We start from the raw sequence: 72,089 nt of genomic DNA, 5'->3' as shown, positions 1-72,089 counted from the left end.
ATTGGGATGAGTTGCAGAACGATGTGTATGTGCAGGGAAGTAGGGCTGAAAGGCACCAAATGAAAATTGGTGGTGCAAAGTCACTGTGATGAGGCATGTGAAGTAGTACAATTGTTGCCATTTTGGTATTGATCTGCTGAAACCTTGGAGATATGAGGCAAACAATAATTAACACTTAGCTGCCACAAACAATGCTGCCTTACATCTCCGAGGCCTTAGGGAAAAGGTTCAGAAGACTCCCCACACATATACAGTGGAGCAACACAGTGGTTCAGTTGGTAGCGCTGCTGCCTCACTGCTCCAGCAACCCAGGTTCAATCCTGGCCTCTGGTGCTGTCTATGTGGAGTTTGCATGTTTTCCATGTGAGAATGTTGGTTTCCTTTAGGTTCTTCAGTTTCTTCCCACATCCCAAAAACATGGAGGCAGGCAGGCTAATTGGCCACTGTAAATTTCACTTTGTGTATGTGTGAGTCGTGGAATCTGCGGGGATGTGGGGAGAATAAAATGGGTTAAGGTAGGATTAATGTTTTAATGGATTAATGATTTTGTCCAGATGAAGAGACCAGACCCGAAATGTCAACTGTCCATTTCCCTCCATAGATGCTGCCTGACCCATTGAATTCTCCCAGCATCTTGTGTGCTGCTCCAGATTCCAGCATTTACAGTCCTTTGTGTCTCCATAATGGAGATGAATCCAGTGTTCAGCACAGAAACAAGTCACTTGGCCCAACTGCTCAATGTTGGTGTTTATTCTACCTGTCAGACTCCTCCCCTTCCTCTTCAGCTCACCTTGTCCTTTCCTTTCTCCCCTATTAAATTTATTTAATTTTCTCCAAATATACCGATGTGTTCGCCTTAACTGCTCCCTGTGAGAGCTGGTTACATATTCTTACAACCCTCTGGATAAAAAAGAACCTCATAAATTCCTTGCAGGGTTTATTAGTGATCATCCAATATTTATGAACTCTAGACATAGGCTCCCCACAAGATTAGATATTATCTTTATGGTTACGCTGTGAATCCTTTCATTATTTTTAAGGACCACAAACATGACACCCCTCAGGCTTTCCTGCTCCCATCCTTGTGAATTATTTCCTTATCTTTACCAATGCTTCGATATCCTTTTAATAATATGTACCCTGCACAGTTCTCAAGTGTGGTCTAAACAAGGTTCAATTTGAGTTTTAACTAGCTAAAAATTCAATTGCATAACACTTTTCTTCCAGCATTATGCAACTGAAAATCAACTCTTTTGCTGGGGTGAAATGCAGTCGTGATCATTTCTGGGTCATTCTGCTTTACCCAGGAAACTTGATTGGGCACTTCTGGATGTAAATCAATCCTCTTCCACTCAGGTGAGGAGTCTGTTCCATTATATTATTCCAGATGCAATGCTTTTTTGCTGCACTGTGGGGAGGGTCTCGGAGCACATTGTCCCCAGAGTGCATTGCACAATAAGGGGTCAACCAAGTCTGCACAGCACAGCACTGGCAGGGCATTGGTCAGGTCGGTGAGCGATTTATCTTCATCCTCTGACGATACGCCCTCTGAGACCCTGCACCAGCTTCCGCGCCATCCTCTGATCTCTCCTCCAGCCCTGTTGCTGCTGATCCATTCACCTGCACTCTCAAATCCTCCATTTTAGAACCCATTCCACCACCTGCCCTGCCTTCCCAATGCTGGATCCAGAAGCCCTTCCAACCCATGCTTGCCACAGCATGGGTCTGAGGGCTGCTGGCTATCCCAACCCAGTCTTCGAAAGGATGACAGAGCAGCATATTATCATGGTTGAAAATGTACAAGGCCGATCAATTGCGTCAAAGCCACTGGAACTCCTTGAGCTGGGCCAACCACACCACCAATCAGTCCCTATGGTCCTGCTGCTATGTTCTTCTCTTCTAGTGTGGAGCAGAATCTCATAGCAAAACCAACTCTCTGCGTTTTAATTCTATTGCTTGAGTTATGGACCACAGTTGTTTATTTTCTTCATGATCCTTTTAACCTTATTCACTACTTTAGTGACTTGGCTGCCTGTACCCCAGACCTGCTTCCTCCTGCTTATTATTTCATACACTTGTCTTCTAAGCTGTATTGGTATTGGTTTATTATTGTCACTTGTACCGAGATACAGTGAAAAACTTGTCTGTTCATACAGATCAATTCATTACACAGTGCAGATACATTGAATTAGTACACAGTGCATTGAGGTAGTACAGGTGAAAAAAACAATAAAAGAATGCAGAGTAAAGTGTCACAGCTACAGGGAAGTGCATTGCAGGTGGACAATAAGGTGCAAAGTCACAACAAGGTAGACTGTGAGGTCAAGAGTCCATCTCAACGTATAAGGTGGCCTCCTTATTCTCCCAACCAAAATGCACCACCTCACACGTGATAATATTGAAATTTATTGCCAGTTATTCTTCAAGTTTAATAGCATCTTCCTTTATTTAGCTATATCCTTCTACTTGTATAAGTTGCACCTCCTAACTTGGTGTCATCAGTAATATTCAATCTAAATGGAGTCATCGAGTAATATGGCACAGAAATAGGTCCTTTGGCCCAGCTGGTTCATGCTGACCAATATGCTCAGTTAAGCTAGCCCCATTTGTCCGCATTTGGCCAATATCCTTCTTTCTTATCCATGTACCAGTCCAAATATCTTTTAAATGTTATCATTGTACCCGGCTCAACCAGTTTCTCTGGCAGCTCATTCCATATACGTACCACCCTCTAGATGAAGAAGTTGCCCCTCAGGTCTCTTTAAAATCGTTCCCCTCTCACCTTAAATCTTTATTATTTAGTGGTGAAAACAACCAGTTCCTGAACCAATCTTGTGCATCATCACATCTCCACTGTGGTGAGGCTGGATAGCTACCCTTAGTGCTTATTCAGCTTTGTAATCAGGTTTCTATAGCAAAGTGAAAAAACTCGAGGGGATCTGTAAACACTGAACTAAAGCTGTTTGCACTCTTTGTGGCAGCCATAAATAAGGAAAGTAACCTCCTGATTATATGGAACATGTTGTAAAACTGAGCCTTTGATCAATAGCATTTTCCACATTGTAAGTGATTGCACAGGCTATAAAGTGCTTTGATATCCTGAGGTCATGAAAAGCCCTGTAGGATTGCAAACCTTTCTTCCCATACAGAGCATGTCCATCCAGAGGACTGTGCATCATCTCATTGCCATGATACAGTCCCCACCACAGGCATGGTCCACACTACTGCCATCTGTATCTGGCAATCCATAGTAACAATTTTCCATCACAATAGGGATCAGTCACAATAAAACAGCTTAAACTGTATTAATTGTGCCAAATATTTCAGGCAATTTGTGTCACCGTTTGCTCAGTCCTTTTAATAGGGTTGTTCTGGCTGGTTAATAGGGTGCATTCAATGTCTGTTAAAATGTAGATTGTTCATAAAAAAAGAAACTGCACCATGATTGTTCCAGTCAGTTATTTGGGTAAGCAGTGGCCACAAAGTACAGATTCATTTGTTTCCTCCTCTCCACTTGTTCTCTGATTCTTAAAAAAAATAATATGCTCTATTTGGACTGGGAATTGAGATCATTTCAGCCCTGTCACAGACAGACCAGAAACCATCATTGAATCACTGAGACTCAGGGAATGCCATTATATATACCCCAGCAACATTTTCATAAGCAGCAAGAAGGATGGATGCTTGTAAAATCTCTTCACTGATTCATTGTGTTTTCCTGTCCAAATACTTCTGGCTGGCAAACAGGTCAGGGGCCTGTTGTGGTGAAACATGAGTTTTCCAGCACTTGTCAAGAATCTTCCAAAGATTCCAAACACCTGTGGTGCAGATGTGACTGATGAGGCCAACGACACTCTGCCACAGTAGTCGCAGGGGAGGTGATGCACTCATTCCACCCTTTACACTGGGTTTCCACATACTGCTGATGAAGAGGCTTCAGGTGCCCCATGTTGCTGGATGAACCTTCTACACTTTGGCCAGGAATTCTCCTGAGTTGTTGAGGATGGGACATTTTTCTTAAGGAGGCTGGGAGAACAAAGTTAAACTGATTTCTCATCCTCTTGGAAACCTTTGCTGTGACAGAACTTGGAACAGACTGCCTATTTCAGGAGACTGATGTACGACATGTGATTGCAGTGGCCTGTCCACTCGAGCTGGCTGAGTGTAACCAGGGCCTCAGTGCAAAGGAGGCTGGCCTAGGAGAGGATGCTGATGTTGGATCCCCAATCCCCTCAGTGGTGCAGAGGAAAGTTTTGGTGTCACCTCTCTTGTGCTTTGAAATCCACATATAAGGAAAGTCTCCTTATGGCCACTTAGTGAATCTGGAATCAAAAAAAAATCTGTGTGTCCTGCAACATCACATCTCATAGGCCCTTGTAAAATTTATGACATCATTTTGTTTGCTGATAATATTTAACTACTTTCGTCTGAAAGCTGAGTATATATTACATATTTCTCATTTTATCTATGAGGGTTTGAACTATCAGTTTTAACATGCACAGTGTGGAGGAGGTTATTTTGCAGGAATTTAATCTTCCACATGAGACCCCTAACAGGCAGTATATGGTTGATTTCTCTTGCATTTATACTGGAAAGAATAAGTCACTTTTTCACCTCAAGGTGAAATCAAGTTCTTTCCCTGATTACTAAAGATTATTTCCTTCATAAGTGACATTTCTGCACAAAGATGCGTAAAGGAGGAAAGGGCAAGGAGTTAGGCTCAATTGGATGGTCGTGGAGAGACTGGATTCGACAAGATGATACCAGGGCCAAAAGTGAAGAATGATGAGGGTAGCTTGCATAAACTCCCCTGGGTGGGATGGATGAGGAATGATCTGAATGAAAAGTTCAACAGGTTAAAAGGATTTGATTGGAAAAATGCGGAGAAGCTGTTTGCTCTGACGAGGGAAAACAAGAATGAAGAAACAAAAACTTTAAATTAGAGATAGGTCATTCAAAAAAGAAGTCAAGAAACACTTACTCACAGAAACCAGAAAGAAGCAGGCCTCTTCTACCACTTAGTAAGATTCTGGCTGACTTTTTCCCGTAGCGTCACTTTCCTGCACTTCCCAAATCCCTTGATTCTCTTATTGTGCAAAATCTATCAATGTCTCTCCAAGACATACTCAGTGACTGAAGCTTCACAGCCCTCTGGGTACAGAATTCCAAAGATTCACCTGCTTTGGGATGAAAACATTTCTTCTTATATATGTCCTGAATGACACGTTAAGACTGCAACCCATAGTTCTAGACATCTCAGCCAGGGAAACATCACGGCATCTATTCTGTCAGCCTCTTAATCATTCTGTATACTTCAATGAGATCAGCAAACAATTGTGGAATAGAGAACATAGAACATAGAAAGTAGAAGAGAACAGCACAAGAACAGGCCCTTTGGCCCACCATGTCTGTGCTGACCATGATGCCAATCTATCTAATCCCATCTGCCTGCACATGGTCTGTATCACTCTATTTTCTGCCTGTTCATGTATCTTTTCAAAATAAAAAAATGTCTTGTACATCTCCTTTAAATTTTCCCTCTCTCCTTAGACATATGCCCTCAAGTATTTGACATTTCCACTTTGGGATAAAGACTCTATCTACCCTATCTCTGCCTCTCATAAATTTATAAACTTCTATCAGGTCGCTCCTCAGCCTCCACAGTCCAAGCTCGTCCAACCTCTCCGTATAGCTAATGCTCTCCAGTCCAGGCAACATCCTGGTGAACCTCCTCTGCACCCTCTTCAAAGCCTCTACATCCTTACAGTAGGGTAGTGACCAAAACTGCGCACAATATTCCAAATGTGGCCTGACTAAGGTTTTATACAGATGCAACATGACTACCTGACTTTTATATTCAATGTCCCGACCAAAGGAGGCAAGCATGACGTACACCACCTTTACCACCCTATCCACTTCCGTTGCCACTTTCAGGGAGCTCTGGACTTACATCCCAAGATCACTCTATACGTCAGTGTTCCTAATGGTCCTGCCATTTACTGTATATTTTCCTCTTGCATTTGACACCCAAAATGCATCACCTCACACCTGTCCAGCTTAATCTCCATCTGCCATTTGTCTACCTAAATTTCTGCTCTATAACCTGCAGTTTCCTTTAATAATGGTCCTCACTATCCAAAACTCCACCAAATTTTATGTTATGTGCAAACTTACTAATTTTCATCCAGATCATTCATATATGTCACAAACAACAGAGATTCCAGCACTGATCCTTGCAGAACACCACTGGTCACAGACTCTAGTCAGAGAAACACCCCTCCATCACTTCCCACTGTCTTCTATGAAATATGACATTCTCTCCCCCTAATGGCTATAGATTCTAGGACATGAAGCTGAGACCCAATGACTTTTTTTAAGTGAAGGTTTATGGAGCCTAGACAGGTAAATGAAGTTGGGGGACAGATCAGCTGTGATCTAATTAAATAGGTGAACAGCCTCAAACGATTAAATAGCTTCACCCTGTTTGTGTCAATTGTTTTATTTTGCTCCATAGAACCAGACTGGTAGCTTTCCATTCACAAAGGTTTTTAAGGGCAATGGGCGAGAGGGGGATTATGGAGTTAAATTACACTTTAGCATGATATAGAATGGAGGAATAGAACTGAGGGACTCAGTGACCTTCTGCTGTTCTGCATTTGGAGGAACAATGTTGAAGCTCCCCAGAAAGGCTGCGGTCTGACTCCTTCACCAACACCAGAAGCTCACCAGCAGGTTGGTGACCCTGTGTCAACTTCAACAAAGCCTTTAAAATGTCCAGATTCCTGCACATCAGGGCACTCAGTTGATCCCAGCAACGACATCAATGGTGACTTGGAGCAACCACTGCCAACCTCAGTAATTAGCGTAAGGACAGACCAATGAAACCAATCTGGACATGAAAGTAGTAATATTGAACATTTCCAGCTGATTGGATACCATACATTCCTGTTGACTGCAGTTCATCTAACACTGAAAGCCTGTGGAAAATTAGCCCTTGGAACTAGATAAAAATCCACCCAACCTCTCTCATTCCCTCACCCTGACCAAGGTGATAAGTCATACCGATCTAGATAACTGGCTTTCAGTTAAGTCTAAACAATAACTTCCCAGATGAAACGCATATTTTATTTATCTCACCATTCAAATGATTTTAACTATTCTTGAAGCTTAGCAGCTTCAAAACAAAACATTTCCATTGGGAAGGATGACACCAGTGATGAGAATTTCTGTGCAAGGACACACAATGTAATTCCTTCTCTGGTATTCAGGTATTAAACTTGAATTATAGCAAGTGATTATCACTGTCACCTTGCCTGAAGCAATGATGTTCAGTTTTTTACGGAGCTATCAAAATCCCGCTGTGTCAGAGATTAGCATGATTTCAGGTTATTGTCGACCACACAAGGGTATTGCTTTGATTCATTTCTTAGCTATTCTCTCTTTTCTGAAAAAGAGAGAATATCGAGAATGAGGAAACAAGTGTTATGTCTGTAATTTGAAATCTAATTAATGTCAGCACCAATGAATTTTTGATTGGAACATTTTGGTCTCATGCACTTTATATATCCTCAGTGAATCAAAAAGACTTAAACACTATTTTTGAGTAAGTGCTGTTTTATTCAGGAAATGGATTCAAAATATCACAGTGAAAAATATACGCCATCTACACCCTTGTTAGCTATCATCTTTTTGACAAGGATGTATGTGATACTAAGTTTCCAGCTTTGACGGGAGGAGACTCAAAACCACGGGCAAGGTAAACTGTGAAATAAGGACAAATTAAGATGGAATAAAGCCTTTTGACTCGAAGGCTATTATGAGTTGATTGATTAAAGTGGTAGAAACAGGAGTGCAGATGCTGAACAGACTATTCAGAACGTTAGAGTGGTGACTCTAGGTCATGTGATTAGAGTGTTGACCTCTCACTGGTTTACTGCGAACTCCAGGCTTGATGCAAACTTTAAAAAGAAAGGATGCCTACTTTGTACTTTATTATATTTGTTCTATATACCTGTCAGTATATGAAAGCAGTAACTGAGGCAATTTTTGTTTGGGGCAGGTTGAGGTGAAAATCCAAATAACTTCTGGAAAAGCCATAGGGAACTACTTCTGTGGGTCAGTATTCATTAATTCATTAAATAATTGGTTATTCTAAGCACATGCACAAAAAATGATGCATTGTTTGACCCAATTGCTATGTTCATCAAGGCAAGTCAATCTCTATTAATCCTTGCCTCTATTGGTAGAAAATCCTTCTGATTGGTGCTAATTCCATTTTATCAAAGAAGAGGAATATGCAATTTATGGTTGAAGTTGAAATTAAAACATTTTTCACATTTTAAGAATTTAAGAAAGCAAATTAAATTAAAACAGCATCTAAACAAAGCGTGGATAAAGCGAAACAGACTTGGAAGTTTATTCAAACTTTCTCTGGAGAACACTTCATGGATTGAAATGTTCAAGGTGTGTACAGACTTGCTGATTTCATCTGAAATTGCAACAGTTTGTTACAATCGACTTCAGGGACTCTGTGCTTGTGAAGGTAAAATCAGGTGTTGTTTCTGATCTTGATCACTATCCACTATCTCTTCAGGAAAGAGACAATTGGTGCAAAAAAAGCAGGGAGAGATAAGTATTCACTTTAGAATCTGAGATTTATAAATGTGCCAGAGGAAATACAATGCAGAGAATTATGAAATAAGGTTTTTTGTTTCAAAGAATGAGGAGAGGCAGTGTAATCAAGTGTAATTTCAAAGGTGTACAGGATTTGTGAAATTAATAATTATCACTAAAGTACAATAGAATAAAGGAAAAGGAGGTATCATACTTTTGACTATCAAACATCTGCTTCCAATAAATGGAAAAGCAGCAATAGAACAAACAATGGATAGCTTTGTAAAAGAGCAACCCAGCCATCATGGATTGAGCAGCCTCCTTCCGCACTGACCATTTTATACCTGCCAAGTCAAAAATGGAAATCTTAGCATTTTCACTCAGTTCCATAGCTACACAGTAAGGAAGGGAAATGCCTCGAGGAATCAAACAGTGAATCCGTCCCCAGGGGTAAAATCTCCTTCAGTAGTACAACTGTGCTGGTGATCTGTCTTTCCAATTGAAAACCTATTTATCTTTTATCCATTATAAACAGGTCATAGGATACGTCTCCAGGTTCTATTGCAGAGGCAACTTAAACTGATCTGGAGAGTCCCAAATACAAGAGTCACCAATAAATCTAATAAGGATCAAGAGAATGTTGTTTATTCAAAATGCATTTGGAATGTGGTACATGATACTATGTGGGAAGGCTGTGTAAATGCTTTAAAGGGGAAGCTGGAGAGGTGCATAAGGGTAATAGTATCAAAGGATTATGTTGATAGGGTGACACAAACTAAAGTGGGAGGAGATTGGTGAGCAATATACACTCCACTAAGGTGTGACTTTCTTGTTTCATTTAGGTAATACTGTATAATAGAATGAACAATGTTAGTGCAACATTTTCAGTTCTACAACGTCAAACATCTTTGTAATTTGAATGATGATGGCAATTGATCCAGAAACCAATTGGGGAAGATTTTCAAATTATTCTCCAGGTTTAAGCCAATCATTGTAGATTCACTGGTGTGGACATGGAAACTGTTCTTCATTGATTAAAATTGATGACAATTAAATAGGAGATTTTCTAAAGTAGATTTTTCTATTCTTCAGCAGGAAATTGAAATTTGTTTCCACGGTACCTCTTTCATCCATGTTATTGAAGCTCAGTCAATGGAACACACCCTGGTGTGATTCATGGCTCAGTGAGGGCACATTCACGGAGCACCCCAGGAACATGATCACATGGCAAAGCACAATACTCAGTGAGGTACTGAGGGGGTTTCATCTTTTGGATCAAACATTAAATCTTTGCCCTATTAACACTCTCACTGGTGCTATTTAAAAAGAACAGAGTAATGGTCTGCCTGTTATTTATCCTTAAATGACTGCTACTAAAGTAAATTGTTTGATCATTATCACATTGCTGTTTGTGGGACATGCTTTTGCTCAAACTGACATTCCGAGTTTGCAAAATGCACAACAGAATTGTACATCCTTCCTTTGTTATTGAAAGATAGCATTGTCTGAATTAAATTTAGCTTATTCTGATCTCATTTGCTTTAAAATTTCCAAATAAGTGCACAAGAAAACCGAGGGAAAGATATCTAGAGATCTGACCCTGCTCACATTCACCACTTTCCTTCCATGGATATTTAATTTCAGAATCATTTTAATGGAACAATTTTAATATTTAAAAACAAAATAGTGCACAGGCACCCCAAACATTATTATATGTACCACTGAACTGCTGCTTCCTGTTGGAGAGAACCTGAATTTGAAAGTCTGTTGGTTTAAACCCTTCTTTTCAAGTCCTGTTCATGCCATCACCTCTCCATTACCCCCTCAACCTTATAACCCTTTCTGATATCTATGTTGGAGAACACCTCTGTCTATCCCATTGCTCCATTTTCAGCAGCCTACCTTCAGCCTCTAAGGTCCCAAGTTTGAGAATGTCCTCCATCTCTCCACCACCTCCTCAACAACAACAGTATTTTGTATTTCTATAGTTCCTTTCAACATTGTAAAATGTCCTATTATGATTCTTGGGAGTGTTATCAAACAAAATTTTACACTGATGTGCATCAGGGGCGAATAGAACAAATTGGTCACAGAGATCAATGAGGTTTGGAGAAAGGATTCAGGAGCTTTGAGCCAGGGCAGCTGAAGGAGCAAATGATGGACTGATTAAACTTGGAGATGCTGAAGAGATCAGAATTGGAGGAGTGCAGGCAACTCAGAAATTGGAGTGGCTGGAGCAAATGAGAGAGAAAAGGTGAGGTGATGCCTTCAAGGTATTGGAATACAAGGCTGGTAATTTTCAGTTTAAGGCATTGCTTAATCAGCAGCCAGTGAAGGTCTCCAAGGTCGGAGATGATGGCAGTGACAGATAAAGACTTCAGGTATTTGGACACAAACTTTACAGGAAGTTAGAACAGATGTTAGAATATGGTTGACAGCGCCAAGAATATTTTGGATTGATCAGGTCCTGAGGTTATATGGAAATGCAGGAGAGTTTCAGCTGGATAAGATGAAGCAGTCAAGCAATGTTTACAGGTGAAAGAAGATGGTTGTAACAATGGGATATGTATTTAGAGCTGACCTTGTTTTTGACCTTATGACAGAAACAGATTACAAATAGATTAGTGCAATTTCAGAATGTTGCCTGGCAGAAGTGTGCATGTGGTGACCAGGGAACGAAGGCTACGTTGGGGACCAATTGTTCCAATCATTTAGTTAGAAGAAATAATAACATATAATGATGGAGATAGTCAGCAGGGCAGACAGCATCAGTGGAGAGAGAAACAGAGTTAACATTTCAGGTTGATGATCTTTCATCTGAACAAGAAAAGTGAGAAAACAAGTGTGTTTTAATTTACAGAGAGGGGAGAGGTGGAAGGAGCAAAAGGGAATATCTGTGACAGGGCGAAATCCAAGGTTGTCTAAGTGACACAAATGCTGTTGGTGCCACAACTAAAAGGGAGTGGTGAATGCTTGTTAGTCACAACTGATCTGTCTGGAGCATGTGTGAGTAGAGGGAGATGAACGAGTGTAAATGAGAGAGAGTGAAAACAAGTGATTCTGGATCTTTGAGTTGCAGAATGCCATAGTTGCTAGAAAGAGAAAGCTGGAAATTCTCAGGAAATCAGGTGGACAGTGAAAAACTGGGTTAATGCTACAGTTAGAGTCATAGAGCAATACAGCACAGATACAGGCCCTTCGGCCCAACTAGTCCATGCCAACCACTGTACCCACCCAGCTGGCCCCAATTTCCTGCGTTCGGCCCATATCCCACTAAGCCCCTCCCTCCATGTACCTATCCAAGTGCTTCTTAAATGATACTATTGTTCCTGCCTCAACCACTTCCTCTGGCAGCTGGTTCCATATATTCACCATTCTCTGTATGAAAAAGTTGCGCCTCAGGTCCCTTTTTAAATCCTTCTGCTCTCACCCTAAATCTATGCCCTCTAGTTTCGGACTCCCCTACCCTGAGAAAAAGGCTGTTAACATCCACCTTATCTATGCCTATCATAATTTTAAACATTTCTATAAGGCCGCCTCTCATTCTCCTACGTTCCAAGGAATAACGGCCTAGCCTGGCCAACCTCTCCCTATAACTCAGGCCCTCTAGTCCTGGAAACATCTTCGTAAATCTTTTCTGCATTCTTTCCAGTTTAACCACATCTTTCCTATAACAGCGTGACCAAATCAGTGCACAGTACTCCAAGTGTGCACTCACCAACGACTTATACAACTGCAGCATAATGTCCCAACTGCTATACAGTGCCCTGACTGATGAAGGCCAGCATGCTAAACACCTTTTTCACCACCCTGTCTACCTTTGATGCCACTTTCAACAAACTATGCATTTGTACTCCTAGGTCGCTCTTTTCTATTACACTCCCTGGTGCCCTACCATTCATAGTATAAGTCCTACACTGGGTTGACTTTCCAAAATGCATCACCTCACACTTATCTATATTGAAGTCCATTTGCCACACCTCAGCCCACTTCCCTAAATGATCAAGATCCCCCTGTAATCTATGATAACCTTCTTCACTATCAACAACACCTCCTAATTATGTGTCATCTGCAAACTTACTGATCAAGCCTTGTGCATTCACATCCAAACCATTTACATAAATAACAAATAACAAGGGTCCCAACACCGACCCCTGAGGCACACCAGTAGTCACTGGCCTCCATTCTGAGAAATAATGTTCAACCACCACCCTCTGCTTCCTACCTCCAAGCCAATTTTGATTGGTTCATCTAAGAGAGATGTGCTTAGACCAAAACTGGGTAGTTCTGACACAAACTGGAAAGGGTGGTTATATGAAATTGATGGATTACAAATGTTGCAATATGCCCGTCCAGAAAATGAGATGTTGATCCTTAAGCTCATGCTGGGTTTTGTTGGAATGGTGTAAGAGAGCAAAGAAAGAGAGGTGAATGTGGCAAAGGGATGGAGAATTAAAGTGACAGGTAAATGAAAGCCTTTCCTGTTTGTGTCAGAGTTAGAACATTTCCAGCTTTCTGTTTTATTATTTTGTTTCAGATTTCCAGCATCTGCAGATTTTTGCTTTTCAATTCAGTTAGAGGAAATGTTTAACATCCGATATTGAAAGAATAGAAAAGCAGCATAACAATTTAAAGACTGCAAAAAAGGCTCTTGCAAAAAAGAAGCATTTGTTCAATGTCATAACGTCTAGCTTGATAACAAATTTTGTTTGATATAACATATCCAATAAAATATGGCGTAAAAATACTGTGCTTAACATCTGAAAAGCTGCTTGCCGGCAGTAATTTGTATTGTCTTGTAACTCACTTGAACAGCACCTTCTATCCACTTTCCTTTGCTGCACTTCAAACAAAATTAATTAGTTTTTGTTCTCTTGCTGCTGGAATAGTGTGTTTTTGCATTTGCTGCTAGTGATAACCGCACCGTAAATTGATTAAAAACATTCACCAACATTTTCACAGGTGAATCATCCAGTACCTCAAAATCACAGCTGAGTCTTCTTCTTGGTCAGTTCCTCAGGATGGAGGAAGACTTGATTCCAATCCATTACTGTGGGTTCAAGAGGTGACTGATGAGGCTAATGTGGAAATGTAGACTCTTCCACAGATGGGGCGGGTGGTGGCTGCCAGGACAGGCAGGGGTGAATAAAAGATAAGTGCTGAGGAAAATCCATCTTTCACCTCTCCCAAAAGCCAAGTACAAGAATGAGAAACAGCTTGATCTTAATATTTCTCAAATAAGCACAAGAAAATCGGATTGACTAGCTCCTGCTTCTAGTTATAAATGGAGAACAAATATTCCACAGGGGAACAAAGCAAAGCACTGCTTGCAACCTCTTGGGTATGTCTTCCAACAAAAAGGAATGTGCATTTATTTTGCACCTTTCATGAACTCAGAATGTCACAAAATGCTTCACAAACAATTAGATAATATTGATTTGTAGGTATTCATACAACATCAAATTTTCAAGAGGAATCCTGTCACTACACATTGGTGGTCACAGGACACTCTCACCTCAAATATATTATCATCTTTGAACAAAGGTAATGTAAGTCAGACATCGTGGGACTCGACCATTGGCATTTCCACCAATGGAAAGTTAGTGTCCAGCAGTGCCAAATGTTGCCACTGGCTCATTTAAAAGGCTATTGATTTGAAACATTGAGTTATCACTCTTCCCAAAGATGCTTCCAGTGCTTTGTTTTTTTATTCAATTATCTGCAGTATTTTACTTTTCTCCCTGTGGAATAATCTGGCTCTGTTTATCCACAGGCTGTATTTTCCTCCTTCTTCTTGTATCAAAGTGTTTGTTCCATCATTCTGATATGAATGATGTTCTGGAAACTGTAATGGTACAAGACCCAAAGGTAAATTTCTTACAATTGTAGAGAGACAAGAACACCAATAAGTAACCCAGTGGGCAGCACAGTGTCACAGAGAGTAGAGTTGCTGCCCCATGGCTCCCGTAACCTAGGTTCAATGCTGACCTCAATACTGTCCGTGTGGAGTTTGCACATTATTCCTGTAAGTATACGGGTTTCCTCCGGGTGCTCAATTTTCCTCCCACATCCCAGTGATGCACAGGTCAGTAGGCTAACTGGCCACTGCAAATTGCCCTCAGTGTGTAGGTGAGTGAGAATGTGGGGAGAATAAACTGAGATTGGAGTAGATTGGTTTGTGATGCTTGGTCTGGATGGTGGACTGAACAGCTTGTTTCTGTGCTGTTTGATTCTGTGACTCAATGAATGCTGAGCAACTGAGTTTGCATCAAATGATCTTCACCCACCCGCACTACACACACATCTAACACTATGTGCCTGTGATGCTGCTGCAAATAAGCTTTTCATTGCACCTGTGCATAGATGTACTTGTGCAAGTGACAATAAACATGACTTGGACTTGGACTTGAGGGCACCGGTCAGAAGGGAAGTATATACCAAGACTTAATTTCCCATCAGAACCTGTGACATTATATTTGATGTGTACTTGAAAGTGATGTGTGAAGGTCTGACTAACCTTGAATCTGAATGGTACTTCAAAAGCACTCCCATGCCATGTCTGGTGTTTTACATGGAAGATGTGGTGTCAGAGTAAGTGAGAGTCAGCAGCCTGAGTTGTCATGCCCACCTTCAACTGTACCCTCGGGGCCTGACACACACTTACCTCAGCAACTGGAGGTAATACACTTCATATAAGCATGATCCGCAAAGATGCATTCCACTCCCTGTGAGGATACTGGTAACTGCTTCACACCACAGGGGCAGGAATTTAAAACAAAATAATTCTTAGCTGCGGACAGGGAGAGAAGTTTATGCTCTCCTGTCATAGAGCACTACAGCACAGAAGCAGGCCCTTCAACCCACCTAGTCCATGCCGACCTGATCTTCTGCCTCGTCCCATCTACCTGCACCCAGGCCATAGCCCTCCAATCCCCTCCCATCCATGTACCTATCCAAACTTCCCTTAAAAGTTACAATTGAACCCGCATCCACCACTTCCGCTGGCAGCTCGCTCCACACTCGCACCACCCTCTGAGTGAAGAAGTTCCCCTCAGATTCCCCTTATATATTTCACCTTTCACCCTAAATCTATGTCCCCTCGTTCTAGTCTCACCCAACCTGAGGAAAAAAAAGTATGCATGCATTCACCCAATCTATACCCCCCCATACTTTTGTGTATCTCATAAGTCCCTCCCCCCAGAAACCGATAATGGGCCATCTTCTCACAGAGCCAACTGCTCTCCTTGTATAGCAGATTACACACATGGCAGTGGCTTGTGACTGGAATAGAGTGGCTCAAATGGGTGAAAATGACAAGCTTCCTTCCCTTCTTGAACCTGATGGATAACTTCCAATAATCTGAGAGTTCTTTGGCTACATACCACCAGGCTCAAGGTGATCTACCTCACAATCTACCTTACTGTGACCTTGCACCTTATTGTCTACCTGCACTGCACTTCCTCTGTAGCTGTGACACTTCACTCTGTTCTGTTATTGTTTTACCTGTACTACCTCAATGCACTCTGTACCAACCCAATGTAACTGCACTGTGTAATGAATTGACCTGTATGATCAGTATGCAAGACAAGTTTTTCACTGTACCTCAGTACAAGTGACAATAATAAGCCAATACCAATACCATTTGCAAAGGTGAATCTATAATTGGTTTATGTTTGTTGGCTGAGATATTTCTAGGCAAGGGGAGATAGAGTACGTGAAGTGCTTGCGGGCCCAGAACCTTTTACCAGGATGTGTTATAATCTTTTAACTCTGCTTCCCAGTCAACAGCCATGGAAAGGAAAGATTGGGGTCAAGGCTATGTTGACAGATAATCCAGAACACCTGTTGATTTGTGGTGGGGCTGGTTGAGTTGGAAGTTGGTAATCTGATTTGAGAGAGGGATCCAGGTGAAATCTGCTTGAGGAATGGAGGCACAGAGGGACATGAGGCAAGACTTTTTGTCTACTGTGCGTGGTTGGGGTCTGGAAAGTGCCACCAGGAACACAAGTGAAGACCGATTCAATTAACGTTCAAGTAACTTTGAAGAGTGAGCTGGATGAGAATCTGAACAGAAAGAATTTCCGGAGAGGTCAGGGGAGTAGGACGAGTTCAGATGCTTTTACATTGAGCTGGAACACTTTCCTTGGGCTGAATGGCCTTATCCCATGCTATAACCATGCTGAGATTCGGCAACAGATTTCCTGCTCCTCCTGGACCACAAAAGCCCACCAATAGGATTAGGCTGCTCTTGCTTTTAATAGTCCGGTAAAAAGGCTCATCAGCAATCATTTAAACGGCTATATTCCCGATATTTTGGCCATTCAACCCACTGAGTCTTTTCAGATCTCATCCAGCTCCCTTCTGAATGTTACTTAAATGTTAATTGAATCGGCCTTCACTTCTGCTCCTGTCAGTGCATTCTGAACCCAAACCACTCACCATGTATAAAGTATTGCCTCACGTTCCTCTGTACTTCCATTCCACCAGGCGAACTTCTGCCTCCAAAGTTCCCCAGCTTTCCTTCTTGTCTGGAACCCACTATCCGCCACCTCCTCTTCAGGTTGCAAGTCCAACCTCTAACTCAACCAGTAAAGTTAAAACTCTGGACCAGCCTGTCCAGGGTGGGATATTTGGATGCCCACAAATTCACCACAGTTGAAAGGGAAGCAGGTACATTTCTCCCCCCTCTTCCTGCCGTTACCTTCCTCTAATAAAACCATCACCAGAGGCAGAAGGTAGGGGTGATATGCCGTCTGGGTCTGTCTGCTGTCAGGTCCTGTCGGTTTGTGTTGGATTTGGGGTTACATGTTGATAAGGAGGAAGATCTGATCCTCTTTTCACACCTGGATGGAAGTTCCTCAGTTCTGTTAAATCTGCATTTGTTTCAGGTGCATTTTAACTTTAACTTTACTGGTTAAAGTCTGTCACATTTTGTTCCTGGAGCAGAAACCCAGGCTCAAAACCAGCACACCATTCATAGGACTGGACTTGCAGAACAGCTATCGAGTTCTTTCTCTTCTCCTTGTTATTGGCTTCTTGAGCGTTGCCCAATATTCAGTGCATCACCTCTAGGTCAGTGGGAACCATCAGATAACAGTTGCTCCCACGCCTGCCAATTTTAGCCAGCTCAGATCCTTATCTGTCTGGCCTTTTTGCCCTATTTATATTGATTACATGTCAGGCAGAATGAGTTTTATGGGTATCTGCAGCTGCAACATGTCTGCTCTTCCTCCCTGCAAACACAAGTCATTTTTTGATTGGCTCTAACCCTTGATCGATTCTCACCTGTTACAGGGGCAGGACATCTATATCTGACAGCTTGCTGCTGGAACTAAACTCCTTATCTGTTGTGATGGGGAATGTTTTTCCTCAGCCACGTTTTTCATTTGCTCTCTTTCTCTCTTATCATTTGTCCTTACTTCTTGCACGGGAAAGTTTGCTCCTATGCTAGCCTAAACATGATGGCCCAGAAAATTGCATTTTCTACTTTGTGGGCGTGCAACTACAGCCTAACAACAGTTGTGCAAGCTAATTCTATTTTAAAGTGACATCAGAACTGCAATTATCCTTTGCCATCTCTGTTAGGGAGGACTGTTGGACTCCCTGCTGTAATGGTGCACTGCTACTGATCTGTTTCAAGATCACACAGTTGCTGGCACCTAGCCCTGCAGCTGTGACCTCTGGGGGTAGCCAGTAAAGGGCCACATGCAGAGCATATGCAGGACTTGACTAACTACACGAGAGTGGAGAGGGAGTAGGTTCTTAGAGAGGAACCACATTGTGCAGGAGGTATGTTCTCTGTGCAAGAGGACCCACTAGAACTATAGACAGGCATTCCTGCCTGGGAGTTGCCAGGTTGGATCTGTGAGGAATAATACCACATGAGTGCACTCTATGAGTATTGGTATTGGTTTATTATTGTCACTTGTTCCTAGATACAGTGAAAAACTTGTCTTGCATACCAATCATGCAGGTCAATTCATTGCACAGTGCAGTTACATTGAGTTAGCACAGAGTGCATTGGGGTAGTACAGGTAAAACAATAACAGTACAGAGTAAAGTGTCACAACTACAGAGGAAGTGCAGTGCAGGTAGACTATAAGGTGCAAGGTCACAACAAGGTAGATTATGAGCTCAGAGTCCATCTCATTGTATTAGGGAACCGTTCAATAGTCTTATCACCGTGGGATAGAAGTTGTCCTTGAGCCTGGTGGTATGTGACCTCAGGCTCCTGTATCTTCTGCCTGATGGAAGAGGAGAGAAGAAAGAATGACCCAGGTGGGTGGGGTCTTTGATTATACTGGCTGCTTCACCAAGGCAGTGAGAGGTAAAGACAGAGTCCAAGGAGGGGAGGCTGATGTCCGTGATGCGCTGGGCTGTGTCCACAACTCTCTGCAGTTTCTTGAGGTCCTGGGCAGAGCAGTTGCCATACTAAGCCGTGATGCATCCAGATAGGATGCTTTCTATGGTGCATGAGTGCCTGTATTTTGAGGAATCCTACACAGGCAATTAAAACCCTTGGCCAGTCAAGCTGATCCTGTGAAGGTTAAGTCTCCTCAAGCACAGAGCTTGGGTGACTAGCCCACAGCAACAGTGGGACATACATCAGCAACAGCATCTGAGATGATCCTGAGGCTTGGAAGGTGAGAGTGAGAGCAACCTTCATTTCTACTGCGAAAGCAGTTCAGAAATGTGTGTGAGTAGTCCTGGAGTTTGCAAGAGGCCACATAGCTTATTGTGGACTGTCCCGGAGAAGGTTTGCCTGCATTGACATTGATCCTCAGAGAAGTCTAGCTATGTACCTGGTCTCCATGAGTCCTCCTGTGCCTCCTCCATATGGCTCAATAATAGAAGGCAGAGGATGATGGTGGAGGGTGTTTATTTGTGATTGGAAGCCTGTGATCATTGGTGTACCACAGGGATCAGCGCTGAGACCCTTACTGTTTGTTATATACATTAATGATTTGGATGTGAATGTAGTAGGACCGGCAGGTTTGCAGATGATATGAAAATTATTGGTGTTGTTGATAGTGAGGAGGGTATTCTGAGGCTATGGGATGACATTGATGAGTTAGAAAAAATGTCATAGTGATGGCAGATGGAATTTAATCATGATAAGTGTGAGGTAATAAACTTTGGGAAGATGAATAAGACAAGGACTGACACAGTAGCGCCCTCGGGAGTATTGACGAACAGAGAAATCTTGGTGTGCAGTCTAAGAATCCCTGAAGGTGGCAGCACAAATAGACAAGGTGGTTCAGAATGCACAAGGGATACTTGCCTTCATTTGCCTGGGCATAGAATTTAAGAGCAGGGTGGTTATGATGCAACTTTATAAAACATTAGTTAAACAACAGCCGGAGTACTGTATGCATTTCTGATCACAATGCTAAATATGAAGGATATGATTGTACTGGAGAGGGTGCAGAGGAGATTGGCCAGAACGTTGAGCAGCAAACAAGATGCTGCAAGAACTCCCCGCGTCATGCAGCATCAGTGAAGGGAAATGGACAGTTGACGTTTGGGGTTGGGACACTTCATCTGGAATGAAAGGTAAAGGGGAAATAGCCAGTATAAAAATGTAAGGGGAAGGGATGGGGAGATGGCAAGCAATAGGTGGATTCAGATGAGGGGTGGTGACAGGCAGGTGGAGGATGGGAGAGTGGAAATAGCGACAGAGGCAGTAAGGAGGCTGAAGACAGACATGTTGGTGTAGGAATGGGGGGGACAATTGAAATGGCTTGCAACTGGGAACTCCAGAATGCCATGGCAGACAGAGTGCAGAAACTTGGCAAAGCAGTCCGCTAGTCTGCTCCTGGTCCCACCGATGTAGAGGAGGCCACATCAGGAATACCGGATGCAATAAACAAGTCTGGAGGAGATGCATGTGAATGTCTGCGTCACCTCCAGTGCCAGCGTGAGGCTAAACGCAAACTAGAGGAACAGCACCTCATTTTCTGCCTGGGTAGTCTACAACTCAGCAGCATGAACATTGAATTCTCCAATTTCAGGTAATCTGCTTCCCCTCTTTCCCTTTTCTCTCTCCTCCTGACCTATCCAGTTCCTCTGACACCCACCTCAGCACCCATTGCCCTGTTTTTTTTCCCTCTACTGCGCCCACTCCATCAGTCCAGATGAAGGGTCTAGACCTAAAATGTCAACAGTGCATTTCTCTTCACAGGTGCTGCCTGACCCACTGAGTTCCTCCAGCATCTTGTGAGTTGCTCTGGATTCTAGCATCTGCAGACTCTTGTGTCTCCGTGTTGACCAAATGTTGACTAGGATGGAACATTTCAGTCATGAGGAGAGACTGGTTAGGCTAGGTTTGTTTTCTTTGGAGCAGAGGAGGCTGAAGGGGCACCTAATTGAGGACTACAAAATTAAGAGAGGGAAAGATATAGTAGATAGCTAAAAACATTTCCCCACACCAGAGGTGTATAAAACCAGAGGGCATTTGCTTAAGGTAAGAAATGGATTATTTAAAGGATCTGAGAAGTGGGTGGTTGGAATTTTGAACACACTTCCTGATGGGATGGTAGAGGAAGATAATCTCACAACATTTAAGAAGTATCTAGATGTAAATGGGTGGCTGACGGTCAGCATGGACTCAGTGTGCCAGAGATCTGGTTTGTGTGCTGCATCTATCAATGATTCAATGACACTATAACCAGGTTGCCCTTCAAGTCACACACCATCGTGAATTTTAAATGCATTTCCATTCCTTCATTGTCGCTGAGTTCAAATCCTGGATCCCCTTCTACACTGCACTGAATCATTGAAAGGATGGTTCAAGAAGCTGTGTCACCTGTGCCTTCTCAGGGCAATTAGGGATTGGAAATATTGCCCTTGTTGGCACTGTTGGCCTTGTTGGCGCTCTTGCCCTTCCTGGCCTTGTTGGTGATGCCAAAATCCTGAAAAATAATTTTTATGAATGCACTTTCTGTGTCGGTTGTTTCTATACCAACTCTGATGCTTTTATATCTGGAGAGTAATTTAGAAATTTAAAAATCTACACACAAACTTTTTTGAATCAATTTGCTCTCATTCAGATTTCACACATTTCTGGCCACCTCAGAGCACAACCATTGCACCAGGACTTTAAATTGATAGAATGAACAAAATTTTTCCATGTTGGATCTTTTCTCTTCACTAGTCTCAGTCACCTTAATTTGTCTCACCCTATCAACATATCCTTTGACTCCATTCTCCCTTACGTACTCATTCTCCCTTAGGCCAGCTTCCCTGGAAGGCCATTAATGGTGTTCACTGCAACCTCCCCATGTCATCTCATGTGCAGTAGACCTCTCATTTATCTGGTATTTATGCATCTGGAGTTCTTGAGCAACTGGCAAAAATAACTAAGAATTTTAAACAGATTCATATAATTTTTTCAAAGATGTAAATTTGAATTTGGTGCGCTGGGTTCTGATGCAGTTTTATTCACATGCTGTATCCCATTAGCCTACAACACAGCAGCCCACCCTCAGTCCCTTGTGTGTTTACAAGTGCTGACTGGTTCCAACTGTGTTTCATAAACTGTGTCATGTTTCTCCATCTATCCTCCATAAGAAAACTCCTGGCAAAGGTGCAAAATGGAAATGTGTTGTTCTAACATTGAAGCAGAAAATGGATATAGAGATAAAAAAAGAACAGAAAAATGTGATGCAACTCACAAAGGAGCTGGAGGAACCCAGCGGGACAGGCAGCATCTATAGAGGGAAATGAACAGTCAACGTTTCGGGTCGGGAGGCTTCATCAGGACTGGAAAGAAAGAGGGGAGATAGCCAGTATAAAAGGGTGGGGGGAAGGGGTGGGGATAAAGATGAAAATCGTGATGTTCTTAAGAAAGAATTCAACAGTTATTTCTCAATGATTTATGACATTAAATCACAAAGTGCAAGAACTTCCCGAACTCAGGGAGTGATGGAGGTGTGGAAAAGTGCCAGGTAATGCATACAGCGAAGACTGACAATTTTCCTTACGGAGACCAAGGCCAATGATCATAGAAAAAGCAAAGGAATTTTATGAAAAAAAAACTTCTGGATTCGACATGACTAGAAGACTAGATATTTCCAGCGAACAGAAATTTACCAAAAGCAGCAGGGCATTTAATTATTGAACGTGATCTGACTGCTGAGCAAATCTATGAAGCTGAAAAAACAGGGCACTGGCTCCCAAACACAACCTTATCTGATGTGAACAAAAAGTTGGCAAAAACCACGGCCTCTTGTCATGTTTGAAGAAAGGTCATCTGATGAAGAAGTTTTTGAAGGATTTTGTGTGTGTAAGGCAAGCAGATGGCAATTGTGTGTGATGAAATCATGGAATTAGTGCAAATGCTGAAAATTCAGTGAAAGAACTTTCAGAATAATTAGATGAGTGAGTGGAAATTGACAAGGATGCTCCTGTTACAGAGGCATTCAATACTGACGGAATCATAGACAATGTTTTGAATTGTAACAAACCTGAAGTTCAAGATAAAGAAAGAGATGATGAAGGGGAGCCAAGAGAAAAGGTCTCTCAGAAAATTGCTGCCGAAGAATTTGAAAATGTCTTGAAACTTGTTGAGCAATGAAATTGCTTTTCTGCTCAAATTGTAATGCAGTTTTACCTTCTTCATTCACACTTTTTGCATGAGAGAGGAAAGGCATGCAAGTGACAGACAGAAAGGATCTTTTCAAGAAGGCTCGTAAGCCTAAATCTCCTCAGACTTCGACTTCAACTCATGAAAGTTCTGTTGAACCTGATGAACTGTCATTAGAGAATCCAGAACACAGCAAATGAATTACACTGCCATTTTGACATTTGGAATTAGGTGATTTTAAAATAAGATTTCTTTATTAGTCACATGTACATTGAAACACACAGTGAAATACATCTTTTTGCATAGTGTTCTGGGGGTAGCCCACAAGTGTCGCCACGCTTCCGGCAAATAGCATAAGTGGTAGTCTAGTAAAATTGTCTGCATAGCCTACGTAAGATTGTATTGTTTTTATGAAAATAAGCTTTACCTGTGATTTTTATTTGAAGTGTTATGCAAAATCAGTGTGAAGAAACACTTTTAGTTGATTTACATTTATACATAAGGCTGATTACCAGCAACATCTTCTTTGAAGAATTGGCACTTCGAGTGATGGAAAGTACAGTCATTCATTTGATTTATTTTTGCTGTATTTTGCATTAATAGTAGTCAGTCTTAAAAGACAACATTGCATGGTAAGAGTTGTTATTTAAAAGGATAAGGAGAATCATATATTATTTGAAAGCTTATGCATTGAATACCAGTCCTTGATGTACAGTAAAGTTTTTTTTAGCAATTCGCATGTAACCAGCATCTTCATGCATCTGGTACTCCCCATTCCCCATGGATGCTGGATGGCTGAAAATTTTCTGCACCACATTCCAACTGCCCTCTGAATAACAAGTTGCTCCTGATTGGTATTCGATTTATGGGTGACTCCCTTGTATTTGAGACTTTCCAGATCAATTTGCCTCTGCACTGGAACCTGGTGATCTGTCCTACAACCGGTTTATAATGGATAAAAGATCCATTAGGTTTTCAGATGGAAAGAAAGATCATCAGCACAGTTGTGCTTCTGAAGAAGATTTTACCCCTGGGTAAGGATTCTCTCTTTGATTCCTTGAGACCTTTTTCTCCCTTCCTGTGTAGCTATGCAACTGAGTGAAAATATTAAGATTTCCATTTTTAACTTGGCAGGTATCAAATGGTTGGTGCAGAAGGAGGCTGCTCAATCCATCATGGCTGTGCTGCTCTTTTACAAAGCTAACGAATTGTTCACACACTTCGACTCTTTCCCCACTGTTTTTTTTGAAGTATTTATCCACTTCCTCTTTGAGCAATGTTTTTAAATGTTTCCGCCACTTTTTTTTCTATTCCAAACCATCACTGAAAAACTGTTGCCTCTGTATTTTTATGCCAGTCACCTTTTAAGTATGTCCTCCAGTTATTTATCCCTTGGCCATGATAACAGTTTCTCCTCTTTGGCACAGTGGTGCGGCTAGTGAAACTGCTGCCTCATAGCTCCAGGAACCCCATTTGAATCCTGACCTCGGGTGCTGTCTGTGTGGAGTTTGCACATTCTCCCTTTGATCACATGTATCTCCCGAAGTGGTCCAGTTTCCTCCCCGTCCCAAAAACAGGCAGATTGGCCACTGTAAATTTCCCCCAGTCTGTAGCTGAGTGGCAGAATTAGGAAGGAGCTGCTGGTCAGCATGGAATTAGTGGGACAAAGGGCCTGTTCCCGTGCTATCTGACTCCCTCAGAACCACTTCTGATTTTGACACCTACATCAAACCTCTTCTTAACCTTCTCCCTCATAGCTTCTGCATTCTCTCCAACATGGACGAAGTCCCTGATCTTCAGAACCATCCATTTCAATCTCTTTAAGATAAAAGGCTTTAACATCCCCCCATACACAAAGGTTTTAACATCCCCTCCTTATTTATTTTATCTTTTAAGCCAAAAATAATCCCACATTCTAACTGTATTCTGAATAAACAAGGTTCTCCTAGTTCTTGTTGGATTTATTGGTGACTCTCCTGAATTTTAGACTCTCCAGATCAATTTAAGTTGCTGTTGCAATGGAACCGGGAGACTTATCCTTTGACCAGCTTTTAATGGATGAAAGATAACTAGGTTTTCTGGTATTCTTTCTACTGATTGAAAACTGAGGTTCAGTGGATACAACATCTTGACTAACTAAATTAATTTTCTATTGAATATGATATATAATTTACCTTTTTTACAAAAAGATTTGCTTATTCTGAAGATTGAGACAATAATTTTCAATGTACAAATTATTACACAAACACATAGGAAATAGAAGTAGGAGTCGGCCTTGTGACTGCATGCCATTAAAGTAGATTGACTTTGATTTTTTTACCTCTTTCCTACATTAAGCCCATATCCCTTGATTCACTTAACATCCACATTATTATCCAATTCTGACTGGAATATACTCAATGCCTGGCTCCACAGCCTTCTTCAGTAGATGTTCCCAAAGATTCATCATCCTCTGAGGGTAGAAGTGTCTCTTCATCTCAGTCCCAAGTGGCTGACCCCAACTTTGGAGACTGTGACCCCTGATTCTAGACATCCCAGCAAAGGGAAACATCATCCCTGTCAGGCCCCAATATAATTTCATTGAATTCAATGAGATCACCTCTCATTCTTCAAAACTCTAGAGAATTGGAATTGGTTGATTATTGTCACTTGTACCAAGATACAGTGAAAAAACTTGTCCTGCATACTGTTCATACAGATCAATTTATTACACTGTGCATTGAGGTAGTACAAGGTGGAACAATACAAAATGCAGAGTAAAGTGTCACAGCTACAGAGAAAGTGCAGTGCAGGTAGACAATAATGTGCAAGGTCATAACGAGGTAGATTGTGAGGTCAAGAGTTCATCTTATTATACTAGGGAACCGTTCAATAATCTTATAAATATGGGATAAAAACTACCCTTGAGCCTGGTGGTACGTGCTTTCAGGCTTTTGTATCTTCTGCCTAATGGGAGAGAGGAGAAGAGAGAATGTCCCAGGTGGGTGGAGTGTTTGATTATGCTGGATGCTTTACTGAGACAGTGAGAAGTACAGGCCCACATCCCAATTCTGAAGCTAATTACAAAAGTGTCTAAGCCAAAAAAGAAGTCCGCATAGGTCAGAGATATGAGGTAGGAAACAGAAGTTCACAGCAACAATCACACGGCAAAAAGTCACAAGCTGTGTCTGTCGACATTTCTTGCTCCCTCAGGAAAGCAGCCAACATAATCAAAGACCCCTCCCACCCCAGTCATTCTCTTTTCTCCCCCCCTTCTACCAGGCAGAAGATACACAAGTTTGAAAAAACACACCATCAGGCTCAAGAACAGCTTCTATCCTGAACATCTTGAACAGATCTCAAGATGAACTCTTGATCCCTCAATCTACCTCGTCATGGCCCTTGCACCTTATTTGTCTACCTGCACTGTACTTTCTCTGTTACTGCATTCTGCTCCATGACTAGCAGTGTTCCACAGGGAAACAAAGAACTGCAGATGCTGGAATCTAGATGCTGCCTGGCCTGCTGAGTTCCTCCAACATCATCGTGTTTTTCATCAGTGTTCCACAGGGATCTGTACTGGGACCTCTGCTGTTTGTGATATATAGAAATGACCTAAATGAAAACATGGATGGGTGGCTAAGTAAGTTTGCAGACAACACAAAGAGAGTGCAGAAGTTTGCCAAAGGATACAGCAGGATATAGATCATAGAACATAGAATATTACAGCACAGTACAGGCCCTTTGGTCCACAATGTTGTGCCGAAATTTTACCCTGCTCTAATATCTATCTAATCATTCGTTCCCACATAGCCCCCATCTCTCTATCATTCATGTGGCTATCTAAGAGTCTCTTCAATATCCCTGATGTATCTGCCCCCACAATGTCTGCCAGCAGTGCATTCCACGCACCCACCACTCTGTGTATAAAAAACTTACCCCTAACATCCCCCTTACACCTTCCTCCAATCACCTTAAAGTTATGCCCTCTCGTGTTATCGATTTTTGCCCTGGGAAAAAGTTTCTGTCTGTCCAACCTCTCCTTATAGCACATGTCCTTTAATCCTAGCAGCATCCTGGCAAACCTCTTCTGCACCCTTTAGTTGCAGATATAGGTGGAGAAATGTCAGATGGAGTTTAACCTGGGCAAGTGTGAGGTGTTGCACTTTGGGAGATCGAATGTAAAGGGAAAGTGCACAGTTAATAGCTGTACCTTTAGCAGCATTGATGTACAGGGGGATCTTGGGGTCCCAGTCTATAGTTCCCTGAAAGTGGCCGCACAAGTTAATAGATTTGTAAAGAAGGTGTATGGCATGCTTGCATTTATTAGTTGAGGCATTGAGTTCAAGAGTCAGGAAGTTATGTTGCAGCTTTATAAAACTCTGGTCACCCCATTATAGGAAGGATGTGGAGGTTTTGGAGAGGGTGCAGAAGAGGTTTAGCAGGATGTTGCCTGGATTAAAGAGCATGTGCTATACAGAGCAGTTGGATAAACTTAGGTTGTTTTCTCTGGAGTGGCAGAGGCTGAGGGGAGACCTGATAGAAGTTTATAAAAGAGGTATAGATAGAGTAGACAGCTGGTATCTTTTTCCCAGCATTCATATGTCTAATACTGGAGGGCATGCATTTAAATTGAGAGGGGGTAAGTTCAAAGGAGATATGCGGGGCAAGGTTTTCTACTGAGGGTGGTGGCTGCCAGAGATAATGGTGGAGGCAGATACAACAGAGCATTTAAGAGGCTCTTGGATAGGCACATGAATATGGAGAAAATTGAGGGATATGGACCATATGCAGGCAGAAGGGATTAGATGTCATTAGCTTAATTAGTTCAGCACAATATCATGGGCCGAAGGGCCTGTTCCTGTGATGTACTGTTCTATATTCTATTTGTTCTATGTTATTGCTTTTCCCTTTGTACTACCTCGATATACTTATATTTGGAATGATCTGTCTGGGTGGCATGCAAACCAAAGCTCCTTTCACTGTATCACAGTACATGTGACAACCGATCACCAATAAAAAAGTCAGATAAAACAGGCTCTGAATATGCGGAGGCAGGTCACCAAACAATCTGTCAACAAGTGAGGTGTTAAGAAGCAGTTTAAAGGAATGAGGAAATCTGGAGTTGGAAGAAATTATTGAGCTTAAGACACAGGCAACTGGAGGCAGAGTCATTAGCTGTAGGACCAACAATGGGGTAGATGCATCAGAAGCCAAAGTCAGAGGGGTGCAGAGATCTCAGTAAGTTATAAGTATTGAGGACCTTATGGCTTCAGCATCACATGTTTAATAAATACAGTCATGGACTGGTTTGACTGAATAGCATATTTCTGTGCTGTAACTTTTGTGTTCATTAAGAAACTGGGAATCAAAATAGGGGATCAAAATAAATCCATTTGTTTCAATTGAGATTGTAGTTTGAAAAAAAAATCCAGAAATATAAATTCCCTGTTTATAGTTTAACCTAGTAACATACTGTTTGTATTGGTATTATGTCACAAAGACCAGGACAATCCAAGTGCAATCTTTATTAGCGGTCAGGGTGCTGTGGAGGATACACCACAAGGCTGTGTCCTCAGCCCCTTGCTTTAATCCCTTACATTCACGATGGTGTGACCAAGTTCTGCTCTAATTCCATTTACGAGTTTGCAAATGACAGCACTATAGAGAGGGCCAGATCTCAAACAATGAAGAGACGGAGTACAGGAAGGAAATAGAGAACCAAGTGGCATGGTGTCAAGACAACAACCTCTCCCCGAATGTCCGCAAAACAAAAGAGCTATTTGTGGACTTTAGGAAGCAGGGCGGAGTACGCATCCCTGCCTGAGGGATGCTGAGATGGAGATGGTTGAGAGCTTCAAGTTCCTAGGTGTTCCTAGATTGAGAACTTTGAGTTCCTCGTCCAAGTTCCTGGATGGTTCCTCTCAACCATCACCAATCGCATGGATGCTACGGCCAAGAAAGCACACCCATACCTCTAGTTCCTCAGAAGGGTAAGGAAGTTCAGCATGTCCCCGATGACTCTTACCTGTTTTTAGAGATGCACCACAAAAAGCATCTATCCAATCCAGATGCATCACAGCTTCGTACGGCAGCTCCTCTGCCCAAGACCGCAAGAAATCACAGAGTTGTGAACGCAGTCCAGTCCATCACGCAAACCAGCCTCCCCTCCATTGAATCCATCTACACCCAGCTGCCTTGGGAAAGCAGCCAGTATAGTCAAGGACTCCTCCCACCCCAGTCATTCTCTCTTCTGCGTTCTCCTGTCAGGCAGAAGATACAAAAGCTTGGGAGGACCTACCGCCAGACTTGAGGACAACTTCTATCCTGCCATTATCAGACTCTTGAATCATACCTCTCATGCACTAAAGATGATCTCTTGATCTTCCAATCTACCTTGTTGTAGCTCTTGCACTTTATTGTTCACCTGCACTGTATCTTCTCTGTAGCTACAACACTAATATTCTGCATTCTGTTTATGTTTTTACTTCCTCGATGTACTTATATATGACATGATCTGCTTGGATGGTATGCAAACAAAAAGTTTTCCCTGGATGGTATGCAAATGAAAGCTTTTCACTGTATCTCAGTACATATGACAATAATAAGCCAATCCCAATAATGGTACAAATTGCACACGTGTTCCTGATCCTTATCACCAGCCACTGGGAAGCATCTGTGTGTTGAAGTTAGAAGGAGCAGAGTTAGAGCTCACCTGTACAGATTAGGCCAGCTCCTCGAACTGATGCTCTTCAGAAGGAATAAATTACCACAAAGTGTTCTGAATGCTGGCTGCAACAGCACCTGTGACAGATGCAGGAATACCTCTGTTCCTTCACACATTACAGTATAGGCACAATATCTGTTTGCAAGAGCCCTTCACTGGCTCCAATCATGGAGGCACCTGGTTGCAGGTTCTAGATATAGGCCTCCTGTACTCAGGAGTAAGAAGTTCACAAAGGGTACACATGAAAATTAAAGAGTAGACATATGTTCTAAATGTGTGCAGGTAATAGGTGCATTCAGACTATGAATACAATTATTTACCTTCAATATTTAGAATCACTGTGCCTGTGCCAATTCTCTGAAAGAATTTCCTATTAATTTCCATTTCCCTGTACAGCAACAAGAAAGATTTACATTTAAATTTCAATCCAGATTTTGTTCAACCTTGTATTCACCTCTCCACTATAACTGCCCCTGGCTTATTGTGTACAGTTTTGATCTCTATATTCCATAGAACAATACAGCACAATACAGGCCCTTTGGCCCACCATGTTGTGCCACCCTTCAAACCACACCTAAGACTATCTAACTCCTTCCTCCCATATATCCTTCTATCTTAAATTCCTCCATATGCTTATCTATAGAACCATAGAACAAGGAATATTTTGCTTATGCTGGAGACAATGAAGAGAATGTTCACTAGGTTGAATACGAGGGTGATTGTTTTGATATATAAAGAGAGGTTGAGAAGGTTGGGCCTATACTCGATGAAATTTAGAAGAATGAGAGGCTACCTTATTGAAATATACAAGATTTTGCGGGGGTCGACATGTTGGATGCAGAGTGGATGTTTCCCCTAGTGTCACCATCTAGAATTGGAGGATAGTTTCAGAATAAAGGTTCATCCATTTCAGTCAGAAATGAGGAGAAACTTCCTTTCTCAGAACATCATGAATCTTTTGAACTTTCTACCTCAAAAAGGTAATTGAATATATTCAGGGCAGAGATCAACAGATATTTGAACTACACGGAAGACAAGGAAGATGGGGAAAGAGCGGGAGAGCGGTGTTGAGTCTGCAATCTTATTGAATGTTGGAGGAGGCTCAAGAGACTGATTGTCCATTTCCAGTAACTGTTCCATTCTTAAATGCTCGCACTTAAAGCAACTCTTCCTACATATAATGTTCTCTTCAACTAAATTCCATTGGGTTGAATTCTATCAGAAGGCAAAGCTTTGGAACTGATGAAATATGTTACAGGTTCAGCTGTGCAGACCTTGGATTACCAGTAAAATTGACAAGATTTGGAACTCTTTGTGCTGATGAGGTCAAATAACTTAATCCCTATGGCATCTGGGACTTGGCCATTGAAATGGAGGGGGTACAGATCAGAGGGAGTGGAGAAAGTCAACAAAACTCTGCTGGTAAACAGTGCTGAGAGGATTGATTATCATGTGCATGCAAGCAAAGAAAAGATAAATCAGCAAAAAGGGAAAGGAGAAAAAACATTGAGTTCAGAGATTAATTCAACTTGGAGGCAAATTAATTGATCAAAAATAGAACAAAAGCAGCACAGAATGAGATGTTAGTGCTGGTTCTTTGTTAGATCATTTCAAAAGTAATCCTAGCACAATGACCTCACCCATTGACTCTAATGCAAAAGACTTAATGGTCTCTGATTAACCATCTCCTGAAGCAAAGAATTGCAGCTTCCAAAAACCATCTCAATGAAAAGTATTCACTTAACCTGTGTGCACTTTCCTTCTGACCATTTTAAATTGATGACTACCCTGCACTCCTTGTCATCATGACTACATTTCAAAATGACATAATTGGCTTCAGTTCTAATGACATCCTGAGATAATGAAAGGCGTCATAGCTACAAAATCTTTCCTTCCCAATTAGGTCAAGAGCAATTATACACCACCTTCACCCTTTTTTAAATTTGAGCACTGTACATTTACCCAACATATTGTTTCGGATTTAGTTATTTTAGCTGTGATGCTACATTTCCTCTGATACTTAATATTTTTCCAACGAGCCTCTTAAGTGCTTTTGAGTTGCATATGAGATGCTCTTGTATTTCCTTAGACCAATGTGCATTTTGTTTGCTGCATCCTATTACCTAGCCATTCATCACACTGAAGAAAGGAAGTTGTATGTTAATAACTGAAAGTAGTGTAATGAAGAATAAATTATGTTGTCACTTTAATGTTGAGCATACTTCCATACAGAAGCATAACTTTCAGTGAGGTTAGCATTCCCACCAAACCAATATTTTTGAAATTATCTCCATGAGAAAGTATCATTGGTTACAGCATTACTGCAGTTCTGTTCCTAAACATACTGAAAACTTATGATGCAGAGGAGGCCATCCTTTACTGTGTCCACATTGGGTGGAGCAGGGACACCTCATTTTATCCACCTTCCAGAACTATGTCTACAGCCTTCAGTCTCTTATTGTCCGCATTCAAGTACTGGATGACTGTGATGAGTGTTTCTACCTCCCCCATCCTTTCAGTTCTGGATCCCTACCAATATGTGGATAAGAAACACTTTCCTCATCTCTAATCCTCCTACCAATTACTTTAAATCTCTGCTACCTGGATTTTGACCTCCGTCTTCACTATTCCAAAGTGAACCATCATAGTCTATCCAGTCTTCCCCCTTCCAGGAAAGGCAACATCCTCACAAATCTCCTCTGCATTCCCTCCAGTGGAATCACATCTTTCCTGTTGTGACCTTGCACCTTATTGTCTACCTGCACTGCACTTCCTCTGTAGCTGTGACACTTTACTCTGTATTGTTATTGTTTTTATCCTGTACTACCTCAATGCACTCTGTACTAACTCAATGTAACCACACTGTGTAATGAATTGACATGTATGATCAGTATGCAAGACAAGTTTTTCACTGTACCTCGGTACAAGTGACAATAATAAACCAATACCAATAACAATGTGGTGACCACAACTGCATACAATACTCAAGCATTGGTCTAATTCAGTCCTTGCATAACCTCCCTACTTTTATATTCTATGCCTCATCTATAAAGAAAAGCATTTTGTGTGCCTTTTCAACCACCTCAAGCTGTCTTGCTACCTTTCTGTGAAAGTGCTGTCACAAACCAGCAACAAAAGAAACACACTGAGCATGATTCAGTGTTAAAAACTATTTTATTAATCACTACTATTGATAATACGTAAAATAAAAGTAAAAATGTTAGTATGTTAGAATTCAAGAATGTTAAACCTCGAACGTTAACCCCAAAACTAAACTCTTCGTGTGTGTGTGTGACAAAGTCCAAAACTCCCAGTTCCTGAATGGTTCTTAAAGTTCAGTTCCGCAAGCCATAAGGTGAAACATGAGCAAGGGCTTCTTCAACAACCACCGTTGTCTGAAGATAAGATGTAGATGTAGAAAAACTTAGAGAGAGTACATACGAAATCCAAATGTTCCACGATGGAACCCAAACGACACTTCAGTGTTTACTCGGTAGTGACTTCCTCACCCCGAAAAGCATCCGAACCGTGGTCGTCCACATACAAATACCTGTTTCCTTCTACAGGTCAGCAACAAAGTGAACTCCACCGGATTACTTCCAACTTCCATACATGGATTTCAGTGGCAAACACAGTTATTGTTTCTCATCCATCGATAGAGAAAACAAGCAGACTGGTGTCTCTCTCCCTTCTCTCTCTCTCCTTCTTCTTCTTCTTCTTACTTCTTCAACAACGTCATTACGTCTTTTATCTTCTATTGACGTAAGCACGCCCCACACACACATACACACACACTCTCTATCTTAAAGGGACTTTCACTGAGTCCATAACACCTCCCACCTAAAAAAAAAATTTTCCCAAGAAAATTTTAACCGCGCATAGTTAGTAATTTTAATAATTATCATGCTACACAACTACAGACTATCAGATTAGTACAGATACATGTTTCCCATTTAACATCGGGAAAGACAATCAGCAATCACATTATCTTTGCCTTTAATGTGAGTTATCATGAGATCAAACTCTTGCAAAATTAAACTCCAGTTTAACAGCCTTCTGTTCTTGTTTTTGACTCGGCTCAGAAACACCAATGGGTTATGATCTGTATACACAGTCAATGGTTTCTGAGCGGTGCAAACATATACACTGAAATGTTGCAAGGCTAAAACAAGCGACAGTAATTCTTTCTCTATGGTGTAATAATTCTTTTGATGCTCATTAAATTTCTTTGAAAAGTAAGCTACAGGATGGTCAATATCATCAAGGTCACCCTTCTGCAACAACACAGCTCCTGCAGCTTCATCACTGGCATCTACTGCTAATGAAAATGGCTTTTCAAAGTCAGGTGTTCTGAGCACAGGATGGTAGCATAAAATGGCTTTCAGCTTCTCAAATGCTTCTTGACAAGAATCTGTCCAAACAAACTTTACTCCCTTCTTCTGAAGATTAGTTAGGGGAAGAGCAATATCAGCAAAATTTTTACAAAATTTTCGATAATATCCAACCATTCCCAAAAATCTTCTAACAGTCCTCGTACCTGTGGGAATAGGGAACTCAGATATTGCTTGAACTTTTGCCTGAACAGGAGCTTGCTTGCCTTGACCTACAACATAACCAAGATACGTCACAGTGGCATGGCCAAATTCACTTTTAGCCAAGTTAACTGTAAGGTTAGCCTTGGAAAGTCTTTCAAACAACCTTTCTAACGCAGAGATGTGATCTTCCCAAGTATCATTCCCAGTCACTAAGTCGTCAATGTAGGCATCTGTATGTTTTAACCCATGAATCACTGAATTAATCATTCTTTGAAATGTTGCCGGAGCATTTTTCATTCCAAATGGCAAAACATTGTATTCATACAATCCAGAAGGGGTTACAAAGGCTGAAATCTCCCTTCCTCTATCTGTTAATGGAACACACCAGTACCCTTTTAATAGGTCAATCTTTGTAAGAAATTTTGCCTTTCCCACTCTGTCTATGCAATCATCCACTCTAGGAATAGGGTAAGCATCTGACTTTGTTACAGCATTCACTTTCCTGTAATCTGTGCAAAATCTAACAGTTCCATCAGGTTTAGGTACAATAACACAGGGCGAACTCCAATTTGAAGTAGAATGTCTAATAATATCATTTTCCAACATGTATTTGATTTCCTGATCAACAAGTTTACTTTTTTCCACATTCATTCGATATGGGTGTTGTTTGATTGGTTTTGCATCCCCAACATCAACATCATGGGTAATTATCGATGTTCTGTTTGGAACATCTGGGAACAGATTTTTAAATTTTAAAATTAATTCTCTCATCTGTTGTTTTTGTGAAACTTGTAAATGGTCCAACTTCGTTTCAAGGTTCTCCAGGATATTTTGGTTTTTTAGTTTCGATGGAACAATATTTGGTCTAAATTGGCCTTCCTCAACATCAACATCAGGCATTCTAGAAACAACCTTTACACCATCCACCAAGGCCACAACTGAATCCCTCTCATAATAAGGTTTTAGCATGTTTACATGACAGAGTTGTGTTTTCTTGCGTCTATCTGGTGTTTTGATTATATATGTTAGATCAGTCACTCGAGATTCAATAACATAGGGTCCAGAAAAACGAGCTTGCAAGGGATTATTTTGGCTAGGGAAAAATACCAACACCTTTTGCCCCACTGCGAATGTCCTAGGCCGAGCACGTCTATCAAAATATGTCTTCATTCTTATCTGGCTTGTTTTCAGATTCTCTCTCGCTAGCTGGCAGACTCTCTCCAACCGAGTTTTAAATTTTTGGACATAGTCCAACAGACTCAAGTGCACTTCCTCATTAACCCATTGCTCTCTTAACAACTCCAAAGGTCCTCTCACCCTATGTCCAAACACAAGCTCAAACGGACTAAATCCGATTGACTCCTGGATCGATTCTCTAACGGCAAACAAAAGTAAATGGATACCTTCGTCCCAATCCTTGGTGTTTTCAAAGCAATAAGTCTTCAGCATATTTTTGAGAGTAGAATGAAATCTCTCCAGAGCTCCTTGAGATTCTGGGTGATATGCAGATGATACAATCTGCTTTGCTCCCAGCTCATAGACTATTTGTTGAAAAATTTTTGACATAAAATTACTACCTTGATCAGATTGGATTTCTTTTGGCAAACCAAACAAGGTAAAAAATTTTACAAGAGCCTTTGACACCGTCTTGGCCTTAATATTTCTAAGGGGTATTGCCTCTGGAAATCTAGAAGTGGCACACATGATGGTTAACAAATACTGATTTCCAGTCTTAGACTTTGGTAAGGGGCCAACACAGTCCACAATCACCTTCGAAAAGGGTTCACCAAAAGCAGGAATTGGTTTCAAAGGAGCCACAGGGGGTTTTTGATTTGGTTTACCTACCATCTGACATGTGTGGCAGGTTTGACAAAACATCACCACATCTTTTCTCAAACCAGGCCAATAGAATTGTTTCAAGATCTTCCCTACAGTTTTATTCACACCAAAATGACCACCCAAAGGCATACTATGGGCCAGGTTTAAAATCTCATCCCTATAAACTTTTGGAACAACAACCTGATGAATAACTTCCCATTCCTCAGTAACAGGAACATGAGGAGGTCTCCATTTCCTCATTAACACTCCATTTTTGACATAGTATCCAGTTGGCACCTTTTCAATCTCCTCACATGAGAGTGCTTTTTCTTTCAATTCTGTCAACTCAGGGTCCTTTGTCTGTTCCACCATAAAATCCTTCCTCGACAAAGACAAATCTTTAAATTCAGGCTCACTGTAAGGATGTTGATCCTCCAGTGAAGACAGAAAAGTCTCAGATAAGGCATCAAAATTTTCTTCCTGTTTAGGACTGTCACAAGGAACTACATCAGACTGCACCGGACTGTCTGTCTTGGCTAATTCTTTAGCTCTAGCTCGAGTCACCGCACATGATGGGTAAACATCTGAATCATCCTCAGACTCATCAATCCTTGGTTTGGTTGTTAACCGTACCACAGGATCACTTTCTCCATTTGCAAGGTCATTTCCCAATAACAAAGAAACTCCTTCCACTGGCAAACTAGGTCTTATCCCTATCTCGACTGGTCCTTCTACGAACTTTGACTTTAAAATCACCCTGTGAAAAGGGACAGACATGGTCTCACCTGTAACGCCTCGTACTAGATTTACTTCACCAGTGTCACTTTCTTCACCAAAATTTAAAACACTGTCCAGCAAGAGAGATTGACTAGCCCCAGTATCTCTAAGAATTTTCACTGGCACCTGGGGTGACTCATCATTCAGTGAAACAAAACCCTCTGATACATACGAACGGAATTCTTTTCTCACCTCCTCCAACTTTTCCGCTTTTCCCTCTTGCAAGGACTGATCTTTAACAGCATCTCCTGAACCTTTTTGATTTTTAATTGCCTGAAAGCAAGCATTGGGCCCAGCTTCCTTCTTTTTCTTCAAAAGGGCACAATTAGATATCACGTGGCCAGGTTTCCTACAGTAATAACAAGTACGCTCAACAGGTTTCTCCAGCCCTGGCTTCTTTTCATCTTTTCCTTTTTGATTACCTCCCAATTTAATCTCCGGTTTCCCTGGATTGTCTTTGTAACTCCTTTGAAAGGTTTTAGGTTGTCCCCATTTGGATTTATGGGTTAAAGCATAATCATCTGCCAACCTAGCAGTTTCTTGTAAAGTTTCCACTGCCTTTTCATTTAAATATGTTGTTAATTCAGCTGGAACACATCTTTTAAAGTCTTCCACCAGTATCAATTCTGTCAATTTATCGTAATCCCCATCTACATTTTTAGCCAGGCACCATCGTTCAAAACATATTCTCTTTCCATTGGCAAATTCCATATAAGTCTGATCTGCAGATTTCCTCAAGTCTCTGAATTTTTGTCTATAAGCCTCAGGGACCAATTCATAGGCCTTCAATATAGCTTGTTTTACCTTGGTATAATCAGCTGCATCCTCAACAGACAAAGCAGAATAAGCTTTTTGAGCTTTACCTTTAATCACACTCTGTACCATAAGAGCCCATCCTTTCCTTGGCCAGTTTGAACTCACAGCAACCTTTTCAAAATGTTGGAAATACTGATCAACCTGATCTTCTTCAAACGGAGGGACTAATCGAACCTCCCTGCTGGCTGAAAAACCATCATCAGAATCAGATTCCGAACTCCTACGCTTCATTTGTAACTCATGCTGCCTCTTTTTCTCCTCGTTATCCAGCTCCATCCTCTTCAATTCCATCTGCTTCATTGCTAGATCAGCCTCTATCTTCATCTGAGTTAGCTTTTGTTCGGCCTCTAATCTCTTTTCCTCTCGTTCGGCCTCTAATTTCTTTTGTTCTCGTTCAGCCTCTATCTTTAACTGGGTTTGTTCTCGTTCAGCTTCTATCTTTGCCAGCTGCACCTGTGCCTCAGAAATTGCTATTTCACTGCCAGGAAACTGTTTTAACACTTCCTTCTCAAACACCTTCTTTTCCACATAATGGCCAGCTATCAGTCTCTGAATATCTGCCTTTCTCATAGACTGCTTTACTTCTGTAAGGTTTAGCCTTGTAGCAATCTTTATCAGATCATCCTTTTTCGCCACCTCCAATCCCTTTTGGGTTGGTGACTCCAAAAATGCCTTAATATCCATTGCTGCTGGTTTCCACACACACAAGCCAATTAAAAAGAATTTATCAGACCTCCCTCAAAAATCTTTGGATTGAATCTCGAACAAATCTCGTCAATCTGGGGTACAATCCCAGACGACACTCGTTAACCTTGGGAACTATCCCGGACGAATCTCGTTAACCTTGGGAACGATCCCGGACCCCCCAATTTTGTCACAAACCAGCAACAAAAGAAACACACTGAGCATGATTCAGTGTTAAAAACTATTTTATTAATCACTACTATTGATAATACGTAAAATAAAAGTAAAAATGTTAGTATGTTAGAATTCAAGAATGTTAAACCTCAAACGTTAACCCCAAAACTAAACTCTTCGTGTGTGTGTGTGACAAAGTCCAAAACTCCCAGTTCCTGAATGGTTCTTAAAGTTCAGTTCCGCAAGCCATAAGGTGAAACATGAGCAAGGGCTTCTTCAACAACCACCGTTGTCTGAAGATAAGATGTAGATGTAGAAAAACTTAGAGAGAGTACATACGAAATCCAAATGTTCCACGATGGAACCCAAACGACACTTCAGTGTTTACTCGGTAGTGACTTCCTCACCCCGAAAAGCATCCGAACCGTGGTCGTCCACATACAAATACCTGTTTCCTTCTACAGGTCAGCAACAAAGTGAACTCCACCGGATTACTTCCAACTTCCATACATGGATTTCAGTGGCAAACACAGTTATTGTTTCTCATCCATCGATAGAGAAAACAAGCAGGCTGGTGTCTCTCTCCCTTCTCTCTCTCTCCTTCTTCTTCTTCTTCTTACTTCTTCAACAACGTCATTACGTCTTTTATCTTCTATTGACGTAAGCACGCCCCACACACACATACACACACACTCTCTATCTTAAAGGGACTTTCACTGAGTCCATAACAGTGCACACCAAAGTCCCTCTATTCCTCCACACTTCTCAGTATCCTCCCATTTATTATAAATTTCCTTGCTTTGCTGCACCCTCCTATCTCCATTACCTCACAGTTCTCCAGGTTATATTCCATTTGCCACTTTTCTACCCAACTCACTATACCATCTAGATCTTGCTAATGCCAAAACTTTCTCCCAACAGAGAGCCACACAGTATTTGTTTTGTTATATTTCAGTTATTCTGCTGGCCTCTTACGTATCAAGCATAATATTACTTGGGAGTCCAGCTCTGAGCATCCATCCAAATGTGTATGCATCGGACTTAGTTTTCACTGAGCTCACAACATAGTGCATTCAGAGGGATATCTCAAATTTGCCAACTGAACATCGTATTATTCGCCAGTCACTATGATGTTACATGGCTTCAGTTTTATTCATGCTGCTATTAATTCATGAAAGACATCAATTGAATTCATCAATTAATGACTTAACTGAGTTTTTCAGGGTCTCACTAACTTGATTGAGCTTTTTGAGGAGGTAAAAAGAAGACTGATGAAGTCAGGACAGAGATATTGTCTGTATTTTACTAAGGCATTTGATAAGGTCCCATGGGTTTCCTCCGGGTCCTCCGGTTTCCTCCCACATTCCAAAGATGTACAGGTTAGGAAGTTGTGAGCATGCTATGTTGGCACTAGAAGCATGGCGACACTTGTGGACTTCCCCCAGAACACTCTACATAAAAGAACGCATTTCACTGTGTGTTTCAATGTACATGTGACTAATAAAGAAATCTTATGTTAGGCTGGACCAGAAGGTTAAGTCATACGGGTTCCAAGGCGAGCTAATTAACTGGATCAAAATTTGGCTTGGTGCTAGGAGGCAGAGGGTAGTGATGGAGAGGTGTTTTTCTGATTGGAGGTCTGTAACCAGTGGTGTACCACAGGGATCAATGCTTTGCTGTCTGTGATATATATTAACAACCCGGATGTGAATCTGGAAGGTTTGATTAATAAGTTTGCAGATGACACAAAAATTGGTGGTGTTGTGGATAGTGAGTGAGGTCATCTTAGGCCACAGCAGGATGTAGCTCAGATGGAAAGTTGGGCAGAGCATTGGCAGAGGGAATTTAATCCTGACAAGTGCAAGGTGATGCATTTGGGAGTCATATAGGAATAGAACATATACAGTAAATAGTAAGTCACCGAGGAATGTTAATAAACAGAGAGACCTAGGGGTCCAAGTCCATAGTTCCCTGAAAGTGCCAACCCAGATCAATAGGGTGATGAAGAAGGTATGTGGTATGTTTGCCTTTATATTTCTGGGCACAGAATATAAGTGCTGGGATGTCATGTTGCAACTTTGCAAAACTCTGGTTAGGCCATGCTTGGAGTATTGTGTGCAGTTCTGGTTGCCCACTACAGAAAGAATGTGATTAAATTGGAGAGATTGCAGAGAAAATTCACCAGGATGTTGCCTGGATTGGAGCACTTTTGTTATGGGGAGAGATTGGATAGGATGGGCTTTTCCCTGGAACAAAAGAAGCTGAGGGGTGACTTGATGGAAGTTTGTAAATTATAAAAAGCATAAACTGGGTTCTTCATCAAAATCTTTTTCCCATGATATCAAAAACAGGGTGTAAAATGAGAGAAAGGCATTTTAAAGGGAATCTGAGCGGGCATGTTTTTTTTTTCACACAGAGAGTGGTTGATATCTGGTACGCATTGCCAGAGGAGGTGGTGGATTAGATACATTTAGGATTGAGACAGACACTTAAGTAGGCAAGGAACAGAAAGATACAGTCCTATTGCAGGCAAATGAGATTAGCCTGAGTGGCAAAAAGGTGGACACAGATGTGGTGGGCTAATGGGCCCGTTTCTGTTCTGTGTGACTCTATGACTCCAGTAGCTGTTTTTTGGTGGAGAGAAATTACTTGATATGGAGGAAGAGAACAAGGATGACTTTAAAAAATTGATTTGTGTCCTGGGCATTCTTTTTCTTTTAAATCTCCCTTGATTACCCATTTCAAGACTCTTGTATGACAAAGGTCATTGAAGTTTTTAATTTTCCTCACTATGATACTGAATAGCCGCAATGCTGTGTTCTAACTTATTCACCATTTCTCCTCAAGCAATGGACATCCTTTGGTTTTTCCTTTGACCTACAATCAAATATTTTAGAATTCCAACCTTATCACCATTTCAGGATTTATTTTGCCTCCTTTTGATGCCCAGCAGAATGTTGTTTTGCCTTCATCCAGGTTTAATGATGAAAATACAATTAAAAACTTTAAAAAATAGAAATGCCATCTACTTCTTTTAACAGAAAGTATTGCTATTGTGTGTTAATTTCTACTGGCTTACAACTTCTGAACTTCCACTGCTAGTTAGGTATCTGGTTTTGACATGCAAGTAAATCATCTTGACAATCATTGCATGCATAAGCAAAATAAGGTAAAACATCACATCATTCAAAATTAAAATATATGCCAGGAAATGTTGTGTCAAAAGCTACCTGCAATTTTATGAGTTATGGATTTTTTCACATATATTTGAATTTGTTCATAAAATATGTGGTTTCTATAATCTTTGCATTGGATTAACTGACCTTGTCATTACATTGGAGAAAGTGACTTTTCTATATTCATTTTTGGCATCAAGGCTTTGTTGGTAAAGCCAGCATTCATTGCCCATCCCTTATGGCCCTTCAGAATGTCAAGGTTTGAGCCCCCTTTCTGAATAACTGCAGTCCTTCTGGTGAAGGTATTCTCAGGAATTAGGGAATTCCAGGATTTAGACACAGCGACAATGAACAGATGGAGATATATTTCTCAGTAGAGATGGAGTGTGACTTGGAGAGGAACCCACTGGTGGTGGTGTTCCCATTTGCCTACCGCCTTTGCTGTGTCCAAATTTGATGCCTAGGTCGATGTTGGGTGGTCCGTTCCATGTAATTATTTTCTCTGTTTAAATGCAGCAGTAATGGTACAACTGGGTGGCTTGCTAGGCCACTTCACAGATGGGTCTGAAGTCATAGGTAGGTCAGACTAGGTCAGATCAGGTAAGGAGAGCAGATTCCCTCTCCTGCAGCATCTATCACTAAGGACCCTCACCACCTGGGACATGTCTCTTCTCGTTACTACCATCAGGGAGGACGCACAGAACCCTGAATATCCATACTCAATGTTTCAAGAACAGCTTCTTTCCCTCTGCCATCAGATTTCTGAACGATCCGTGAACCCATGAAAACTCCTTTTTGCACTATTTATTTATTTATTTATTTATTTATTTTGTGATTTATAGTAATTTCATGTCTTTGCACTGTACTGTGCTGTAAAACAACAAATTTCATGACAAATTTCGTACGTCAGTGATAATAAACCTGATTCTGGTTCTGAAGGCCGTTGGATTTTACAACAATCTAATAGTTTCTCACGGTCATCGTCAATGAGATTAGCTGTCTCCCCTCATTTCCCCCCCACTTCCAGATGATTATCTGGATACTATGTGATTTGAATTCAGGCCTTTGGATTGCTCATCCACGTCTCTGGATCACAAGTCTGATCATTTCACGGCTAACCCACCACTGTACCCATATGTCTGTGACATGCTAAACTTGGTCACATTTCAGTCTTATTTGAAATTGTATTTCTCACAGATTAGATGTCTCTTCAGGTCATCACATGTCCCTATGAGAAACAACTGAAAATTAATTTTCTGCAACTGTTTTTAAGTGCCTGACCAGGCCACTCTGAAGGAGTGTTACACTGTCTTCAAATTGAAATGTTAAAGTGATGCACTTTTTGTCCCATTGTGTGTATATTAAACATCATTTGGCAGGGCAGTTGGTTCCAGTATCCAAACCAATATCTATTCCTGAATCAACACATAAAAATTACTCATCAGGTTAATGTGACATTGCTGTTTGTAGGAGCTTACTAAATGGTTACTGTGGTGACTGAAGTTCAAAAATACTTATTGTCTATGAAGCACATTGAGCCATTCTGAGGCTGTGAAAGGTGCTTTGGAGAACAAGTTTAGATTCTTTTTACTTTTCTCTTATGTAAATGGGTATGATATATGGATTCCTTGATTCCTATTTATTAACTACATATATTTAGATTTATGTTCAGATTCTGTTTATTTCCACCTCTAAAACTATCCATAAAGAAAAGCTAGTTCATGATCATCAGGATTAAAATATTGCAACAATTGGTTTAATGTTTCAGCTTATGTCAAAGTATATGAACAGCAGTACTTAATGCTTAAAAATGTCCTCGGAGGTTTACTTCCATTCAAGTTCCAAAAGGATGCAGGCAGAAGGTGTTTTTCGAAGGCATTGGATATTTTTCAGTGTGTTAAGTTATTCTGTGGCAACTGTAGTAGAATGGAGAATATTATTTTCTTTTATAAATTCAGTCATGGGGTCAAGGTATTATCAACATGGCAGCACTTAAAGAGCTTCTTAACTGTTGTTGGGAAGACAGTCTGATGCTACCTTCTTAACCCACTGCAACACATGTGGTGGGGATTCTACCTCAAGATTTCAGTCCTGTGCCAAGGGGGAAAATAAAGATTTATTTCTAAGAAAGTATGCTGTGTCTCTTGAAGGTCACCATGCAGGGAATGTCCATGCGTTCAAGGTGCTAGAGACAAAGGCAGCTGCTGTCAAAAGTCTCTGGCTAGTTGCTGTGGAGAACTTGGAGACAGTAGACAGTGCAACTATGCAGCAATGATGGTGGAGGGAGCAATACTAATCAAGTTGACTGCAGTGTCCTGGATAATGTCATGTTTCTTGATTGTTGTTGAAAGTAAACCCATCCATTGAAGAATTTTCCCATGATATTACTGACTTGTGTCTGGTAGATAGTGGAAAGACCCTCTTCATGAACACAAAACCTCTGATCTCCTCATGCATCCAAACTGGTTACGTGTTTGTCAAGTTTTGTTTCTGATCAATGATGACCACTGGGATTCAGTCCCAGTAATGCCATTGAATGTCCAGGCGAAGTTGCTAAGATGGTCATTGCCTAGCACTAACATAGTACAAATATTACTGGCTACTTACCAGCCCATGCGTGAAAGTTGCCCATGCCTTATAATGTGTGGGTGCAGGGTCCTTTGTTACTTGAGTCTTGATCATTCGACTCAGTCTCCTCAGTGGAAGCACAAAGTGATTAACCACTCTCACACAACAACCGGAGAGGATGTCTCTTTGGCTGCTCCTTATTGCTCTTCCCCTGCTGTTCTGCAACTACAGGTATTGCTGGATCTGCCTGGTAGTAAAGCACGACAACCTGAAGGCCTGTCGTGCAATGAAGTGGAATCCACTGCTAGAGTAATGCAATAAAATGAAAGGAGAAAGTGTTGTGTGAAATAAAGAAGTGGTTGAAACATCAACTATCCTGCGAGAAACAAAGGACTGCAGATGCTGGAATCTAGATGAAAAACACGATGATGCTGGAGGAACTCAGCAGGCCAGGCAGCATCCGTGAAGAAAAGCAGGCAGTCAACGTTTTGGTCAGGACCCTTCTTCAGGACTGAAGATAGGAAAACAGGAAGCCCAATATATACATAGGAGGGAAAAGCAGAGCAGTGATAGGTGGATAAAAGAGGGGAGACAGGGTGGGTACAAGGTGGTGATAGGTAGATGCAGGTAAGAGAGTCACCGCCACTTCCGCCATCTCCAACGGGACCCCGTTACCAAGCATATCTTCCCCTCCCCACCCCTTTCTGCCTTTCGCAAGGACTGCTCTCTCAGTGACTCCCTAGTTCACTCCTCCTCCCCCACCCTTCCTGCTCCCACCTCGGGAACTTTCCGCTGCCCCCGCCGTAGGTGCAACACCTGCCCCTGCACCACCTCCATCACCTCTATCCAGGGACCCAAACAGTTCTTTCAGGCGAGACAGAGATTCACCTGCACCTCCCTTAATATCATCTACTGCATTCGATGCTCCAAGGGTGGCCTCCTCTACATTGGTGAGACCAAGCGCAGACTAGGTAACTGTTTCACAGAACACCTGCACTCTGTCCGTAACCGCGATCTGCATCTCCCCATTGCCGGTCACTTCAACTCCCCCTCCCACACTATCACTTATATGTCAGTCTTCGGACTCCTGTACTGCTAGGAGAATTCCAAGCGCAAACTGGAGGAACAGCACCTCATTTTCCATCTTGGAACCTTGCAGCCTAATGACATGAACATTGAATTCTCCCACCTTAAGTAATCCGCACCCCCATTTCCCACAACCACCCCCCTCAACCATGCTTCTTCTCTTCTTCCTTCTCCTAGCCTGTCTCTTTTTTCTACCTTTTTTCCCTCTCTCTCCTTACCTTTGACCCATCCCCCAGTGGATCTGCTCTCCCGTCCTCCCCCCACCTGCTTATCGCTATCTCTTACCTGCATCTACCTATCACCACCTTGTGCCCACCCCACCTCCCCTCTTTTGTCCACCTATCACTGCTCTGCTTTTCTCTCCTGTATATCGGGCTTCCCCTTTTCCTATCTTCAGTTCTGAAGAAGGTCCAGACGCAAAATGTTGACCATCTGCTTTTCTCCATGGATGCTGCCTGGTCTGCTGTGCTCCTCCAGCATCATCATGTTTTTCATCAAATATCCTGCATCTGTCTTCATTTTCCAAGAAGTAATGAACATTCCTGAAATACTGGGTAACCAAGGGTCTTTTCACATTGAGTAACTTAAGGTAATTAATATCAGAAAGTAATGGAAAAATAAAGAAGTCCCCAGGACCTGAGAGAATGTATCCTAAGGTTCTAAAGGGCTACAGAGATGGTGGATGCATTAATCCACCAGATTAAAAGGTTTCAATATATCATTGCAATCTAAGTAAAGAGGAAACAGGCAATTATACAAGAGTTACACGGACTTCAGTGATAGGGAAAATAAGAAATAGTTTGTAATTGTCTTCACTACAGAAGAAATAATGAACATCCAAAATGTCTCTGATTATCAGAGATGCTCAGAAAAAGTTCAATAACCGTGTGCTGTCAAAAAGCCATCCTGGTGACCTGTGGCCAGAGCCTCGGGATCCACCACTTGAGGCCCAGTCACCACCCATGCTCTCATAGTACTATTGCAGTGAGCTGACAAATGGCCATCATGGAGACACGTACCAGTGCCTCAATATCTGGCACCTGAATCCACCTCCACTATCTTAATATCTCTCACTGTCCCAAAGATACTGGAAGATAGTTGATTATCTTATTCAAACTAACAATAAAAATGTTTTATTAAATAAAAAGATAAACATACAGTGTCAGGGCACCATTCTTCTTACTGTAGCTTTCTCCACAGAGATAGACAGACTCTTCAGCAAGTTCCACGCTAAGATAAGATTTCATTATTAGTCACATGTACATCGAAACACACAGTGAAACGCATCTTTTGCATACAGTGTTCTGGGGGCAGCCCGCAAGTGTCGCCACGCTTCTGGTGCCAACATAGCATGCCCACAACCTCCTAACCTGTACGTCTTTGGAATGTGGGAGGAAACCGGAGCACCCGGAGGAAACCCATGCAGACACAGGGAGAACATACAAACTCCTTATAGACAGCAGCGGGAATTGAACCTGGGTCGCTGGCGCTGTAATAGCGTTACGCTAACCACTACACTACCGTGCCTGCCCATACTGTTGCAGCAACATAGAAAGCAATTGGTCATATTACACAATTCTTAAACCAATATTACATATGCTAAAAATGCTACAAGTGTAAGACTGAAGTGTAGGTGGACAGCAAGTTTGGGAAATGGGCCAGATCCAGAGTTGAAACTAACTGATACAGGCTAATACAGCATTTGGAGTGTGAAAGTGACTGACTGATGCAATGAGTACAAATAGGTTAAATCGCTAATATTAGCAATAAGGCCATACTGTTAAGAGATTTAAGTTACTTTCATTCCTGGCCAAATCTAGTACAATTTGAACCCATGCTTTTGACAAATCTAACAGAGGTTGTTGAGAATCTAAAAGCATGGTGGATAAGGGGAACCTGTGGTTGAAATATATCAGGATTTTTCAGAAGTTTTGAAAAGGTGCAACACGAAAGATAGTTACACGAGTTCAGAGGTCATTTGGATGCATGGATGGAGGATTGTTTAAAGGGGAAAAAAAATAGCCAGAACAAATGAGTTACTTTCAGGTTGACATACTATCATTACTGGGATGCCACAAGAAAAATACTCAGGGATTTGTAATCCATGGTTCCTGTCAAAGATGAAAAACCAAAGTGCAACATATGACACAAAGGTAGGTTTGACACTAAGCAAGGAGGATGCAAAGGTTCTTCAAAGGGATGTAAACAGGTTAAGTGAGATAACATGAAGAACACAGACAGGGCACAATGTAAAACGTGTATATTTTTCCCTCTGGTTGGAAGAAGAGAAAGTAAAACATGTTTAAATAGTTTAGAGCTTTGTTGATTTGGATAGTGATCTTTGTGTACTGGTTCAGGGAACAAAAATGTTATGTCCACATACAGAAAGCAATTAGAATTGCAAAGAGGTTAGAGTATGTGTAAGGTGATTTTGCTGCAATTGCCGCAATTGTGCAGGGCTTTGGTCAGACCACACCTGGAGTACTGTGTGCAGTTTTGGTCTCTATACCTGAGGAAGAGTTTACCTGCTTAGGGTGTGGGGCAGCATAGATTCACTCAGTTGATTCCAGAGGTGAGAGGGTTGCCTTATGAGGCGAGACTGAGTAAGATGGGCTTACATTCATTGAAGTTTTGAAGAGCAAGAGTTGACTTCTGTGAAATAGTTATGTTGTGGAAAATGATTGACAGGATAGATGCTGAGAGTCTGGATCCAAATAGAATAGTAATGAGTTGGTTCTTCCCATTGCTAAATGCCAGATCACCCAAGCATGGTATCAGCTGGAGTTTTAGGCCTCAATTAAGCATGGTTGGCACAAATTCAGCACAGCATGACCATTGACATCAGCAGTCACCTCCTTGGCAAACATCTGGCACCATGGACACACACTCAGTATGTAAGCAGACAATTTTTGTCATGAAGTGATAAGCTTGAATTTTGTTCTGAATTTGATGTTGGTGTCTGCCTTGGGCGTAAAGGCAGGGCAAGATTCGTAAGTCTAGTTTGACGGAAGGCATTAATGGTGGTTATGAGGAAAGATGGACAATTTGGGATGGTTGGAATCTGGATCGTACTACCTGAGAGGGTGCTGCAGGCAGGTACTCTCATAACATTTAGGAAGCATCCAGATTAACCCTTCTTTCTTTTTCAATCTTTTTATTAGTTTTCAAATTAATACAGATTAATATATCAATGTTTATACATGTAATACAAAGAGATCAGGAGAACAATCATGACATTGTCACAAACCAGCAACAAAAGAAACACACTGAGCATGATTCAGTGTTAAAAACTATTTTATTAATCACTACTTATGATAATACATAAAATAAAAGTAAAAATGTTAGTTTGTTAGAATTCAAAAATGTTAAACCTCGAACGTTAACCCCAAAACTAAACTCTTCGTGTGTGTGTGTGACAAAGTCCAAAACTCCCAGTTCCGGAATGGTTCTTAAAGTTCAGTTCCGCAAGCCATAAGGTGAAACATGAGCAAGGGCTTCTTCAACAACCACCGTTGTCTGAAGATAAGATGTAGATGTAGAAAAACATAGAGAGAGTACATACGAAATCCAAATGTTCCACGATGGAACCCAAACGACACTCCAGTGTTTACTCGGTAGTGACTTCCTCACCCCGAAAAGCATCCGAACCGTGGTCGTCCACACACAAATACCTGTTTCCTTCTACAGGTCAGCAACAAAGTGAACTCCACCGGATTACTTCCAACTTCCATACATGGATTTCAGTGGCAAACACAGTTATTGTTTCTCATCCATCGATAGAGAAAACAAGCAGGCTGGTGTCTCTCTCCCTTCTCTCTCTCTCTCTCCTTCTTCTTCTTCTAACTTCTTCAACCACGTCATTACGTCCTTTATCTTCTATTGACGTAAGCACGCCCCACACACATATACAGACACACTCTCTATCTTAAAGGGACTTTCACTGAGTCCGTAACAACATGGATAATCATAAAGAACATTAAAGTATAAAAAAATCTGTAGATCCAACGATCTGTTAGTGAATGAATATAATATAAGAGAAAAATATTTATTATAAAATGTAAAAGAAAGAAAAAAAATCCCCAAAACAATAAGGAAAATTATAAACAATATATCAAACCAAACTAAGTTAAAGAAAAAAAATCACAAAAAAAACAAAAAAAAAAACTGTACTAAAATTTCTCAATAGAAACAGAGCAATATTATGTCGTCAACTCCGTTCCTCTAAATTGAAACATTATTATAAGGGGATCTATATCATGTGAAAATATTGAATAGATGGACTCCAAACTTCCTCAAATTTAAGCAAAGGATCAACAGTACCACTCCTATTTTTTTCCAAGTTTAAACATGATATAGTTTGAGAGAACCATTGAAAAGTAGTAGGGGGTATTGGATCCTTCCATTTAAGCAAAATGGATCCTTTGGCCATTAATGTAACAAAGGCAATCATACGGTTAGCAGAGGCAGATAGATGGCCAGATTCTATCCTTGGTAAACCAAAAATAGCAGTGATAGGATGAGGTTGTAAATCAATTTGAAATAATGTTAAAAATATCTTTCCAATATTTTTCCAAAAGAGGACAGGACCAAAACATATGTGTCAAAGAAGCCACATTCGATTTACATCTGTCACGTATAGGATTTATATGTTGACAAAAACGGGCTAGCTTATCTTTTGACATATGGGTCCTGTGAACTACCTTAAACTGTATCAAAGAGTGTCTGGCACACATTGAAGATGTACTAACTAAATGAAGAATATTCTTCCAAGTCTCTATAGGTAAAGATGTCTGGAGTTCACTTTCCCATTCATTCTTAATTTTGTCCAGTGGTTCTGAATGATTTTTCGTAATTAAATCATAAATTATTGCTATCAAGCCCTTCTGACAAGGATTAAAACCAAAAATTTTTTCCGTAATTTCAGTTTTGTAAGGTGTGGGAAAAGAGGGTATAGTAGCTTTTAAAAAATCTCTAATTTGCAAATGTCGAAAGAAGTGTGAACTAGGCAAATTGTATTTGTTAGACAATTGTTCAAAAGATGAAAAACAGTTATCAATGAATAAATCATGAAAACATACCATTGCCTTCCTTTTCCATATGGAAAAAGCTGAGTCAACTCGGAATGGATGAAAGAAAAAATTAGATTGAATGGGACTTGACAGATTAAATTTATTCAATCCAAAAAAATTACGAAATTGAAACCATATTCGTATTGTATGTTTAACAATTGGGTTAATCATATGTTTACTTAATTTGGTAAGTGCAAAAGGGAGTGGAGCTCCTAAAATAGAAAGTAATGAAAATTCAAGTACTGATTGGGACTCAAGGTGTACCCACTTGGGGCATTGAATTACATCTGAATCTTGTATCCAAAAAATTAAATATCTAATATTGATTGCCCAATAATATAATCTAAAGTTAAGCAAGGCCATAGCCATACCACCATCCTTTTTTAGTTTTTGTAAATATTTCTTAGTTATCCTTGGGTTTTTATTCTGCCAAATATATGAAAGAATTTTAGAATCAATAGTGTCAAAAAAACAATTTCGGAACAAAAACTGGATTCGCTTGAAATAAATATAAAAATTTTGGTAAAATATTCATCTTAACCGCATTAATTCAGCCTACCAATGATAGAGACAGTGGGGACCATTTAGTAAATAATTGTTTAACGTGGTCAATTAAAGGCAGTAGATTAGCTTTAAATAAGTCCTTATGTCTCTTAGTAATTTTAACACCTAAATACATAAAATAGTCAGTTACCAATCTAAAAGGTAATTGGCTATAAATTGGGATTTGAATATTTAATGGAAAAAGTTCACTCTTATTAAAATTTAATCTATAGCCATAAAAAGCATTAAACTGATCTAATAGTGATAGTACTGCGGGGATAGATTTCTCCGGATTAGAAATATAAAGTAACAGGTCATCTGCGTAAAGAGATATCTTATGAATCTTCTGTCCATGAGTAATACCACATATATTTGAAGAATCCCGAAGTGCAATAGCCAAAGGTTCTAAAGCAATATCAAATAATAAAGGGCTTAACGGGCAGCTTTGTCTAGTACCTCGAAAAAGCCTAAACAAAGGAGATCTTTGATTATTAGTAAGTATTGAAGCCATATGTGCATAATAAATCATTTTAATCGCAGATATAAATATAGGACTAAAATTGAATTTTTAAAGTGTACTGAATAGATATTCCCATTCGACTCTGTCAAACGTCTTTTCAGCATCTAGTGAAACAACACATTCTGGAATTTGGGATGAAGGGGTATATATAATATTCATTAATCTCCTAACGTTAAAATGTAGATAATGATTCTGAATAAATCCTGTCTGGTTTTCAGAGATAATTCGTGGAAGAACCTTTTCCAATCTAAAGGCCAATATTTTGGAAAATATTTTGGAAAATATTTTGGAATCTACATTGAATAAAGAAATAGGTCTATAAGATGCACAATCAGTGGGATCTTTATCCTTATTAAGAATTAAAGAAATAGTTGCTTCATAGAAAGATTGTGGTAGTTTACCCACTGATAGGGCATCTTTAAAAATTTTGGCTAACCAGGGAACAAGAATATCAGAAAAGGATTTAAAAAATTCAGCTGTATATCCGTCAGGGCCAGGTGCTTTACCCAAATTCATTGAAAATATTACTTTCTTTATTTCTTCCTCTGAAATGGGAGCATCTAATGTAGAGTGTTCATTTAAAGATAATTGGGGAATCTTCAAATCTCTTAAAAATTCATGTATTAAAGTAGGATCCTCAGGGGATTCTGACTGGTATAAAGAAGAATAAAATTCTTGAAAAGATTTGTTAATTTGAATTTGATCTATCGAGTAGGTGCCATCTGGTTTACGAATTTTATTAATCTGATGTTTAGATATAGTAGCTTTCAATTGGTTGGCCAATAATTTACCAGATTTGTCACCATGTATATAAAATTGACTTTTGTTTTTAAGTAGTAGATTTTCAATTGAAGATGTTAATAATAAACTATGTTGTAGTTGGAGTTCAACATCCAGATGAACTCTTGAATTGCCAAGGCATAGTGGGCTTCAGACCAAGTGCTGGTAAATGCAATTAGTGTAGATGGGTACTTGATGCTTAGGATGGACATGGTGAGCCAAAGGGTCTGTTCCAATGCTGTACAACTCAAATAGACTTTGGCTCTATAACTGTATGAGTAGTTAGATTTGTGAGACGAGAGCAAAAACATAATGTAGGACAGTAAGAAATTGCTGAGAGTAGTGGGCTCTGCCCAGTATATCACGGGCACATCCCTCCCCATCATCAGTAGTATCTACAAGAGGTGCTGCCTCAAGAAGGCAACATCTATCATCAAACTCGCCACAATCTGGGCCATGCCAATCTTTTCGCAGCAACCATCAGTCAGGAGGTACAGTAGCCTGAAGTCCCAAACCACCAGGTTCAAGAACAGCTACTTCCCTTCAACCATTTGGTTCTTGAACCAACCAGCAAAATCCTAATCACCACAGTTTAACAACATTATGATCACATTGCACTAAAATGGACTTATATTTTCTAATTGTGTTCTTTCTTGTCAACATTGTGTATAATTTATGTTTCATTTTTGTTTTTCTTGTGATTGCTGCTTATATGATGCTATGTGCCTGTGATGCTGCTGCAAGTAAGTTTTTCATTGCACCTGTGCATGCATGTACTTGTACATGTGACAGTAAACTAGACTTGACCCGACTTGTAAAAACAAGCTGCTGGAGGAACTCGGTGGGATCTGTGGAGGCAAAGGGACAGTCGACGTTTCGGGTTGAGACTGCCTATGAATGGGGATTGAGCTCTTTGATGATCTTGTCAACAATGGCTCGGGTGGACAGTGTTCTAGAGGTTATAAGAATCAGGAGTAGGCCATTCGGTCACTGCCTCAACTGCTCCTTTCTGTGCTCCGTGGACTTGTTGTTGACCAGGTGATGGCGAAGGCTCCACATCATGACAATGTCATTGACAAGTAATCACCTGGGGCTGAATATCAAATTTCTCTCACAAAAGACAAGCAGTAGAAATGCTGTTTGATCACATGAAATGTTTGCTTGATAAAAATCCTTACAGTTGCGTAGCTGTCATTGTGATCAAAAAGTTATAAATTAGAAAGAAAATGCAGAAATATCCTGCAGGTCAGTCCTCATTTGTGCAACCAGAAACAGAGTCAACGGTTCAGTCTAAGATCTTTGCATCATCAACCTGAACTATTAGCTCTGTTTCTTTCTTCACAGGTGCTGCCTGACCTGCTGAGTATCTCAGCCATTCTCGGTATTTATGTTTGCTCTCATTATCGGCTTGCCCTGCTCCTGCCCACAGACATGGCCATTGTCAGCCAACAGCCCATCTGCGACTCATCGTTATGACTTTGCACCTTATTGTCTACCTGCACTGCACTTTTTGCACCCAGAAAAAGAAATGCTTTCTGTCCTGTGCAAATTATTGTAATTAATAGAAGTATCATGTTTCCGTAATGTCTGTCTTTTTCACAACTTCACTGCAATTTTTTGGTTCCTCCCAGAATTTGGGTAGTGCCTTATAGACGAGATAAATGTAGGAAGAAAGTGAATATTTATAGGCTTAACATTTTTTCGATATAGATATCTAAAAATAGATATAGATAGGCCCAAATAAAATTTTCCCCAATCTGTTAAGAGAAGTAGGGAATGATGGAGACTCTGACCATCATTTTGCAATCCTCACTGATTAAATCCAGAATGCCAGGAGACTAGAGTACCATTAAAATGGCCATCCTACTTAAAAAGGAAGAGAGGTAAAGATCAAGTAATTACAGCTTAATACCAGTGGTGGGCAAATTGTTAGAATTATTCTGTGGGACTGTATAATTCATCATTTACAAATGCAGGACAGTCAGCACAAACTTTTTTAGAGAAGAAGTCTCGATCAGGGCAGGACAAGGGTTTTGACAAATTTTTCCATTGCAATCTGGTCAGAATTGTAAAATTCCATGCGATCCTTCAAAAATGGTTGGTTAGATCCAAAAGTGCCAGAGAACAAAAGGTGGTAATGGTTGACAGGTGGTGCTCAGCAGGGCTCAGTGCAAAGTCCCTTGCAATATATGTTACAGAACAATTGTTTTTAAGTGAATATAGGAACCATGATTATGAAGGGAAAAGCAGAGCAGTGATAGGTGGACAAAAGAGGGGAGGCAGGGTGGGCACAAGGTGGTAGATGCAGGTAAGAGATAGTGATAGGCTGGTGCGGGGGAGGAGGGGAGAGCAGACCCACCGGGGGATGGGTCAAAGGTAAGGGAAAAAGGGGGTAGAAAAATGAGAGATAGGCTAGGATAGGGAAGAAAAGAAGAGGCATGGTTGGGTGGGGAGTCAGAGGGAGGGGTGTGGGGATGGAGATGGAAAGATTGAGGAAAGAGAGAGAGGTGTCAGAGATAGTCCAAGTGAATTGGACTCTCTCCTTCCTTGATCTTTCCATCTCCATCTCACGAGATTCCTTATACACCGACATCTTCTACAAACCCACTAATGCCCACAGCTACTCGATTACAGCTCCTCCCACCCTGTCTCTTGCAAGGTTGCGATTCCTCTTTCCCCATTTCTCTGCCTCCACCGCATCTGCTCCCATGATGAGGCTTTCCACTCCAGGACATCCGAGATGTCCAACTTCTTTTCTAACCGTGGCTTCCTCCCTACTACGGTCGAGAAAACTCACACCCATATCTCTGCCATTTCCTGCACCTCTGCTCTCACCCTGCCCATCCCAGACTTAACAGAGATAGGGTCCCCCTTGTCCTCACATTTCATCCTACCAGCCTACGTATCCAACACATCATTCTCCCCCACTTCCACCATTCGAAAGGGACCCCACCACCAAGCATATGTCCCCTCCCCACTCCTTTCTGCCTTTCACAGGGACCGCTCACTCCGCGACTCCCTAGTTCACTCCTACCCCCCCAACCCATCCCGCTCCCACCCTGGGAACTTTCCACTGCCCCTGCCGTAGGTGCAACACCTGCCCCTGCACCACCTCCATCACCTCCATTCAGGGACCCAAACTGTCCTTTCAGGTGACACAGAGATTCACCTGCACTTCCCTTAATATCATCTACTGCATTCGGTGTTCCAAGTGTGGCCTCCTCTACATTGGTGAGACCAAACGCAGACTAGGTGACCGCTTCGCAGAACACCTGCACTCCGTCCATAACCACGATTTGCATCTCCCCATTGCCAGTCACTTCAACTCCCCCTCCCACACTATCACAGATATGTCAGTCCTCGGCCTCCTCCACTGCCAGGAGAATTCCAAGCACAAACTAGAGGAACAGCACCTCATTTTCCATCTTGGAACCTTGCAGCCCAATGGCAGTAACCCCCACAACCCCTCCATCCCCACACACACCCCTAACCATGCCTCTTCTTTTCTTCCCTGTCCTAACCTATTTCTCTTTTTTCTATCCCCTTGTTTCTCCTTACCTTTGACCCATCCCCCAGTGGATCTGCTCTCCCCTCCTCCCCCACACCTGCCTATCACTACCTCTTACCTGCTTCTACCTATCACCACCTTGTGCCGACCCCACCTCCCCTCTTTTGTCCACCTATCACTGCTCTACTTTTCCCTCCTATATATCAGGCTTCCCCTTTTCCTATCTTCAGTCCTAAAGAAGGGTTCTGACCTGAAACGTTGACCACCTGCTTTTCTCCACAGATGCTGCCCGACCTGCTGAGTTCCTCCAGCATCATAGTGTTTTTCATCTCAATCTGCAGTTCTTTTTTTCTCCACAATCTGTATAATGTCTCAACTGAAAGAATGTATCTCCAACAAAGCTCCTGTCACTCAATGGCATCCATTCAATTTCAAAAATCACTCAAGGGTAAACAAATTGTTGTTGCACTGCTGACCTTAAGGTCCTGGTTCCATCTGTTTTACACAGGAGGTTCCTGACAGCAAGAATATTTATTACATTACTCCTCAGACACTGCCCCAAAGTTAAGGATGCCTGGAAGAGTGAAGCCTGTCAACAGCAATAAATCTCATGGAAGAACACTTCCAATAAATTCTAAAGAGCCTTTTCAAAGGACATCATTTACACATCATTCTTGCACTCAGCAGTCAGAAGGAGAACCAGAGACAGGTCTGAGCTCATGAATATTTTAAAGACCCTTTGTCCAAGGACTTAAGGTTACAAGATATTAAAGTTGATTTGAAGATGGTTTTGATAAGTATCTACACTGGAAAGTGCATTGGGAATGGTGCATTTATCAGTAGGTTTTGGTTGAGCCATTAGGGAAAGTATATCATCTTAAAATGTGCTTTATGCTGAAATTCAAGCAAATTAATTTGGTGACCAGCCACATGAAGCCTCGGCAGCAGCTTAGACATGACTGAGTACCTGCAACACCTTAGCAATGTCCGTGTTTAGTAATAACAGCATTACTTTGATTTATAAATGTCATGTGTCACATCAAAATAGGACCTGGGTCTCCACTCAGTGAAGTTGTTTCAAAGTGTAGTTTCTGATGCTCTACAGATTGATAGTCTACTTTAAGGAAACCATAAGCTGTATAATCAGTCTGTAAAATGATCTTAGTTCACACCAGTGCTCCGGTGTTAATTGACCTACATGGTCTGTTGATCCAGCAAGAGTTTATTATTTTAATTTTCTTCCTCATTTTCAATTCCCTCCATGGATTCAGGGCTCTACTTTTATAACCCCCACCAGACCTGTCATTCTGAACTATAGTTTTGGCATCTTGTGCCTGCCTCCCTGATTTAAGTCACTCCACCATCCATGGCCATGCCTGGACAAAGGCAAAGGAAGATAACTTGCTTCAGTTGCAAAATATCACAGAATTCAGTAACTGCCTGAGTTGTACTTGCTAAATACCAAGGTATTTTGAAATGTTAATGTTCTCCAAATTCTTCAATCTAAATAGAATCTTGAGGAATCGTTTGGATTGAGATAAGGCAGTCATGTTTGGGTAACATTAACTGAATGTATATCCAAAGCTTTCACATGGAAATCCTTTGACTTTTCTAAGAGTCACAATCCACAGGAAATGAATGGGTTATCACATGAATTAAAAAACAGAGAAGAAAGTCTTATAGAAAATGCTAAATATCCATCCACGCTATAGTGATATCTAATCTATAGCTTCTTTCCATTATCCAGCTAGCAATAATATTCCGGCATTTAGTTACAAATTATTACCTCAAAGTAGAGAATGCACTTGTATTCCCGTGGAGTTTGAGGGCATCCCAAACTACACTGAGCAAGGAATACAACTGAAGGTGCATGAAGGACCAGAATGATAAGTGATGGAAATCTTGATTGTTGTAGGGTGACAGGATGGTTCAGTGATAGGGAGTCCAGAGGCCATGAAGGGGTTCAAAAACAAGGATGAAAACTTAAAAGTCGAATGGTTGCAGGAATTGAAGACAATGCAGGCAATAAATCTGGGGTTGTTGGGCAAACGGGATTTGGTAAGGCAGGAGTTTGGGCTCATGTAGGAGGGAAGATTGTATCCTGTTTCTTTGCAACTTCCCAAAATCCTCACTTCTCAAAGATTTTCCTTTGTGTTATCAGAAATCTTTCATTTCACTTTGCCTTTGGATTGCAACCAGAATTAAATGTGTTGTCTAACCTGCTGTCTCTTTCGCTCAAAGTTCACTTTCCTGAAAACTATTAAGAGAGTCTACAGACAATAGTACATGAATCTGTATTGTTGATCCTGATCCTTCGATTCATAGAACAGGAAAGCACAAAACCAGACCAGGCCATTCAGCCCACTATGTCTGTGCTAGCCATGATGCCAATTTAAACTCATCCCATCTGCCTGCACATGTTCTGTATCCCTCCACCCACTGCCTGCTCACATACCTGTCTAAATGCTTCTTCAATGTTGCAATCATATCTGCTTCCTCCAGCTCCCCTGACAGCACGTCCTAGGCACTTACCACTCTCTGTGTAAAAAAACTTGTCCCACAAATCAGGTCAGGAGGGATGGAAAGTTAGAGAGGTTTTAGGAGAAATTCCATTTCTCCTTTAAATGACTCCCTGAGATCTTGTTGAATTTTAAACTAATTTTTTAGATCTTTGCCCAAGCTTTTAGCTATCTACACTATCTTCTCCTTATCTGACCCAATGCTAGCTACTGGTTAATAAGGTTCTGGTGAAAGGTCTTGACTATGTTTAATTAAGTTAAGAGTTCCATATAAATACAGGTTGTTGTAGTATAATTCTACAAAACTGGCCATGAATGGTGAAGTGAAGTTTGACCACTGGTTCTGAATCTCACTTGGACCCAGGTCCAACTGGAGGGGTAGAAGTTTGATGATCCCAGCAAAGTAGCGCAGTGAAATAAGCTTTCTCATTTGAATTGGTTCAAGGAAAATTCCTGCTTGCACTGAGACGTTCTCTTTTGTGTCTGGAGTGGCTGCCACTAGCAGGATTTAACCAATCGCAATTGAAACCAGGCCTGTAACTCTTAAAGAAGAGATTGTCCAGTAAATGCGGTGGGAGAATACATTGACAAATCACAGTGGAGAATAAGATTTCTACATCCTTTTCCAGGTGGGTAACAGGCTGAAGATGAGGACCAAACAGGGTGGCAGCCCTCAACATGCATCGAAGTAGCAGAAAGAAAGATGTTGTTTTTCTAAAGCATCATTCATGTCCCTTTCAGTTTTGCTTTATATGCTTTGCAGCCAGTGATTTACTTCTGAACCTTGGTCGTTGTAGAATTGTGGGAAACACACATTACTTTATAGCAAGTTTCCACAAAGAGCAACATGAACATCTCCTGGTGATTCTCAGGAAGAGTCTTTGGCCTGAAATCTTAACTCTGTTTCTCTTTCTGCAGCCTTCCCTGCTGAGGGTTTCCAGCATTTTCTATTTTTATTTCAGATTTCCAACATCCGCATTTTTTTTATTTCCATCTCCAAACAAGTGCTTTATTTTAGTGAGACAAATAGGACTTAAGGTATAACACACCTCTTGTTCAAAATAGTAATTGTTCAAAATAGTACCCTTGGATCTTGTATGTCCACTTGAGAGAATAATTTAACACATCATCTGAAAGGCACCAAATCCAACAGTGCAGTATTCCCTCAGTACTGGCATAAGAGCTGGGATGTCATGGTACAGTTGTACAAAATGTTGGTCTGGCTGCACATGGAGTATCTTGTGCAGTTCTGTCACCACGCTATAGGAAGAATGTGATTAAGCTGGAGAGGGTCCAAAAAAAGATTCACCAGGATGTTGCCTGGATTAGAGGGCTTGAGTTATCAGGAGATATTGGATAGGCCTGGTCTGTTTTCCCTGGAATGAAGGCAGCTGAGAGGTGACAAAATATAAGTATATAAAATTATGAGAGGCATACTTTGGGTAGACAGCCAGTGTCTGTTTCCCATAGTGGGGATGTCTAAAACTAGAGGGCATAGGTTTCAGGTAAGAGGGAAACGTTTAAAGGGGATCTGAGGGGCAAATTTTTCATATAAAGAGTAGATGGCATCTGGAATGAGCTTCTGGGAGAAGTGGTGAAGGCAGGAACAGTAAGAACATTTAAAAGGCATCTGGACAGATACTTGAATGAGCAGGGCATAGAAGGATATGGGATTAATGCAGGCAACTGGGATAAATATAGATAACCATGACGGTCAGCAGAGACACAGTGGGCCAAAGGGTGTGTTCCTATGCTGTAGAACTCTATGACTATGTTACGGAATCATGTTTAAAAAATCACTCAGTTATATATAATGGTTTCATGTTACATGGATATCAGTCAAGGATTCTGAGTTAGTTTTTACAGATCAATAAAGATACAGGCTTCATGCTGTCTATCCAGTATCATGAGTGCTTCACACAACCACCCTTATCCATGCTTTTCATTTATTGAACACATCATCAGGGTAGCCAACATCATTACCTGCTGATATTACTTAAAGCTTGCCTACACTTTTTGAAAGGACTAGGCTGGCTTCCAAGATCATTCAGAAATGTGATGTTCAGCAAGGAATCGGGCTGGCCAAGAAAGCAAACATGTGCCCGTGTTTTCCCATGTGGGGCTGGAGGACCAGGAGGAGGAGAGAGATTCTATTTCTAGAGGCAGAAAGGGGACCTTCTCAGCATACATTGAGAAAGCACGAAGAGCAGACAACACCGGTTATTGCCAGGATGAGTGCTGAAGTTTTGGATGCCTTGTCACATTGAGCTCACATAAATGGGGATTATCATTGAATGCATCTTCAAACATCACATCCTCATCAACTGCACCGCTAAACTCACTCACTGCTCAATACACTTCATTGCCATCGCTCACCTACCATAATCTGTCAATCAGGACTCACATCCAGCATTCATGACTTGATTCCACTCCAGTTCTGTGGGTCTGAGGAGGCTAAAGAGTCCTATGTGGGATCTGTGGATTCTGCTACAGGTGGAGCTTGCTGGGACAGGTAAAGGGCATATGGGATGTTTTGCCCATGATGTAGAGACTCAAGGTCCTCAGTGTCATCCCAGTTGCTCATTCTCCAGCTTGACCAGTCACTAGCCAGAGATTGCCTTGAGTTGGAGAGGAAATTACACTTTTTCAAGAATGCTTTGATGTACCTTTAAAATGTTTTCTCTGTCCTCCTGGAAATCCCTTGCTATGAAGCAGCTCAGTGTAAAGTATCGACTTCAGGAGTCTGAGCTCCAATGTGCAGACAATGTAATCCTTCAAATAGAGCTGATTGAGTGTGATCCAAGTCTCCATGATGGAGCTGTTGGCCTGGGAGAGAACCCTGACATTGATTCACCTGTTCTGCCAATGGATTTGATAGGTTTCAGGGAAACAGCTCTGATGGCATTTCTCCAATGCTAACTTCTCGAGCCCACTTAATTGAGCTTAAAATAACCAATTGTGTATAATGAATTCTATAAACATTAATCTCAGTCTCATTTACACAATGGATTGACCCATGTGTTTTTGAATATATTGACTTTGATTCCACACAGAAGTGCTGACAGTTCTCTGTAGACATGCTAACATTTCCCCCATGTAAATGCTGAAAGGTTTGGGGTTTCAGCATATGCATGCAAGCACTCGGGAGTCATGAACTTCCTGACAAATGTTTACCTGTGATTCTACAACTACACTTCATCATGAGACTTCATCCTGAGTCCTCTGAGATAGAGTCAAATTGTGGAAATTTACTCTTTATTTCTATGGAGAGAAACAGTCATGATAGATTGTCATATATGCTTCCTTGAATTGAGTTTATTTAATGTTTTAACAGTTTTAATTTTTTTATGTTTTATGTGTTTTATTTTTGCTAACACTAACAATTGTTTGATAGACGGGATACTTCTCAATAGCTTCTGAATGTTTTTGAATGTCAGAGGCATTCACTCCTTTTAACAGCTTTTACAGACAATTAGATATGGGATGTGACTTGGTGACCATTTATTTTTTTTCCAGCTCTGTTGTGGGCAGGACTTGTTCTGTATCTCCCTTTCCCCAAACACCCCACACCCTCCAAGACATCTCCTATCCAAGCCCCATATGACAGATTTATTCTCCACAGAGACAGACAGATTCTTCAGCAAACTCCACACGAAACAATGTCGCAGCAACATAGAGAAACATTTGCCATATCACACAGTTCTTAAATCAGTATTGCATATGCCAAATATGCTACATCTGTAAGAAGTAAGTGTAGATGGACATCAAGTTTGGACAATGGGCCAGATCCAGAGTTGAAAGTAAATGGTAACTGGTACAGGCTGTCACAGCATTTGGAGTGTGAACGCAAAGGTAGGTTAGACACTAATCCAGGAGGATGCAAAGGTTCTTCAAAGGGATGTAGACAGTTTAAGCAAAATGGTACAAAGAGGGCAGACTGGGCCCTCTGGTTGGAAGAAAAAGTAAAACACATTTAAATTTTTTGAAGCTTTGTTGATTTGGATAGTGATCTTTGTGTACTTGTTCAGGGAACACAAAAAGTTATGTCCACATATGGCAAGCAAGCAATTAGAATTGCAAAGAGGTTGGAGTATGTTTAAGGTGATTTTGCTGCAATTGCTGCAATTGTGCAGGGCTTTGGTCAGACCACACCTGGAGTACTGTGTGCAGTTTTGGTCTCTGTACCTGAGGAAGAGTTTACCTGCTTAGGGTGTGGGGCAGCATAGATTCACTCAGTTGATTCCAGAGGTGAAAGGGTTGCCTTATGAGGAGAGACTGAGTAAGATGAACTTACATTCATTGAAGTTTAGAAGAGCAAGAGTTGACTTCTGTGAAATAGTTATGTTTTGGAAAATGATTGATAGGATAGATGCTGAGAGTCTGGATCCAAATAGAATAGTAACGAGTTGCTTCTTCCTATTGCTAAGTGCCAGATTACCCAAGCATGGTATTAGCTGGAGAGATGGGCTTAATTTAGCATGGTTGGCAAAAATTCAGCACAGCATGACCATTGACATCAGCAGTAACCTTCTTGGCAAATATCTGGCAGGCATGCACCATGGACATGTTACTGCAACGTCCAATTGGCAGCACCATGCGACAAACTAAAAATGGCCCTTTGTGATTCATGACCAAAATTGGAAATGTCATCAACCACAGAAGTACAAATCAATGCTGCCCAAATGGCAAGGATCCACACACTCTATATACAGTCAAACACTTTTTGTCATGAAATGATAAGCTTGAATTTTGTTCTGAATTTGGTGTTGGTGTCTGCATGGACGTAAAGGCAGGGCAAGATTGATAAGTCTAGATTGAAGGAAGGCATTAATGGTGGTTATAAGGAAGGATGGAGAATTCCTTCACCCAGTGGGTGGTTGGAAACTGGATCGCACTGCCTGAGAGGGTGCTGGAGGCAGGTATTCTCACAACATTGAAATAATATCCAGATGAACACTTGAATTGTCAAGACATAGTAGGCTACAGACCGAGTGTTGGTAAATACAATTAGTGCAGATGGGTACTTGATGTTTGGCATGGACATGGTGTGCCATCAACACTAGTGGGCTGACAACACTGAACTGCTGAGTGATTATTCAGACTTCAGGTTAAATTTACAACATCTGTCATATTTTTGCTTTTTCAGACATCTTACCACTCCTAACTCATTTAAAATGTCCCTTAAAGCCAAATGCATTTGCCAAACTTTAGGCCAGCTACCCACATATCTCCTTAGGAGACCTGGAAACAAAATCTGTCCAATAATGCTCCTTCAGATATTTACCACTTTAAAGACATTGTTGTTGCTGTTGAGTACACATTTTTTTCTCTCCACTGAGGCCACTATTTTCAGTGCTGGCATGGATGCTTGGGTTGGATTTTAAGATTATGTGAGAGAGAATATGTTGCAGGGAAACAAGTGGGGTAATGGGATTGATGGGAAAGCTCTGAAAGCTGGTACAGACCTGATGGGCTGAATGGTGTCCTTCTGTGTTGTCATGAAAGAAATAAGAAATATATCACAAGAGCAGGAAGCTATTAAAAAAAACACGTTAGCTTAGACCACACCAGCTTTCCCAACATGTTCACTTAACTCACTTTCCTAAGTGAGAGAAATAATTCGAGACGTGTCAGAAACAAAATGCTTGGGAAAGATTCTCACTATGTTCAATTTGGGTACGTGTCCACTGGTAGATTTGCATTGGCACAGGAGTACTTATCCAGAATTGATGTATGAATACTGCTGTTCTTAATTTATTTCATCTCAGTGGGCAAAATAAAGTGAGTTCAGTGTGTTAACTGACAGTGCCTCAGAAGTTGTGATTGCATCAGTCAAGGAATAAAGCTGTTTATTATGTACTCAAAACAAAAGAGCTGGTCATTAACTTCAGGAAAGGGAGTGGTGTACATGCACCTGTCTACATCAATGGTAATGAGGTTGAGAGGGTTGAGAGCTTCAGGTTCCTGGGAGTGAACATCACCAACAGCCTGTCCTGGTCAAATCACATAGATGCCACGGCCAAGAAAGCTCACCAGCGCCTCTACATCGTCAGGAGGCTTAAGAAATTTAGTTTGTCCCCTTTGACTCTCACCAACTTTTACAGATGCACCATAGAAAGCATCCTGTCTGGATGTATCACAGCTTGGTATGCCAACTGCTCTGCCCAGGACCGCAAGAAACTGCAGAGAGTTGTGGACACAGCCTAGCGCATTACGGGCACCAGCCTCCCCTCCTTGGACTCTGTCTTTACCTCTCGTTGCCTTGGTGAAGCAGCCAGCATAATCAAAGACCCCACCCACCTGAGACATTCTCTCTTCTCTCCTCTTCCATCGGGTAGAAGATACAGGAGCCTGAGGGCACATACCACCAGACTTAAGGACAGCTTCTACCCCACTGTGATAAAGCTATTGAACAGTTCCTTTATACAATGAGATGAACTATGACCTCACGATCTACCTTGTTGTGACCTTGCACCTTATTGCACTGCACTTTCTCTGTAGCTGTGACACTTTACTCTGTACTGTTATTGTTTTTACCTGTACTACATCAATGCACTCTGTACTAACTCAATGTAACTGCACTGTGTAATGAATTGACCTGTACGATCGGTCTGTAAGACAAGCTTTTCACTGTACCTCTGTACAAGTGACAATAATAAACCAATACCAATACCAATACCAATGAAGTCAAGCAGTCAGAATGCCCTGTTTAAGTCTGACCAATGGCAATAAAACTATGTGAAAAAAATGGCAAATCCTGGAAACACACAGCAGGTCAGACAGCATTGTAGAGAGAGAACCAGCGCAAACATTACACATTGGTGACCCTTTTCTAGAATTGAATTACATGACTACATGTCTGTTGCAAAAGATGTCTTTTTATGAAACACATGGTCATACCCATAATAGTTGAACCATGTAGCCACAAAACAGAACGAAAGTTATGACAAGCCCAAGCACATGTTTCTTCTTCATTAGTTGCTGCTGTCTCCAGCTGTATGCCACCTTCTCCTGCAAGATAGGGGTAAGTACATCATAAAGTGCTGCATAATTTTTGGGTGATCTTACTGTCAAGGTTGAGTGATTGATAGTGTTTGCAAACACACCTACACACACACACACACACACACACACACACACACACACACACACACACACACACACACACACACTCTGACAGACGCAAAGATGTCTATTGACACTTGAACTAAACACAGACATGAACACCAAACATTCAGATATTAAGATCCTTTATCAGTCTGTCCATTGCACAACCCACTGATCAAGATCCAGAGCGAGACCATATCTCTAAATCTAGTGAAGGCAGACTTCAATGATGAACTTCACTGCTACCTCCAGTACAGCAGCACAGGCTTTAGCCGACTGAGGGAAAGAGTGTTTGAACACCAAGAACTGCTAACACTGCACTAATGCCACAGCTCATTAAACTGTGATGACCATTGACCTTCATGTTTCAGGGATAGACAACCTATAATAAGCATCTTAATTGAGCTTAAAAGTTGAGCAAAATGATAAAAAAATCTCATCAAAACAACAGGCTTGATGGACGAAAATGTTTCCCCTGACTGAGAAGCCCAGAACCAGGAGTCACAACCTCAGAGTAAGAAATAGGCTGTTTAGGACTGATTTGAGTCAGAGATTGGTGAGTCTTCAGAATTGTCTACCTGGGAGGACTGTGAAAGTGCAGCCATTTGAAATCTTTCAAAACAGAGATCAATAGATTTCTGCATATTAAAGGAATCAAGGCATATGGGTTCAGTTCAGCAAAATGGTGCTAATGTAAACGATCAGCAGAAGGTCATGATAAAGGGTGTAGATGCATCAAAGGGCTGAACGGCTTTCTCTTGCTTCTATTTCTCATGTTCTCAGCACTGTTCATTTTGAGTCACACCATCTCTGCTTGAACTTAGCCATTTCTTCTTCATGACTTGGTCAAAGTCACAATGGGAGCAACATTATATCATGGATTCCAGAACCAATTACTATCCTTTGACACTGTGTCAGATCATTGGACACATGTAGCTCGCAGTTCCAGTAGCCACAATGAATTCAACCTGCAGTTTCAGATTTGCAAAGCCTGTACCCACCATTTACTCCTGTATGGACAAAAGCAGCCGTTATGAGAATACTGGTATCCACAAGCTCATCTCTGAGTTATAAAACAAAGAATCATGCAGCACAGAAGTTGGCCCTTCAGCCTACCATGTCCATGCCAACCATCAGATACCTGTCTACACTAATCCAATTTACCAGCATTTGGTCCATAGCCTTCTATGCCTTAATAATTTAAGTGCTCTTCTGGATATACTTAAATGTTGTGAGAATGTCGTGAGAGACTGCAAAGAGTTGTGGACACAGCTCAGCATATCACAGAAACCAGCCTCCCCGCCATGGATTCTGTCCAGTCATAGAGTACTACAGCTTAGAAACAGGCCCTTCTGCCCATCTAGTCCATGCCAAACTGATTTTCTGCCTAATCCCATCGACCTGTACCCAGACCATAGCCCTCCAAACCCCTCCCATCCATGTACCTATCCAGACTTCTCTTAAATGTTACAATTGAACCCGCATCTACCACTTCCGCTAGCAGCTTGTTCCACACTCACACCATCCTATGAGTGAAGAAGTTTCCCCTCAGATTCCGCTTAAATATTTCACCTTTCACTCTAAACCTATTAGTTCTAGTCTCAACCAACCTTAGGGGAAAAAGCCTGTATGCATTCACCCTATCTATACCCCTCATAATTTTGTATACCTCTATAAGTTCTCCCCTCATTCTCCTGCGCTCCAGGGAATAAAGTACTAACCTATTCAACCTTTCCCTAAAACTCAAGTCCTTAAATCCCGGCAACATCCTTGTAAATTTTCTCTGCACTCTTTCAAGCTTATTGAATCTTTCCTGTAGGTAGGTGACCAGAAATGCACACAACAATCTAAATTCGGCCTCACCAATGTCTTGTACAACTTCAACATAACATCCCAACTCCTGTACTCAATACCCTGATTTATGAAGGCCAAAGTGCCAAAAGCTCTCTTTACGATCCTATCTACCTGTGATGCCACTTTCAAGGAACTATGGACCTGTATTCCCAGGTCCCTCTGTTCTACCGCACATCTCAGAGCCCTACCATTCACTGTGTAAGTCTTACCCTGGTTTGTCCTCCCAAAGTGCAACACCTCACACTTGTCTGCATTAAATTCCATCTGCCATTTTTCCACCCATTTTCCTGCTGGTTAAAATCACACTGCAATCTTTGATAGCATTTCTTGCTGTCCACTAGGCCCGCAATCTTGGTGTCATCTGCAAATTTGCTGATCCAGTTTACCACATTATCATCTAAATCATTAATATAGATGATAAACAACAACAGACCAGCACACCACTAGTCACAGGTTTCCAGTCAGAGAGATGACCATCTACTACCACTCTCTGGCTTCTCCTGCTGAGCCAATGTTGAATCCAATTGGCTACTTCATCCTGAATGCCAAGCGATTTAACCTTCCGGACCCGCCTCCCATGCGGGACTTTGTCAAAGACCTTGCTGAAGTCCATGTAGACAATGTCCACCGCCTTTCTCTCATCGACCTTCTTGGTAACCTCTTCAAAAAACTCTGCTGTTTTTTGCAAAAAACATGCAAAGCCATGTTGACTATGCTTAATCAGGCCTGTCTATCCAAATACTTATATATCCTGTCCCGTAGAACGCCTTCTAATAATTTACCCACGAGTGACATCAGGCTCACCAGCCTATAATTTTCCGGCTTATTCTTGGAGCCTTTCTTGAACAACGGAACAACATTAGCTAATCTATAATCCACCGGCACTTCACCTGTGGTTGAGGACGTTTTAAATATCTCTGGCAGGGACCCTGCAATTTACGCACTAGCCTCCCACATGGTCCAAAGGGACACCTTGTCAGGCCCTGGGGATTTATCCACTTCAATTTGCCTCAAAGCAGCCAGCACCTCCTCTTCTGTAATCTGGATACAGTCCATGATCTCACCACTCATTTGCCTCAGTTCTGTAGTCTCTGTGTCTGCCTCCAGAGTAAATAAGGATGTAAAAAATTCATTTAAGATCTCCCCCATCTCTCTTGGCTCCATGCATAGATAACCACGCTGATCTTCAAGAGGACCAATTTTGTCCCTTGCTACCCTTTTGCTCTAATATAGCCATAGAAACCCTTGGGATTTTCTTTTACCCTGTCTGCCATAGCAACCTCATGTCCTCTTTTTCTCCTGCTGATTTCTCTCTCAAGTGTTCTTTTCCATTTCTTATACTCTCCAAGCACCTCATTTGATCCTAACTGCCTACACCTTACATGCATCTCCTTCTTCTTTACCAAGGCCTCAATATCCCTCGATAACCAGGGTTCCCTAAACCTGCTAACTTTGCCTCTTATTCTAACAGGAAAATACAGTTTCTGTACTCTCAGTATTTCACTTTTGAAAGCCTCTCACTTACCAAGTATGTCTTTGCTGGAAAACAGCCTATCCCAATCCACGCCTGCCAGATCCCTTCTGATGCCATCAAAATTGGCCTTATTCCAATTTAGAACCTCAACCCGAGGACCAGTCCTATCCTTCTCCATAATTATCTTGAAACTAATGGAATTATGATCACAAGAGCCAAAGTGTTCCCCTATACACACTTCTGTCACCCACCCTGTCTCTTTCCCTAAGAGGAGATCCAGTATCATGCTCTCTCTAGCTGGGACCTCTACATATTGATTAAGGAAACTTTTCTGAACACATTTGACAAACTCTATCCCATCCAATCGCAGTCAATATGTGGAAAGTTAAAATCACCTGCTCTCACAATGCTTATTTTTCTGGCAACTGTCTGCTATCTCTCAAAAAATTTGTTCCTCTAAATCCCATTGTCTGTACTTCTCACAACCTTGGTAAAGCAGCCAGCTCAATCAAAGATTCCACCCACCCCAGACATTCTCTCTTCTCCCCTCTCCCATCGGGCAGAAGTTACAAAAGCCTGAAACCCCATACCATCAGGCTCAAGGACAGCTTCTATCCTGTTGTTATAAGACTATTGAATGGTTCCCTAGTACAATAAGATGGACTCTTAACCTCACAATCTACCTCGTTATGACCTTCCACCTTATTGTCTCCCTACACTGCACTTTCTTTGTAACTGTTACACTTTATTCTGCATTCTGTTATCGTTTTACCTTGTAAGATCCTCAATGCACTGTGTGATGAATTGATCTGTATGAACAGTATGCAAGACAAGTTTTTCACTGTGCCTCAGTACATGTGACAATAATAAACCAATTTAGAACTTAGGATACCTGCCACCATCACACATTCAGTCAGTGCATTCCAGATCTAACCGCCTTCTGAGTGACAAATTTCTTCCTCAGATCCCCTCTAAAGCTCTTACACCTTAACCCCAAACCTATGCCCTCTAATTTTAGATCCTGATGGATTTACCCAGCCATTCATTTGTCATCACTTAGTCAGAACCTGGAATTCTCTACCTAACAGCTCTGTGGGACCATCTTCCCAACACCAAATGGAGAGATTCAGGAAGAAAGCTCACCACTTTCCACAGGGCAGATAGGGATGGGCAATAAACATTGGTTTCACTGGCAATGCCTGAATCCCAAGTTAATTTTTTTAAGGCACTGTGCCAATCTGCTCCTGCCAAATTAAGTTAGAGAAGAAATGCTACATCTTGCCGATTACAATTTGCATGATATGCTTACATTTGCAATAATTGGATGCAGACAGAAACAGATGATGCAAACATGTCCACAATCTGTATTTTACATAATTAATTGGTACTTGGACACAGTCCCAATATTTTTGAATGTGGTTTTCAAGGTCAGTTTAAGATTAGAACTCAGCTACTCCCTTTTGCACTCCTTTACTACTGCACTGAAGTGTCAGCCTTTAATCTCCGTCATGGGATATGAATGCCCAGCCTTCTGATCTAGAGACAAGAGAGCTAGCACTGAACCACTGCCCATCACCCACACACTCCTCCCACTAGGTCCCTCACCCCCACTGTTGCCACCTGCCCACCTCACCTCCCTTATTTGGTTCCATGGTCCACCTTCCCCTCCTATCAGATTCCGTCATCTTTAACTCTTTGTTGCCTCGACCTATCACCACCCAGCCTTTTGTCACTATTTCCACTCTTCCCTCCCCCATCTGCCTATCCAGCCTCCTCACTTGGATCCACCCATCGCTTGCCAGCTCTTGCTCCACCCTTTCCCCTCATCTCTTTATACTAACTATCTCCCATCTATCTTTCAATCCAGATGAAGGGTCTCGACCCAAAATGTTGACTGTCCATTTCCCTCCACAGGTACTGCCAGACCTGCTGAGTTCCTCCAGCAGTTTGCTTTTTTACCACTGAACCATGAAAGATACATGACATATGTACAGAGTGAAACGTGAATCTACTGTGCCTGCAAACTCATTCACCTTATCCACTTCCATCGGTGATGGGATAAATTCCAATTTTAGCTTAAACTTAAGAAAGCAAAGATCCATGACGCTCCTTACACAATGAAACTTTACATCCAGTTCAGATCTTGAGTTGCCAACCTTTCTGCGATCTAACACAGTTCTTCAGGCACTGCGGATCAAGTCTGTTCTGTAACAGGCTTCGGCCCTCTTCCTTTCCAGTCCTGATGAAGGGTCTCGGCCCAAAGTTCAACTGTTTATTTCCCTCCATAGATGCTGCCTGGCCTGCTGAGTTCCTCCAGCACTTTTTGTGTATTGCATAGAACATAAGAACAGGGAGGACATGGTACAACTTCAGTAAAACATTGGTTAGGCCACAGTTGGAGTATTTTGTGAAGTTCTGGTTGTCAGTCTCCAGGAAAGACCTGATTGTATTGGAGAGGGTGCAGAGGAGATTTACCAGAAGGTTGACTGGCATGGAACATTTCATTACGATGAGGAACCAGATAGGCTAGGTTTGTTTTCCTTGGATTGGAGGAGGCTGAGGAGGGATGGAGGTGTACAGAATTATGAGGGGCACAGATAAGGTGGATAGTGAGAAACTTTACCCCATGATAGGGATGTCTAAAACGAGAGAACATAGGTCTCAGGTGAGGAGTAGGAGATTTAGAGGGGATCTGAGGAAAAGTTTTTACACCAAGGGGCTGATTACAGTTTGGGATCCACAGCCTGAGAAAGTGGTGAAGGTAGGTACTCTCAGAACATGTTAAAAAGTATCTGGTTGAGCACTTAAATCATCAAGGCAGAGAAGACTACAGAGCAAGTGCTGGTATTTGGGATGAGTACAGAAGGGCACGTGATGGTCAACATAAACACGGCATCCAAGTTACGATTCTTATTCTTGTGTTTAAATATCTTTATGGATTTCCAACCAATGCACCCCCAACACCACCCTCCTCCAAACCTTCAAGTCCTTCCACTTCTCTGATGCTGATCTATCCTTCCTTGGTCCCATCATTGATTCCTGAATTCATGGAGTCCTACAGCACAGAAACAGGTCCTTCATCACAACTCATCCATGCCGATCAAGATGCTAATCCCATTTGCCTGTGTTTGGCCAAGATCCCTCTCAACCTTCCCCATCCAAGTGTTTTTTAAATGTT

Source organism: Pristis pectinata, chromosome 10 (assembly GCF_009764475.1).
Source record: "Pristis pectinata isolate sPriPec2 chromosome 10, sPriPec2.1.pri, whole genome shotgun sequence".
In the NCBI taxonomy this organism is placed as follows: Eukaryota; Metazoa; Chordata; class Chondrichthyes; order Rhinopristiformes; family Pristidae; genus Pristis; species Pristis pectinata.
The sequence above is the reverse complement of the archived record's forward strand: the minus strand, read 5'-3'. Positions refer to the sequence as shown.